This window comes from Gossypium hirsutum, chromosome D11 (genome assembly GCF_007990345.1).
Source record: "Gossypium hirsutum isolate 1008001.06 chromosome D11, Gossypium_hirsutum_v2.1, whole genome shotgun sequence".
Classification (NCBI taxonomy): Eukaryota; Viridiplantae; Streptophyta; class Magnoliopsida; order Malvales; family Malvaceae; genus Gossypium; species Gossypium hirsutum.
The window spans coordinates 2,723,407-2,776,767 of NC_053447.1; the positions used below are offsets into that span (position 1 = coordinate 2,723,407).

At 30.0% G+C, this 53,361-nt stretch overlaps 8 protein-coding genes across 13 annotated transcripts; all 8 read right to left on the reverse strand.

Moving 5' to 3' along the window:
• Positions 1–1,505: 1,505 nt before the first annotated feature.
• LOC121223622 (transcription factor PRE3) lies at positions 1,506–2,852 on the reverse strand. The gene is made up of 2 exons (XM_041105495.1): positions 2,477–2,852; positions 1,506–1,731 (listed from the first exon to the last, which is right to left on the reverse strand). The coding sequence occupies exons 1-2, from the start codon at positions 2,603–2,605 to the stop codon at positions 1,582–1,584; spliced, it is 279 nt and encodes a 92-aa protein (XP_040961429.1). The 5' UTR covers positions 2,606–2,852; the 3' UTR covers positions 1,506–1,581.
• A 10,637-nt stretch (positions 2,853–13,489) lies between these two features.
• Positions 13,490–14,385, reverse strand: LOC121223623 (transcription factor PRE6). Its single transcript, XM_041105496.1, has 2 exons — positions 14,195–14,385; positions 13,490–13,969 (listed from the first exon to the last, which is right to left on the reverse strand). Exons 1-2 carry the CDS (start codon positions 14,306–14,308, stop codon positions 13,814–13,816), a joined length of 270 nt encoding a protein of 89 aa, XP_040961430.1. The 5' UTR covers positions 14,309–14,385; the 3' UTR covers positions 13,490–13,813.
• An 8,795-nt stretch (positions 14,386–23,180) lies between these two features.
• On the reverse strand, positions 23,181–24,496 carry LOC121223008 (probable protein S-acyltransferase 12). Its single transcript, XM_041103879.1, has 3 exons — positions 24,489–24,496; positions 23,658–23,869; positions 23,181–23,290 (listed from the first exon to the last, which is right to left on the reverse strand). The coding sequence occupies exons 1-3, from the start codon at positions 24,494–24,496 to the stop codon at positions 23,181–23,183; spliced, it is 330 nt and encodes a 109-aa protein (XP_040959813.1).
• Positions 24,497–25,079: 583 nt separating this feature from the next.
• LOC107912141 (pectinesterase 3) lies at positions 25,080–26,192 on the reverse strand. The gene has a single exon (XM_016840211.2). The coding sequence runs from the start codon at positions 25,979–25,981 to the stop codon at positions 25,259–25,261; it is 723 nt and encodes a 240-aa protein (XP_016695700.2). The 5' UTR covers positions 25,982–26,192; the 3' UTR covers positions 25,080–25,258.
• A 514-nt stretch (positions 26,193–26,706) lies between these two features.
• LOC121223625 (40S ribosomal protein S9-2) lies at positions 26,707–28,176 on the reverse strand. The gene is made up of 3 exons (XM_041105499.1): positions 27,921–28,176; positions 27,236–27,617; positions 26,707–27,031 (listed from the first exon to the last, which is right to left on the reverse strand). The coding sequence occupies exons 1-3, from the start codon at positions 27,946–27,948 to the stop codon at positions 26,848–26,850; spliced, it is 594 nt and encodes a 197-aa protein (XP_040961433.1). The 5' UTR covers positions 27,949–28,176; the 3' UTR covers positions 26,707–26,847.
• An 884-nt stretch (positions 28,177–29,060) lies between these two features.
• LOC121223624 (PH, RCC1 and FYVE domains-containing protein 1) lies at positions 29,061–37,381 on the reverse strand. Of its 2 annotated transcripts, XM_041105497.1 has the most exons (9): positions 37,080–37,381; positions 36,538–36,765; positions 36,074–36,160; positions 34,770–34,859; positions 34,209–34,289; positions 33,288–33,476; positions 31,180–33,207; positions 30,435–30,581; positions 29,061–29,526 (listed from the first exon to the last, which is right to left on the reverse strand). In XM_041105497.1, exons 2-9 carry the CDS (start codon positions 36,583–36,585, stop codon positions 29,473–29,475), a joined length of 2,724 nt encoding a protein of 907 aa, XP_040961431.1. In that variant the 5' UTR covers positions 36,586–36,765; positions 37,080–37,381; the 3' UTR covers positions 29,061–29,472. The 2 variants fall into 2 exon arrangements, with proteins under 2 accessions (XP_040961431.1, XP_040961432.1); XM_041105498.1 differs by lacking the exon at positions 36,074–36,160 and having other exon boundaries at positions 37,080–37,358.
• Positions 37,382–38,336: 955 nt separating this feature from the next.
• LOC107912139 (transcription factor bHLH47) lies at positions 38,337–41,609 on the reverse strand. Of its 5 annotated transcripts, none has more exons than XM_041105500.1 (5): positions 41,570–41,609; positions 39,826–39,912; positions 39,326–39,441; positions 39,116–39,243; positions 38,337–38,967 (listed from the first exon to the last, which is right to left on the reverse strand). In XM_041105500.1, exons 2-5 carry the CDS (start codon positions 39,867–39,869, stop codon positions 38,602–38,604), a joined length of 654 nt encoding a protein of 217 aa, XP_040961434.1. In that variant the 5' UTR covers positions 39,870–39,912; positions 41,570–41,609; the 3' UTR covers positions 38,337–38,601. The 5 variants fall into 5 exon arrangements, with proteins under 5 accessions (XP_040961434.1, XP_040961435.1, XP_016695694.1 ...); XM_041105501.1 differs by lacking the exon at positions 41,570–41,609 and adding an exon at positions 40,431–40,587; XM_016840205.2 differs by lacking the exon at positions 41,570–41,609 and adding an exon at positions 40,278–40,416.
• Positions 41,610–46,937: 5,328 nt separating this feature from the next.
• On the reverse strand, positions 46,938–48,847 carry LOC121223626 (transcription factor TCP14). Its single transcript, XM_041105502.1, has one exon. The coding sequence runs from the start codon at positions 48,514–48,516 to the stop codon at positions 47,329–47,331; it is 1,188 nt and encodes a 395-aa protein (XP_040961436.1). The 5' UTR covers positions 48,517–48,847; the 3' UTR covers positions 46,938–47,328.
• Between the last annotated feature and the right edge of the window lie 4,514 nt (positions 48,848–53,361).

Here is a 53,361-nt window from a genome sequence, read left to right on the forward strand (position 1 = left end):
ATTTTAAATATTTTATTATAATTTAAATCTATATATTTCATATATCAAAATATTAACTACTTTAAATATCATTTAAATGCATAACTTTTACTTTACAACAACATAATTAAAATAACATTTTTTTTACAATATTTTTCAAAAGCACTTTCAGCTTTAACGATAAAATTGACCATGCCTCCATTCATATTGCTATATAATTTGAGACAATTAAGTATATGACTGCCCATTTCTACATGTATGCACAATGCCAACATTATGAACAAATATGGGCATCTAATGTCAACATTGAAAAAATTATGGAAACTTGTCTTCAAAAATGTTACTTGTGAAAAATAAAAATATTTTGAATCTAAATTTAAAAATTTTAACTTAAATATCATCTTCTTTAAATATTTAATTCATAGATAAAATAACGTTTGAATTTACGCATTATTATTATTATAATAATAACGAAATCAACTAAATAAAAACTCAATTACAAACAAAAAGGAATATCACAATATTAATTAAGTTTAGGTAGCTTTTAGAATGGGTAGACACACCTGCTGAGTAAATTTTAAGATAAGTTATACAGATTAGTCCCAGGACAGATATTTTACTTGAGCACTTTTGATTTAATAAGTAATTAACAATTACTACCATTCTAATTAATTGGCAGAAAACTGGTTTGGTTTAATTAATGTCTTGAAATTGGTGAGTTCATCACGTTTGCACGTTGAGAGAAGCTTGATCAGTGGATCAAGATCACTTTTCTCTTATTATTTTATCATAATAAGCACCGACCACAAATTATTTAATCACTATTTTAGATAATTTTGTATTTAATCAACTTCTCTTGTTGAGTTATACTACTTTCTAATGTTTACATATTAATTAATATTTCATTAATTTTTTTTTCTAGTGGACAGTATGTGTGGCAGATATTTTTGGATATTTGATTTGTTTTATTATGGTAATACTATGAATATATAAACAGATTTATATATATTTTGAATATTATGATTAAAAAAATCAATATTCAACTCGCTTTTATTTTTAATTACTCTTACTTATTTTTTATATAAATATTTTATAAATATATTTGTTACATATTATTTTATTTTTCATCATAATTTAATATTGTTTAATAAATACTTATCAACATGGATTATGGTTAATTGGAATACTATTGAGAAAAAAAGTAAATTTTCTCTCCTTAAAATCACATTAGCCAACACATTAGATAACAATATTTAATTATTTAATTATTTAAATTTTATTAAGTATTAATTCAAGTGGTAATACATCAATTTAAAATGGATGAATTAAAATTTGTTTAACATTATTTCTAAATTAACACATAAAGCTTTGCACAAAGATTATCTACTCATTGGGTTTCAACTTAGGTTCTTAGCTAGCTAGTAACAAACAAAGGCTAATCAAAAGAAAATAAAAGCATAAATTAGAAAAGAAATGCAAAGAAATAACAAAAATATAAAGAAAGACAAATTAAGAAAACTCTAAAAATATAAAATTAAAGTAGTGAAGCCATAAAAATCCTAATACAAAAATTAACCCTCATTTTTATTAATTAAGTGATCTTTATTGCATGAGCAAACTACGAATTACGGCAGCTTGGGCATTGTCAGTCGTCGCTAGTAGTTCTGATAATCTCTCGCTAAGGTCATCAACCTCTCTGTGTAAGCTTCTAATGTAGTTGCAGGTCTCTTGTAACACTTTCGCCGCTGAAACCTGTCAATCCAACAGGTTCAAAATTGCTACTTTTAGTCGCTGATAATAATAACAATAATATCGTCGCTAAAAGTTATGCCGCTATTTCCGTCGCTAATAATAAAAGTTCTTTGTTAATTTTATTTGTTTCGTGAGATCAATTTATAAGTTACAATGAATTAAAATCTAATTGCTGTTTATCATCAACATCAAAGAACAAAAAAGGTTGAAATATCATATTCAAATATATAAGTTCATACTTTATAACTTAACGTATTTTATATTTATAGTTTTAATCATAAACTGCTAAATTATATATATATATATATCAGTAAATATGATCAAATACCTCAAATGAAAAAAAAAGAGAGAGGAGATAAATATAATTTAAGTTTAAATCCAAAATCAAATTAAAGATCCATCACCGTCTGTAGTTTATTATATTCGAGCTTAGTGCAAAGTGACATAGAAAAAAAAATAATCGAGAGAAACTCCAAATTTGATAACTTTTTTATTCCTCCATTTCTCGATGAAGTAAAAAGCCAAATACATGCATGGGAAATTGTCTGAATTTTACATCCAATTTTCTTTTCTTTTTATTTTAGTTAAGTTAAACAAGGGTTTGGTCCTTAATCATTTGTCAGAGGAAAAAAAAAGAACCCCAGTTTTCAAGACTTAATAATACTTAAATGAAAATTACAAAAGTTATATATATATATATAGAGAGAGAGAGAGAGAGAGAGAAGGGTTAGGGGAGTTGAAATACCTTATCAGAGTGGGAGTTACGAATCTCAGGAAGAAGTTGATGTAACTTAGAAACAAGATCATTGATCTGATCATCAGTTATTCTTGAATTACTTGCTGATTGCCTTGATCTTGACCTTCTGCTTGACATCTTATGGATATATCTGATCTAATAAAATTAATTCTCAACAAACACACAGATTACAATATATATAGGTGGGGAGTTTGTGAAAGCAAATTAATGCAAAAGTAAGTTAAAAAGGAGATGAGGAACAGGACGGAATGGTGTTGAGGGAGACAAGTTATGGAGGAAGAGATTTAGTTGGTGTGAAATGTAGGCTTAAACTCTCAAGTGAGAAAAGCTAGTGGAGGTGTGTCGGAGATTGGAGAGAAGGGGGGACAATTTGCATGGGAGAATGCTTATGCCTCTTTGTCTTTAAATAGGGTTTTGATGGAAAATAAATAAGAACAATAAAATACAAACAAAAGAATCAAAACCCACATTTGGATATGCCATCCTGTCTTTCATTGGGGTTGTTCCCAATTCGCTTCATTTTAATTTTATTTTGAAGCTATCTTTTAACTTTAATTTTTTGGGTTTTTTTATTTTTCTTTTTGAAGTATGTATGGTTTAAATTTGTATTTCACGCAAATTTGAAGAGATACATATATATTTTTTTAAAATTTAAATGTATTTGTAGGGTTATTGTGGGATTTTAAACTTTTTAAAAGAAATATTCGAAGTGTTGTATTTTAGAAATTAATAAATTTTTCAACTAGTCGGTATTGTCTTTAATACATGTTTTATTCTATTTCTCTATTCTAGTGAGAACTTGAACATCACAATTAATTTGGTTAATGATCGGTTTACTAATGAGTCATTGTCTGATACAAATTTCAACAGCAAAAAAAAGGGGTTATATTGAAAGAAATAACTAAAGCATTGGCTCTCATAAAGAGCTAAAATTGCAAGCTAATGGAAATGGTGATATCATTATTGATGGAATAATGGTAAATACATTGTATTCACAATTACAATTACAATACAAATACAAATATATGTTTAACTAATTACAACATAAAATTAAATTAGTACAAAACACAATAAACAAAGAATTAAATAAAATTCACACATGACATATGCATATAACGAAATTGAAGATTTACGCATATCGTTTTGATTTCTAACGATGAGTGATGGAGCTATAATCTGATAGAATAGTTTATTAGTTTGTTCGTTGTTTAGGAAGCACCTTAGGTGATATAAGTGGTTATCCTCATTAGGTTACAATGTTGTATGGTCCTTGTGGTTTATTGGTTGATGTTGGATTTTTACATGATATGATGCAATCTATCGTTAAGTGTTAAAATGTATTATTATTATATTAACTTATTATTATTTTTAATTTTTTAAAAATTATAATTTTACTATTCTGGATTAAAGACTTTTTTTTTCTATTATGGATTGTATAAATATATATTTCTTCTATTCAAAATATATTTACATTTAAAAATAATTATTTATTACACATTAAATGTAATAATCAACATATTTCAACAATTCAATAATATTTTTTAGAATAATTTTTTTAAAAATCTCATTACATAATATGATTTAAATGAAAGGAATTTATACAAAATAAAAATTGATCATAGAAAGCTTGAATTTTTAATCATTGAATTATATAAAATAAAAATTGGATGAATAAAAAAATTCACTATTTTTCGGGGTATGTTTGTGAAATTTTATATTAATGCATGATAATTAAAAATTTTATAAGGACTCGTCCACCGATTTGTAAGTAATATTGGATTCGTGGATCAAAGTATTAATCTTAATTAACGAAAAAAATAGAAAATTAAGGGTAGTTAACGTAAGGTTATGAAGGTTGACTGGTCAAATCTTAAGGAAAGCAAAAAGAACACACGCCATGTTCTTTGCACGTCAGCTCACGTGTTATTTCGGGACCCAAACTCAAGTGTTTACATTTGATAATTAATTAATTTTGAATATTAAAAATTGAATTTTAAATTTATTAATAAAATGTTACTTTTTATGCTATGTTTTCAGAAATCATTGTATTAACAATATGGATTAAAGTTCCTGTTGGAATGGTGCATGGTTTTCATGATGCCAAGATCTATGGATTGTGAGGTGAATGGCGGCTTAAACCCAATTTCCTTTATTTTGTTTAAAGATTAAACATGTATCCGATAGAGAATTTTAAATTTTATTATATTTTTATATCAATATTAAAATATGTGTCTAGGTCTAACTTTTTTAGAAAAAATAATATAGCGTTGGAATAATCTCCAAATCCCTTTAACTCTATGAAAGTGAAAATATGTATTTCTTTTAATATACAAGAATCATAAATATATATTCAAGCAATTAAAATATAAATTTAAAATAAGATTAAATTACAAACAAATTAAGAATCGAAATAATCGAAACTAAAATTGAAAAGCCTCAGACCATAATCAGGTCAAGCCGTTATTGGTGAAAATGTATAATTAATGTTAAATATTGAAAAATAAATGGAACATGATTTCTTAATTTTATTTTGGCTCTTGTTAGGGTAGGGATAGCTGAGGGGACTCGTCGGACTGAACAGACCAGAATAACTAATTTTAATATTGCTACTTTATTTAGTTAATTATCATGGGGTTAGGGTCTTTTTTATTGTTTATTTTTTGGAATAAAATATTCATGAGGTTATTGTATTATAGGATTATTAGTGATTTAGTTGGTATTAAAATAAATAGAATAATTTAATCCCTATGTTATTAGAAAATAGAAAAAAAAACTTGATAACAGATTCAAAAGTGAGCAAATAAAAGTAATTGATATGATATTAAGTATTAACTATTTACATTTATATTATAAAAATTGTACAAAATATAAATACAATTGTTAAAAAAATTTACACGTGTCTATCTTTGATTAGTGAATTTTAAAATTTTAAAATTTTAAAAATAATATTTTATACAATATTCTAAAAATTATAAAGATCCAAATTTTTATGAAGTTTATTGATGCGTATCTATATTTGAAATTTATTTAACCTTGTGCATTTTTTTAGATATTTTTATATACATATATATTTCAAAAATATTGATTGATACGAAAAGATACATTGAAACATACTAGTATCAATACAAATCGCTTCTAGTAGAAAAAGAATGATGTATCTATCGGTGCAATGTCGACTACTTTGTTGTTGACTCTATAGTGCAAGGACCTCTTAGATATTTAATCATTTTATTTATTGACTTGGCAAGAGAGAATAAGAATAGGTCAAAATTTTGACTAATACTATGCGTAAGTTATGAATTTAGTCCATGCACTTTAATTGATCATTTTTGGTCGTTGTACCTTTCAAATTTTAAAATTTCAATCCTAATCAAACAATAACGTTAAATTTTACTATTTTCAAAATCTCATACGATAAATATATTATCACACGTGTAATATCATTTTAACTTACTATTTCCACACAATACTCGTAAAAAACCCACATCATTTTAATTAATGGATTTAGCGACTGTGATTTGAGTTAATAATGAAATTTTAAAATTCAAAAATTACGACTAAAATGATTACTTGGAGAACATAATACGAAACCAATAGTAAAATTTACCTAACAAATTTAACTGTCACCGTTTGAGCCAAGACTTAAATTTCAAGATTTGAAAAAATATAAAAATTAAAATTGACTAAATTAGAGTATAAAGACTAAATATGTAATTTAAAAATAATACAAATACTAATAACATAATTTCACCATTAAGAGCACAGTCATGAACTGTTAGTGTACGTTAATTCTTTGATGCCTACCTGTTATTTGTTAGTATTTATAAAAAGAAATTATTAAAAGTACCTCCATGATTCACTCTTTAAACTAATTAAATAAATTTAATTAATTAATACTAAACAGCTGGTTTGCCAGATTAATTAACAAGGGGATGGCATTATGTTTAGTGAGAAATTAAGTTAAAAAAAAAAAAAGAGATTAATGTGAGATTTGATCCATTCTTCAACAAACCTAGTAGTTATGCTTTTGCCAGTCGATTAATTTATAATATTAAAAAAAACAAATCCTGCATGCATTTTTTTATATAAGCACGTGCCTGTGACCGCCAATAGTCGAAAAGGGTAGAGATTTGGATTAATTAATTAAGGAAAATCAAATGATTTGGGTATGCATTATTATCACTTCGGAAATGATGAAATTAAGAATTTTATACTGCAGCAGCAGTAAAGATGTAATGGAAATGAATTATAAAATTTTTCAATCATCAGGATTTTCTTTTTATTTTTTCGAGCAAGTTTTTAAAATATTATTGGTTAGGAGTTGAAGGATCTTTTTTTATAGGAAGTTTTCTAACGGTTTGAGATTTTCTCTCAACTTTATAGAGGTTAATTTAAGTGGTAGCATTTCATATTGTGGGGTATGAGTTAAATTTTTATTAAGCGAAAATCATTTATTTTGATAGGCGATCATGTGTCATATAATCTATTTTAACTTTGTTCTCGTATTTTTTTTTTAAATTTAATGTCTCAACAGTCAAGCTTTTTACAAAATTGAGAGACAAAACCTCAACTTAAAACAATATTAACTCGTTAAGGGGTCTGTCGACTAGGGTGTGAAGGGAGGGAGCAGACAGGGCCTTGGCCCCCCTTAAAATGAGAAATTGTAGCTTTAGACCCTCCAAAATTCATAAAATATTAATTTAATATATGATAAACTGACAATTTGTCCCCCAAATATTAGAATTTTAATTTAGTTGAAACGTACAAAGATACAAACTAATACAAGGATAAAATTTATATTTTAAATCTCTTACAAATATACAACTTAATCTCAACTCTTCCTAAAATCATTTTTACTACATCTCTCCCGACAACTTTAAACCCTTAAAAGAGTTTATCTCCTTTAACAAGACCAAATTAAAATTTAAAAATGTTTCCTTTTAAAAATTTAAAGATAATTCAGAAAAACAGGCAGTCGAATGCATTTTCACATCTCCTTTTTTCACCCATGCGTTTTGGTGATTAAAGCTTTGCTTTGATACAAAAGATGATAAAATAAGTAAAAAAAATATTTATAATAATAGATAAAAATGAAATTAAATAATTAAAACATATAATCATGACTTTTCGTTTTCTCATACCAAACAAACCCTAAAAAACCCTAGTCTATAATTTTATGAATAGAAAAAATAATCCCAAAAGATTTTTACTCACAAATTTGATCCAATTTAATTTTAAATTAATCCAAATCAAAATCTAATATTAACTATAATAGTATTGGGATTTTGATGATGAAAGTATCTATCTGAGCAGTCTCAGATGTTAAATATAGAGTGATGAGTGAAGTGTTCAGCGTGCAATTAGGGCGCACATGACATTCATCCCATGGCCAGCGAGGACTGTGCGTCAATGCCACCACCACCCTTCGTTTTTCTTTAATTATTTAGTTTTCCTCGGAATATAAAATATTATAATATTTATTTAATTGATGATTCTAAAATTAAATTTTGAGACTCCAAGAAAGGTCTACAATGATCTTCTTAGCATATGCATTTCTGTACAATTTTTGTTCATATTATGATTACTTAACTAATTTAACTTAATATTGTCTTAAAAGGTAACATGCATTTGTCTATGTGGTAGATATGCTATTGTAAATCTCTCTCTTATTATTAGAATTCCATTTTCTTGAGTATTTTTATATGTGTTTTTTTTAGACGGGTTAAGTTGTGTATTTATATGATATAGTTATTATTTATGAATGTGATATCGTAGGTAGGTTCTTCTGCATGTCGACACGTACCCTACTCTAAGGCTAACATGTATTTATATGATAGTGCGAACCCACATCATGCAGTCTTATAAAGGGGTGCGAGTGTCTTACATGCGAACCGTATAGAGTACGGGTCCGGGTCAGGGTCAGGACTCAATTAAGTAGCGAGTCGGTAATAATGAGTATCATAACAAATTCTTAATTTTATTAAAATTTCTTATTTAATTTAGAATAAATACTTATAAGAGATTTTTGTATTATACCCTTTATCATTCCTTTTTCTTTCAATTATTTAGAAAAATATTACAAAATAATACACTAAAAGGTACAATCCTACTAATATATTTTATGAATATTGTTCGTATATGTTGAAACTACTTATTTATGAATATCTTATTTACAAACAAGGATTAAAAACTAATAATTATATGTATGTATGAAAATGTAGAACTATAAATTCAACTCCTAATATTTACCTCTTTTGTTATTTTGGTCTTAATTTTTTTATTACTTTGGCCCTCAACATTCAAAATCTAGTTAAATTATATTTTTTGGATGAAAAATTTTATTAAATTGTTAAAATTTTAACCGTATTGATATGACAACTCAATTGATAGTTCATGTAGATTTTATTGGTGATGTGAAAAATTTTTTAACAAAACTTTTACGGGTATTATTATTATTGTTTGAATTTTTTAATAATTTATAAGTTTTTTTTTAAATTTATAAAGTACATATTGTTACATAAATTACTAAAATATAATTGAAAAACTAATTTATCCATCTAATAATTTAATAAAAAAAATTAATTTAATCTAATTTTTATAATATATGGACCACCTCGAATAATTTATGAAAAATAGTTCAACAAACTATTGTTACTAAAATATTAAAACATTTTGGGTAAGTGTCTATGGTACGTTTAAATAGTTTGAGCTCAATATAGTGTTGAAGGGTTTTCCCCTTTTTTAACTTTTGCAACAATATTTTAGCAACAATTTGAGATGGACCACCATTAATTACATGAATTAATTCAACCACAAGTTAGTTTCAATTTGCAATTGGAAGTCAGTGATCATGAGCAACTTGACATGTTTCCTTCTCCAAAATAGTAAAACAAAACATAATATTCCCCCTAAAAAAACCCTAATTAACTAAATTATTCATAATTTGGAAGACTTAATGAATTCATTGAATTGCAACCCACTACCATATATATAAAATTATAACCTTTAACTTTAATTTAATAAAATCTAAAAAGCAGGCTAAATATTATATTTGGTTGTTTTCAAGTTATGACAGTCGAAGGAATTGAAAAACTAGAGAGAAAAGCTTAGAAGCAAGTGAGTTGAGAAAGGATTGCATGTGTGTTGCTTTTTCACGTTTCAGCATATTATGTTATTTCGACTCTTCATTTTTTTTAAAATATAGGTATTAGATATATTCAAATATGAAAACCCCGTATAGGATACATCACACATTTCCTATATTAGTACATATTAATTGTAGAAGCTGAGGCCTATGGCTATGGGGTTATGGAACAGACTTTTACACTGTCTAAATTGCAGCAAGTTTTTCACTTTTAAAGGAAATAATGGTTAATAGGAATTGATTCTAAACTAATGTTTAATGTTTCAATGTATGTGATGAAAGCCAGCAGCTATGGAACTTTGTATAGACAAAAAGAACAAATGCAAATCCAGTATTGTGTGTGATAATGATAGTTAAAAGAGGGCTCTGTCGAGATCGATTGTTTTCGTTTCTATTATGTAATTCATAGGTTTGTCAATTCAGAGGAACCTATTTGATCTTTGGCAATCATTGATTTTGAGTATAACAGCGATTTCACAACTCGGATAACACCTCAAAATCAGCCACTCGTCATGATGCACGTGCAATGAAGAAATAATCCCACATCGATATTGTACGCCAAATAAGCAGTATTTAAAAAAGCAGGTTGACCCTCGTTGCCCGTCGAGTGGGATAATGTCTGCTTGTAATCCAAATGGGGTCAATAAGGTGGTGGGACTTTGTGTCCCCAGGCGGAGTCTTGCTTTAAAGTGGCCACTCTCCGGCTCCGTCACTCCTCTCTCATCGGATCAACGCCTTTTATTTTTTGTAAATCTATTATTTTATTTTTAATTGTGAACTAAATAGTTGCTTTACATAACTTATTTTATAATAAATTAAAAAAAATGTCATAGTATTATTTATTAATTTTTAAACTTGATTTTTTTATCAATCCTAGAGTCCATTTTGTGACACCAACCTCACAAAATTTGTATAATTAAATTATTTAATTTCAAAATTAATTTATTATACTTTTATTTTGAATAAATATTTATATTTGATTAATTTGATGATGAAGAAATATTGAGTATAATTAACTTATTTAATTTCATAATGTAACATCCTCAAAACCCTTATTGGTCGTAAATAATATGAGATAAAATTTTAGTGAAAAAATGTATAAGATCAAAGAAAATGAAAGTTACAATATATCAAAAGAGAGTTAAATCAAGAAGCATGACATGATGTATAATTGATTTTTCTCGATAAAATGAGAAAATGTTATAAAGATGATAAAAGAGAATATTGAGGAGTATTAAAAATAAAAAATAATAATAATAATTAAGCAGTAGTTTTTAGTATATTGATTTAAAGTAAGGACTGAATTGTAAATATGTGAAAAGTTTTTGGCTCAAGTGTAAATATTCAACATTTAGGGGATCAAAGTGTAAAAATAAAAAAAGTTGAAGGACCAAAATTGAAAATAATCCAATTTTCTATGATATGGAATTGGCATGCAGGGACCAAATTAAATAGGTGAAGAATTATGAGGGACTAAATCATAATTTTATTAAATTAAGTGATAATTCAATGATGAAATTTTAAAAGATCATAAAAGACAAAATGGTTAATTAGAAAGAGAGAGAACTTTAGAAGGCAATGATGATGTTGGAGATATTTTGATGATATTTTATAATTATTTAATTAAAAAATATTACTTTATTAATATTTTAATGAGATATTTTACTAATATTTTATTATAAATAACTAGTATAAAAGGAGAGAAAGATGATAAAGGGAGAGAGAGAGGATCCTCCCATCTTTTCAATGTGAGTGAGGGGGAGAGAAGAAGAAAACTTTGTTGTCTCTACAATTTGGTCCTTCCACCAAAAATCCACCATTTTCACCAAGAATTTCAAGAAATTTTCATAATCACCAAGAAAGAAAAGTGATAAGGAGGCTATGGAGAACAAGAGAATGGAAGTTGGAGGAGAGAGAAAATAAAGTTAAAGATTGAAATCAATAGGATAAGGTAAGAACATCAAGATTTTAATATATTTTTAAGTTTGATATTATTGAAAAAGCATGAAAATGATGTTAAAGTAGAGTTTTCTTATATAAGGTTTTATATTCTTGATATGTTAGTGAAGGGAAATAAGAGGACGTGATTGGAAATATTTTAGAGAAAGGAAAGGAGGGTGTTATACTCTTGGTTATTAACATTTGCACTAAAATAGTTTTAGACAGCAGCAGTAGTTTGACTTTGAAAATTCACCAAAAATTGTAGAAATTGAATTAGAGGTTAATTGAAGTATGAAATTAAAGCCTATTGAGTCTAGTTTTACAAAGAAGAAACAATGTAAGCAAAAGAATTTCATATTATGTGATATATGAATTTTTGTGAGACAATTTCTGATTGATTTCGGGTTCCCCTGTTCTGACTTTGGAAAATCATCAAAAATTATAAAAAAAATAATTAGGGGTTTAAATTTATATGTTTAAATTCTTAATAAGTCTATTTTCAAGAGAAACAAACGGAAACATCATCCAAACCTTATACTAAGAGATAATTGATTTTTAGTAAAGAAAGGTCGAAGCTTTCAAACAGCAGAACAATGATAAATCTGAAGATTTTACTGTACTTATTGGCTAAATTATAAATTTTGAAATTTTTATGGTAAAAATATATTTGAGTCTAGTTTCAAACATCAAGCGGGTCTTAATTTAGAGTTCTTTAGCTTAATATATAAATAATTTAGTGACTGTGACTCAAATGGATAGCTTTGATATGAACACATAAGTAAATAGTGGAATTATATATAATGTTAGATGTGGAATGGAGAGGAGGAGGAGAGAAAATATATGAATATATATAGTAGATGAATTTGAAATGTTTTGAAATGGTTGTAGGTGATGGGATGATTGGTACATATGAGTATGTTTAAACGAATTCCTTGTTAAAATTTTATGAAGAATTAAATTGATTGACACAATTTAGAAATAAATATGAAATATACATAATGTGGGTAAACTAATTTTGCAAGTGCAAGTCCTCCAATGGTCTTATTTGTAAAATTTTAATATTTGTGTTCATTTTATAAACTTTGTTATATTTAATTGAATATCATGTTTTTATAAGGACTTGAGATTAGAAATAGATGTAAGTGGATGATATGTAAAATGAAGTTGTTATGACATCTGAATACGGTTCAGGTAATGATATAAAATAAATAAATAAAAATAAAGCATGGAACTTGTAGGAAATGGAGACGACGTCACGACGACAGTTCAAAATATTTTATGAACTTTACAATTTGGCATTTGATCAACTGTTGATGTTTTAATGAGCTTCTTTAATTCGTAATTAGTTCTATTGTAAATTCAATTATTACTGAAATTAGTTAATGATCTACATTAATTAAATGATAAGATAAATTGATCTGAAATTTTCAGTAGTTGCTTCGGCAACGAATGTGACATCCTGACGCCTTAACTCGGCGATCAGGTCGGATATGAGGGTGTTACACATGATTAAATTTAAATAAATATTTATTATTATATTTGGTGATGAACCATTTTAACTAAAATTTTTAAATTCAAATTTAGTAAAAAATCATTTCTAGCTCTAAAATTAACTAATTTTGTAAAACTTGTATGTCAAAATTTAAACCTTTCAATAAGCATAAAATTTTTATTTATTAATAGGTTAGGTAAATTTAGAATTTAGTTTTTTTCCATTTTCTTAATCTTGTTTGTAAAATTTAGAATTTTTATATTTAATACTAAAATATATTTCCCAAATATCAAAGCATTCAAAATTTTCATATATTAATATGGTATTAATCATGTCATTTTATTAACTTATTAAATGAAGCATCAAAAAATCAGTTTGAATTCGAGGATGAAGATATTTAAATTATATAAATTAAACACTAACATACAGACAATTTCAACTTGATATACTAAAAACAAAAATACAATAATGTCAATAAAATTAGTGTAATATACAAGTTGGATATGCACATGTACTTAAAACTTAAGTGAAATTACAATATTATTGTAACCCACAATAAGAAAGTATATAGTTTCAAATGAAAATGGCTCTCCCAAAGAAATTTAGCATTTTTAGGACAAATATGGAAGATGGAGATAAAAATTTAAGAAAGTACCATATGAAACATGCATGACAGATAATTTCTTTCTTTTCATGTAAATTTCAGAAACATGAAAGAGTAACAGGAAAAAGAAAAAGGGGGTTGCTACTACTGTTGCAGCAAATCTCTAACAATCTCTGCATCAAAACCAGTTAAATCCATGGAATCTAAACATTGAGACAGTCTTCCACTTAAACCATCAACCTCGTTTTGTAATCTTCTGATATAACTGCATATTTCGTTTAAAACTTTCGCTGCCGATACCTAATAATAAGAAACATACAAAATAAAGGTTATATTAGGGTTTAATAATTTATAATATGTTGAATTGAACGATAAGAAATTCGATCGTCATTAAATTTTATGTCTTGATTTTTTTGTTAATGGACAAAATAAGTGTGACTCGATTTTAATTTCGAATTTGATCTCGATACGATTTTTAGATACCAAGATATCTTAAACCCTAAGAGAAAGAGATGGGGCGTGTACCCTGCCATGGCGGCTTTGATCAAGCTGTGGGAGCAATGTTTGTAGCCTTAAGATGAGAGCAGTGAGCTCATCATCCGTGATCTTGTTGGAACTAGTTGATCGTTGGCTAGACATTTTAACACACACTCATAACCCTTCGAAAAGACTTCGAAATTAAATTGGTGGGTGGGGGGATTTTTAAGATTAGAGAGGCCACAAGCAATGCTTATAAATAGAGTTTAGGATGGGACTTTCTATATAGCTAATAAAATGGTTTAATTCTAAATTTCATCCCTCTACTTTATGGAAAATGAGAAATTAGTTTCTTTACTTTAATTTATTAGAATTCGATCATTATACTTTATGAATATTGAAAAGTTAATGCAATTGTCAGTGAATATATGAACTTGAATTGTTAATTTTACTAATTGTTGAATATAAATTGTTGAATTGTATATTTTTGTTAATTCCTTACGTATAAATTGCTAAATTGTTGATCTCCATGTTGGCAGTTTCACAAAAAGAAATTAGATTGAAATATGCCGTAAGTTCCTGTACTTTTCATAAATTTGGACTTTAGTCCTTATACTTTTATTTCTAGGAATTTAATCCCTCTACTTTTTAGATTTTAAAATTCAAGTCCAATTTTTAATATCGTTAAATTTGTTGGTGTGACATTTTGGAATAAAAATATTCACTTGGTAGCCATGCGACTAAAAAAATAGCATTGTAATGAACCTAAATTTAACAACATAATTTTAAAAATGTTAACTGCTAGACTTAAATTTTGAAACTTGAAAAGTGGAAACTAAATTCCTAGAAATAAAAATGCAGAGACTAATTTCAAATTTGTGAAGAGTATAGGGACTTATAACATATTTTAACCAGAAATTTAACATCATTACTCAGTTGAACTAGCTTTTCAGTTTCTGTAAAGTATAATACTGAATTCTAATAAATTAAAGGGACTAATTTCTCAAAATTTTGAAGTAGAAGGATGAAATATAATTAGAGCATGATAAAAACATTCATAACAAAAGCACTGTTCCTTTCACACAGTCACATACTCAAACAGTATACCATTTGTCATATACGGTGAAGGCCCCTACTAATTAAGTCTTTGAAAACTGCCCTTCGTGCCCTACTAATTATGTTATTCTAATTTTTGTTTTGGTAGTAGTCCTATAAGTTGGAATACTCCGATTCGATAGTAAATCAGAACAATAAATTTTAGGTATTGTTTCAGTGTAAATTCTGATTGATACGGGTCAGAATATGGTGTACTGTCCGGTATTAAAAAAATAATTTAAAATATATTTTAAATTTAAATTTTTATTATTTATTTTGGATTTCTTGAATTATATGCATAGCATGAGATAATATTATTATTTAATTTATGAAGTAACTTTAAAATATATTTTAAAATTAAATTTTTATCATTTATTTTGGATTTGTTGAACAATATGCATAGTATGGGATGATATTGTTATTTAATTTATGAAATATTTTTTTATTTTGAGTTTGTTTAATGATTGATTGTATTTGTGAAACTTATTAAATAATATTTTATATAATTTATGAGTATTTTACATGTTTTTTATCGTAAAATTTACCTATGGTGAGATTTAAATCTATGCCACCAACATTTTAAAAATATTTTTTTTACCACTCCAACCAAAATTTCATTTTTTTATGAGTATTTTATTCAAGATTTATTTAATCTCATTATTTGATATTTGTAAATATTTTTATATACATATATCAAATATTTTTTAGAAATAGAGATAAAGCTGAAATAGTACATCGAAATAGACCGATACCAGTACTAGAGGTGCTCATGGGCAACGGTTTGGACCTAAGCATGATATTAACATATTTTATGATTGCCCAAGCTCAGCCTGACCCGAAATTTGGATCTAAAATTTTGCCCAAACCTGCCCATATTTGTAAAAGACTAACTTAAACCCATTTTAGGCACGTCCATTTTATTTTTAAAAAAATATTTATTTTATTTTGTTTTAATATTTAATAGTTTTATATTTTTTTTATTTCTTGAAATTTTTTATATAGTCATTTTAACATTATTTTAATGTTTACATTAGAGTAGTATTATATATTTAGTATAAGTTTTTTTAATGTGTTCTAAATTACATAATATATAAAAATAACATAATATGAAGTATTATAAACTTAAAACAGGTCGGACCAGGTCTTGAATGTTCAAGCTCGAGCCCTGCTCATATTTTAAATGGGCCTATTTTTTTGTCCAAACTCATTTTTCGGGTCTAATATTTTTGTCCAAACCCTCCTAAATTTTAGATGAGCCTTCAAGCCTAAATGAATATCCTGACCCATGAACAGATCTAACCGGTACCAATAAAAAATGGTTCATCCACTAATACAATATTGACTGCCTTAACCGGATAGGAGCATATACCTAATATAAGTTATTTTATTTATATTATCTAAATTTGAACGAGTGTTAGCTAGAGTAGATGCTCAACATCGGTATAATAAAAAGAAAATTCAGAACCATGTTTGAAATAATGAATTTGAATATTTTTATTTTTTTTTCAAAGATTTTATTTATTATGTGACGAGTGTAAAATATGACCAGTGAGAAAAATAAGAATCTAATGATTTAACAATCCATACATGGACAATATCATACACGACAATATGATTACCGACAAAGTTAGAAAAATTTTTAGGGGACAGAATTAAATAGTATATTTTTACGATAGTAAAAATATAATTTCATCATTTTAATAGATTATATCTTTATAATTTTTAAAGAATTAAATCAAATTTTTATTATTTTTTAGAGGTCAAAGTGTAATTTTACTATTAATGATTTAAAATTTTATAAATTATAAAGAGCCTAAATGAAAAAAATTTCATTTTAAGGGTTGCCCTTGGTTTTGCTACTGCACGAAAAAATATGATAAAAAATTAAAATAATATTTAAATATTTGAGTATGTCAAAATTATTTTAATATAAATTAAGAGCAGATCAAAATGGACTAGTAAATGTAATAAATACGATTATAAATAAACAATAATGATAAACCTAAAAAGAGAGTGTTAAAAGTGATACCTAATAGAGAATAGCTAGAAAATTAAACGATGCATGTTGGGTGGGATATTCATATTACCAAACAGGTTTTAAATTTATAGAAAGTACAGATGTTGACGTTTTACCTAATTAGTACCTTTGTCCCTCTGTCCGCTTATTTCACGCCAAGGAACTGTCCCTTTTTTTTTTTTTCCCCTCTGTGCAGTCTCTATTGTATATTGAATTTTACCCTAGTATATTTACACATTAATTTTGCTTTCATAAGATAAATAAAAAATTACAAGTTGGTCCACCAAAATCTGCTCTAGATATGATAGCATCTAAACTACTGTTTAGTCATTTGAATGAAATTTTGATACTATTAATGTGTACTAGCTGTAATTCCAACTATAACTTAGCATATGATATGTCAATTTATATTTGATTGACATCTTTTTGATTGGGATTTTTGGATTTTTTAAAACAAAGACTTTTAGTAGTATTTTATCAAAGTTAAAATGTGGAAAAAACAAAGTTGAGTAATGATAGTTCGAAAGTTTTTAATGTGATTGAAATTTTTTATTTAAAGAGATTTGGGTTTTTTGGAAAACTACAAGATGAATATATTTGTTATTTTATTTTGATTTTATTATTAAGCTAAATTAAAGGAATCAAAAGAGTTAGAGATATATTTATAAGTGTTGAGTGCAATAATAAATCATATCGCGCCCCCAATTAGAGAACACATATTTCAACCTTGCAGATAACATTATTAGGAGGGGCAATAACAAACCCCAAACATAAGCCCTACAAAGAGTTATTGTTTTATTTATGAGATCTAGAAAGCATTTGTCTTGTTCATAGAAGAACTTATTTTAAAGCAAAATTATTGCGAGCAAACTATTATTGTTGTTCAGATTGCAATTGTGCTTTCAATGAAAAAGTCTTTGTAGAAGAGTGATTTCAATTATGTCTTTGTTGACACCATTTTTTTGTTAAAACGGGGTCGACTTGGATTTTAAAAAATGAAAACGAATATGAGAGTCGCCACCAATCCTTTTTGATAAGGTGTGATCGGACCACCTTGAAATGTGGTTGTTTTTAATAAACAATTTAATTTTATTAAAACAACGATTTTGGTCCACGAAATTCAGAAAAATGGGTTTGGGAGTCGGTTACGTACGAGGAAGGGTTAGCACCCTCGACACGCCCAAAATTGATACCTAGTTGATTAATTAATGTCTTAGTGTCGAAGATTGAAAACTTTAAAGAGTTTTAAAATACGATCCTTTATTGGAATGTTGAAAATTTTCGGGAAAATGACATATTTCACGTTAATCGAGAAAGAGAATTATATCCAGTAAGTTAGAACACAATGTCTTGAATTCTCGATACGCAAATGAATGCCAAAATTTACTTATTTAGAAGATTTTTAGCTATCTCGGATTTGAAAAAGGAATCATGCCCAATAAGTTAGGACATGATCTTTTCTTAATTCCTGAGATCGTTTAAAACTTGAGAAAAAAGGGGATCATGCCCAGTAAGTTAGGACATGATCTCTTCTTGATTCCTGATATCGTTTAATACTTGAGTTTTAAAAGATTTGTGTATTTAGATCTATTGTGAAAATCGAAACTCAGTAAGTTAGGGTACGACCTTCTCGAATCTAAACTCGAGATATTACTTATTCAAAAATCATAATTTATGCATTGAAATAAATTAATCTAACACGAAATAGTAGAAATGAATCACGGTATCAATATGTGTAACAAAATAAAAATGAATACGACGATGGTATAAAGATAATACGAACAATAACAACGAAATTAAGACAAATAAAGAAAAACAAATCAATAACATACAATATAACGAGTAGATGAGCAAATAAAAATAAGACATTCTTTTAAAATATAAATGAAAACGTAAATAAATAAATAAGTGAAGGAAATAAACAAAATTATAAAAAAAATATAAAGAATATAAAGTATGTATTTAAATATGTACATTGAAATTATGAAGTATAAAAGACATACGTGTGGATATACCTATATATATTCTTTGTATTTTAAAATATACCCCTTTTTACATACATAGTTTTTATATTTTATGATTTGTGTATACATACATAGGTATATATATAAAGAATATATATAGGTATATTTTAAAATACAAAGAATGTATATAGGTATATTATCTTTATACCATCGCCGTATTCATTTTTATTTTGTTACACATATTGATACCGTGATTCATTTCTACTATTTCGTGTTAGATTAATTTATTTCAATGCATAAATTATGATTTTTGAATAAGTAATATCTCGAGTTTAGATTCGAGAAGGTCGTACCCTAACTTACTGGGTTTCGATTTTCACAATAGATCTAAATACACGAATCTTTTCAAACTCAATTATTAAACGATATCGAGAATCAAGAAGAGATCATGTCCTAACTTACTGGGCATGATCCCCTTTTTTCTCAAGTTTTAAACGATCTCAGGAATTAAGAAAAGATCGTGTCCTAACTTATTGGGCATGATTCATTTTTCAAATCCGAGATAGCTAAAAATCTTCTAAATAAGTAAATTTTGGCATTCATTTGCGCATCGAGAATTCAATACATTGTGTCCTAACTTACTGAATATAATTATCTTTCTCGATTAACGTGAAATATGTCATTTTCCCGAAAATTTTCAACATTCCAATAAAGGATCGTATTTTAAAACTCTTTAAAGTTTTCAATCTTCGACACTAAGACATTAATTAATCAGCTAGGTACCAATTTTGGGCGTGTCGAGGGTGCTAACCCTTCCTTGCACGTAACCGACTCCCAAACCCGTTTTTCTGAATTTCGTGGACCAAAATCGTTGTTTTAATAAAATTAAATTGTTTATTAAAAACAACCACATTTCAAGGTGGCCCGATCACACCTTATCAAAAAGGATTGGTGGCGACTCCCATATTCGTTTTCATTTTTAAAAATTCAAGTCGACCCCGTTTTAACAAAAAAAATGGTGTCAACAGTCTTAACACACCAATACACCTTAATGCACAAAGTATTGACTAAGCTAACCACATGATCTTATTGTTAAGACATTCATATTTTGAGAAATATTGTAAAGTTTAATGATTAATTTAAAATTTAATTCATATTTGAGGATATCTTATGATATTTACCATAATATTAATAATATATATGTTTAGAAATTATCATTTCTAACTCAGCCCTCAACTAAAAATTATACAATTAGATATTTTTCTTAAAGATTATTCGAAATTTGGAGAGATTTGTGAAAGTTTTTGATAAAAAAGATTAGTTTTGGAAAATTAGTTTTGATAAAAAAATTATTTCGATAATTAATTTTCAAATTTATAATATTTGTAATTTTCTTTTACATATGTTGTAATTCATAAATATGAAAATAAAATATATTGTATATAATGTAAATATTAAAAAAATATTAAGTTATTTATGTTTAAAATTTAATTAAAGAGAAAATATAATGGTAATAAAGGATATATATAATTATTAAATATTAAATTATATAATTATATTTTGAGAAAGAAAATATAGGTGAACTTAAACTAGTTTAGATTAGTCATTTGAAATATGAACATGCTTAGATAAAATTTATGACTCATATTTCAAGTTAAATCAGACTTAAACAAATATGTATGACATTGATATCATATATAAGTTTGGTAGTCGGCTAATCAACCCTTCTAAATAAAACCTGATCTTTTGAATTGAGTATTTAACAATAGTTTTACAACAATAGAGAGGGATTATGAATAATTCTAAACATTTGTATAAAAAACAATAATTTTACAAATTAAATCCAATTTAAATTACAACATAACAACAAATTAATATGAGCATGAGTAGAAAGAAATTAAAAAAAAAGCATAATGACAAATTGACCCATAACGTTTACATATTTCGTCAATTTGGCCTTTATTATTATTATTTAGTTGAATTTAGCCTTCGACCTTTTAAAAAGATATAAATTTTAGCATCAATTTTTCAAAAAGAGTCGATTTTTTGTTGTTGTTGTTGTTGAAGTGTAACAAGCACAATACACTTACAAATATTGGCTAAAACGTTCAATTTTTAAACATGACAGCCTATATGACAATCCACATTACATATAAAATAAGTAATATTATGTTAACATAAAGTACACATGGACTGTCACGCAAGTTTCAATGCCAATATTGTTAAAAAAATAATATTTTAGTCATTATTTTTATTAAAAAATTAAAACTAAAAATATAAATCAAATTAGCAAAAAATACAAATACTAAAATTAAATTTATCATTACGTCAAAAATCAATCTAGCCAAACTTATAAACAAATCTAAATCCTATGTGATACCCATATGAATTAATTTCTCAATGTGATGTACGTTCAACCTATTCCCCCTCCCCCCCCCTTCCCTTTCACGACAACATAGATACAGTACACACAATATTGACAAATTATGAAGCCTATAAGGAAAGCCCGAGCTATATAAACAGTACCTCTGCCGCAAGTTCTCTAGGTAGTTGTTGTGCATTTTAACCCATGTCCATGTGCATGTCAGTGGATCACTTAGTTGCTGTGAGGGACCATCCCACGTCGCCTAATTTATGTTCCAAATCAAAATTTGTGCACGGCCCCTACCCTTCAATTATACATTCGCTTTTTTTTTATGAGATTAAACATAATGATAATAATTCGATTAATTATTATAATTAGAAGTTAATAAAAATAATTTAGGGTTAAAATTTAATTATAAAATTTTGACATCAAAACATAATTTTATTAGTTATTAATTTATAATTTTATAATTTTTTAGGTGCCAAAGCCTCAAGATAATAGTAATAGATTAAGTATTGTAATAATGAGATTAAAATCCAACATCTAAGTATATATTTGAGTTTAAACGCATGACAGTTGGAAAATTTCTACAGCAGTGTGGTGAGAATTTCTAACCGCACCACATCATGAAACATTCAAACATGAAAGCAGCGCAATGGAAAGAATATTCTCCCAATATTTCATTTCACGAGGGGTGTTTTTGTATTTAAATGTCCAGTTGTAAATATATAATTAGGAGGATGTAAATTTTAACCTATTTAAATTTTTTACTTACTTAAAATTTAAATTTTTTATATATTTTTTGAGTATTTTTTTTATCTTCTACCGGTAGTAGCATTTGTATATTTATATAATATGAGTACTGTTTATTGACATGACATGTTACGCAAGTTCCATGCATATAAACATATATCCTACTCTAGACTCAACACATATTTATAAGCTCTTATGCACGTGTAACCTCACAGAAAAGTGAGCTCAACCTGCGAACTGATCTTGCGAGCTCATTACAATCTGGCTCAAATCTATTCGGACTTTGGACTGGTGATAATAATTATATTAGCTATGTTTTATAATTAAATTTAAATAAAAGAAATTTTATTTCATGTAATGTGAAATGATTTAACTCAGAGTCGTTTGAAAAGATCAAAATTGAGGCTTTTGGACAAACCTGCTAAACCCTGGTGATGCATGTGAAGGGCGAAGCTTTGATGTGAATGTGATGATGCCTTGAGGACGATAGGAAATTACTATTATTTTTTTAACGTGACTCTTGATTTCATACATTGTACAGTTCAAAAGAATAAATATCGAAGTGACTTATCATAGAGTCGGGAGTAATTTTATAGTGATGGATCTTGGGTTAATATTTGGAGTTTAAGTAAAATTTTTAAAAATTTTAAAGGCTTAATTAGAATTGATTTTTTCGGAGAGGGTCTAATTAAAAGTTTTAAATTTTTTGAAAGGTTTAAAATTAATATAGATAACCATTTTGAGAGTCTTTTAGATAACTTAAAAATAAATTCTATTATAAGATTACCAAAAGTAATAAAATATATAGTTTTATTGAGTTATGTTATCTATATAGCAAATTTAAAACCCAAAAATAACCAAGAAAAGAAGGAAAAACTTATAGTTGCATGCTCCAACACAATTCACCACCCAGACACAGTGGTGGTCCATCTTGAGAACACATCTTTGACCTAAAAAAAACACGATGTAGAAGGTCATATTTCATGCTAATTATGCCAATTAAAATCAGTAGCAATATCCCACAGAATGGTTTTGGAGATAGTTTTGAAAATCTACAAAAGAAAGGTTGCCAAAGTTAAAATCTCAGCTCATCTCCTTCAATTAAGGAACTAACAATCTTCAATTAAGCAAGATTCCTTTTATTCACCCTTTTTCCAATTCAATCTAAAAAGTTCACAAAATAAGTTTAACCTTTAAATCTTAAACCATTCTACCAGTCTGATTTCTTTTTTCTTTTTAATTACATGATAACAAGGTTCCGCCTTAAATGGATATAATAAATCCAAAAGCGAACTGGAAGATTTAAATTTGACATACAAATAGAACAATGATGGCACCGTGGCGGCTTCCCATTCTGGCAATGGATGCAATATCCACCACCACGCCATCTTCTCTCAAATCCGTCTTCCGCAGCAGCTAAAGAAGTACCAACCTCCAAGCTCTCCTCCCCGGAAACAGCTCTCCAATTCTCAGGTACAGAGCCAGGGTCCTTAAGCACCACTCTAATATAACTCCACAACAAAATTAAACTATAAGACTATTTTTGGGTTTTAAATTTGCTATAAACTATTTTTAAAAATAACTTCTTTTAAGCTACTTTTTTTTAATTATAAACACTCTTTCTATAAAAAAACATGTATTTCATTTTTAAAATATATCATTATATAATATGTGTTTATTGAGTCTGTGTTACTCTCAATCGGGTCACCAAATCGGTTAAGAAATTACGGGAATGTCCTTCCATTTTTTAAAATAAATTAGATTATTTTAGGATATTTTAATATTTTTATTTTAATAAAAATCTATTTTTTTATGGTGAGATTTAAACTTCACCAATTAAATTAATAAAACATTAAATTTACTATTCAATCAAAGTTTTATTTTAATATATTTTACGTATTTTATTTTAATATACGCAAATTATTATCTCTATTAATTATATATTTATATTTAAAACAGTGAAAATAACTTTCTTCAAACAATTCTTTTTATTATAGAAACAACCAGTTTTTATTTAAAAAGACATATATCATTCATTTCTAAGAAATATATATAAGTATAAACTAGTAAAAATAAAATAATAGAGATAACTTTTTTGAATTAAGTTTACAAAACAAAAAGCGGTGGTCCGATTAGGGAAAACCCCACAGAGCCATTGTGGATTCAAGTGGCACCGGCGGGAAGTTATCGATGCTCTGTGAAACCAGCCTCACGCGTTCCTTCCACTATAGGAGACACGAGACCCGAACCTTCGTACAAGACCCGTGTCTCAACTCCTTGCTTGGAACGGGCGAGCCAGAGAGGGGCCTCAATGGAACCGACTCAGTTAGTTGACCCAGAGTCTCACCACTTTTATGCTCCCACTCGGGCTACAAGCAGGCGCTACCCAACTCAGCCAACGGACAACGTCTTAGCCTTCCTTTTAAATATCGCTTGCTTTTTCTACTTAATCATGTGGGATTCTTTCTTCATTAGTGACGAGTGGGTGACTTTGGAGTGTTATCCGAGTCGTAAAATCATTGCTATATACTCAAAATCAATGATTGCCAGAGATCAAATAGATTCCTCTGAATTGATAAACCTACGAATTACGTAATATCAATGAAAACAACCGATCTCCACAGAGGCCTCTTTTAGCTATTATTATCACACACAATCTGGATTTGCTTTTGTTTCTTTTTTTTTGACCAAAAATTCCACAGCCGCTGGCTTTCATCACATACATTGAAACAGTAAACATTACTTCACAATCGATTCCTATTAACCATTATTTAAACTGAACACAATACACAATTTGGGATTGCATACAATCTTTTCAAACTGTAAAATTTACACATTTATATTTGGACCACCTTACAGAACAACAAAACAAGAGCCCTCTCTACATGAATACATGGAATTCAAACCCCAATAACATTTCAGTGCATGGTGCGACCACACTTTTGTAGAAGATTCTGCATATTAGCAACAATGGCCAAACTATTACTAATCAACTCTTTACAGCTTTGGGATTGAGATTTTACGACTTCATCAGCAGCCGTCCATCCCATCTCTTCTAACCCATCATTACACGTGTCCTGATCAGTCATTGCAGCACTGATCCAAGTCTGGATATCACTGATCTTCTCCTTAGTCAACACAAGCTCCTTCCCGGTACCCACCTTCATGGCAGACACTGAGTCGTTGAGTCGACTGAGGGCGTCATCAAACAGGGTCAAGCAGTCTTTTAAAGCAGGCTGAGAGTGGAGATCGTTGAGGGACTTGAATGAGGAAGAGAGGTCGGAGAGATGGGTGATGGCTACTTGGAGAGAGAGGTCAAGGAAGGCCTCTAGGTCAGGTTTTGTAGAGGCGTTAAGAGAAGATAGAGCGGTGAAACATGAGTCAGGGTACCGAGTCACGTTGCAGATGGTCTTGATTGACTCAACCAAGTTGGAAGATAAAGAAGAGGCGGAGGCCGAGTCGGTGGGATCTTTGTCATTGATGGGTTGCAGCAACAAGGCAGCAAGGGTGAAGCCGATGACTAAAGTGAAGAAGAGGACAGCAGAGATGGTGATGGCGGCTGAGGCAGATCTTGGGCGAGGGTTTTGGCTTTCGAGGTGGCTTAGTTTGCCATAGCCTTTGAAGAAGTTAACGGATTCCATTGTTGAGTTGAATCGTCGAATAGGTTAACGGGTTTTGGGGGTTTTGGTTTGAAGGTATTGTGTGAGGAGAGATGGGGTGGATGGGGAGACTTGCAGGAAAAAGTATATGAAGCAAACTTTTCCAATTTTTATGATTAAGGTTAATATACAATTTTGTATTCAATTTGATACTGGAGATTATTTTTCTAATTGGTATCTAAATTTATTTTATTATTCACTGTGGTACCTAAGTTTTTTTAGCTAAGTCCTTGAGTTAAACTTTCATTGTGTCATTTGACTTGAATACCAACTTGAACATTGCAAAAAGAAACTCAAGTACTAAATTAAATATTAAAACCAATCTTAGGTACCAACTAGTATATTAGCCCTTATTATTGCGTTGACTTTTCAATGGACGCGGATTTTATTCCAGCAGGCAGCAGCCGTGCGGTTTACAAACTAATCTGTGTACATTTGCGCAGATTTTGAACTTTGCAATCATATTGTGGTCAATCGAATTCCATCGATTTGATCTATTTTTATTTTTAAAGATAGTTTTACTAATATTTAAAAAAGATATAATTTTTTTAATGATATAATAAATAAAAATTAAATTAATTTTTTAATTTATGAACCAAATATTAAACACTAGTTTCTATTCAATTATAATCATCCCTTAAATTGTAATATAAGCTTTTATTAATACTAAAAAAACTGAAGGTAATTTCATATCAGGAAAAAAATAATAAAGAAAAGTAAACTCATTTTCTTGGAAACTAAACAAAATTCTAACAATGTCCAAAAATATTATCAATCCAAAATAAACACCAAGACATCATTTTTCTAAATCATGTAAAAGTAAAAAAAGATCAAGAACCCCAATCACCTTACTCTTCATCTTCTTCATCTCCATCTCCACCAGCAGCCTTCTTGGCAGCTGCCCTTTGGTTCTTTCTCTTCACTCTTCCGGGACGTCCACCGCCAAACGGACTAGTCAGCGAGAAATCAATGTGCTTTTGTGAATCAACCCTCACCATGAATGATGGAATGTTGACTACCTGCCTTCCAACCCTGTACACAACCAGAAGAAACCGAGCTGAGTATCAATAGGCAAAATGATAATTATGCCAGTCATACATGATCCCAATGTCAGACACCAAACAACTACGTTACTAAACTTGGGTGCGAGTGTTTCCTATATGTAATGATGTAATAAATAACCTATATTTAGCTACAAAATCATATTATTTTACATTAGCAAGTAAAGATCAATACCTGATATGCCTCTGCCTGATGAGAACTCGGGCATGGTGGATAGATTTAGCCATACCAGTCTTGAACACGAGAGTTTGAAGGCGACGTTCGAGGAAGTTCTCCACTGTCAACGCCAAGACATAATCAAGCTTGTTCTGGCTCTCATCCAATAGTCCGTATCGATTCATCCTGCGAAGAAGGGCTTCACCCTCAAAGATCCGACGCGGGTTCTTCTCATCGAGGGTCAATAGATCCCTAGCAGCATTTCTGATTCGGCTTAAAGCATACTGAACTCTCCAGAGTTCCCTCTTGCATCGCAGCCCGTACTCTCCCACCAGCCTCAACTCAGCATCCAATCGTTCCTTTTCATAAGGACGACGAGGCTTCTTAAATGTCTTCCCATCTGTTTATCATTCATAATTTCACATAGCGGGGAACAAATCATAATCCTAAAAATCATTTACCCAAACAAATCACAACCACCTAAGAAACCCTAGATCTTCATCCACTCAACCCCTCAATTCACTATGCAAATCTAACTAAAATCACAAACAAACAAAAACCCAATTTCTATTTCATCAAAACAAGAAAACCCAACAATGCATTAGGACAAAAAAGATTAACATAAGACCTATGGAAAATACCAGAGCAGATCAAAGTTAAAAGAAATACTTGTCATAGAAAAAAAGGGGTAGTGAGAGCTTACAGTTGCGGTAAAAGGAGACGTGAACCATTGTTGTAGGGCGGAGGCGCCGTTTCTCTTTAACACAGTGACTTTGCTGCTTTCATCAACCAACGGTAGGGTTGCAAATGGGTTTTATAAAGCAAACCCTAAAAAATATGATAAAGCCTTAGAACTGAAAATTTCCAGTTGCTAAACAAAGGGATTTGAGCTACTTAGGCCCAAATAAAGACTAAAGAGTTAATAAGCCCAAATTTTGTGTTTAAATCATCTTCACGATAAAAATGAGAATATATTGAAAATTTTTATTAAAAATTTTTGAAAGTATTGTCTCCGACGCTTTTACTTAAAATGTTTTTTAAAATTGAAAAAAATTAAAAAAAATATTTTTAAAATTTAAATTCAAGTAAATGAATTGGCACTAATTTAAATTCATTCAAATGCAAACAAATTTATTTTTTAGCAATTTTTAAATATTAAAATATCTTACCTAAATTTTAATTATATAATATAGTAATTTTTATTTTATTTCTTTTGTTTTTATTATAAGATAATAGTATATTAAACATGTTTTTTTAATATTTTTGTTATCGAAAACAAATTTTATTTCATTTATCAAATTTGTTTTTCAATTTATAAAAAATAGAAAATGAATCATTTCTTTAAAATGAAAATAAAAAATCAAACTTTGATTTCAAAATGGACATGAAAAATACCAAATAATAAAAACAAAAAATAATTTCGAAAACCAAATAATACCCTTCTTTTTTTCTAGTGCTACTCCAAATAGATTTGTCGAGAGCTTACTCGTCATATTTATTAAGTTCAATTTACTCAAATAAGATTCATACTAATTCAATCCAAGTTGAATTATTATTTTAATAATAAAATTAATATTATTATTTCAATTTTTAATTATAATAATATAAAATATTACATGAAGGAATACCACATAAATTATGTTTTTTAAAATAAAAAAAAACATTCACTTTTCTTTCCTCTGAAGTGTTCCATCTCTTTCGTCCAATTTAAGAACTCAATTTAATTTTTTTTTTAAAAGGCATTTAAAAAAAAGTGAAAATTTCAGTGTCTATAAAAGACAACACCAAAGACCTCCAAAAAGAATAGTTCGAAAATCAAGCAAAAATCGATGCAATGCATGGCTTGCTATCCAAGTGAAACTAGCTTTGTATATGCATTCAACATGGGAATGGAAGTAAATACATTCTTCATCAAATGTATCAAACATATGAAGTTTCTATGTTCTCTTCATCAACTTTGTATCATAAGGCATCAGCTGTATATCCTATGCTAGTGGGGCTGGATTTTTGCCCTTGAAACTGCAGGTTTTCAGGGCAATGCCTCCTCTCCCGTGTATTCAAAACCAACTGTTCTGCATTTTACTATCCAATACTCGTCCTCCAATCTCTTTTTTGCTGTTTATTCGGCCATGCCGTGATATCCGTACGAACCTGTCACACTCGAGATTCTAGGCATGTTGAAAGGGCTTTGTGTTCGGAGATTGGCTGGACTCTGGAATCTGAACAAGAACGTGAGTTCAGCAGCCGAAACTCTCTCAGTTCCTAGGTAAAGTTGATTGTTCAGGTCCTTTTCCACGCCCTTGATTCAACTGTCAAAAAATACCATTAACCAAATCCATTGTAGTATTATATTGGATAGAAATGATGGCAAAAATACTAAATCATAGCACTTCTCCATCATAATTCTGTTTCAATTTTTCATTCCTAGCAACACACCACATAGAGAAAAATAATAGGGATACATGAATGTCTCAAAATTTATATAATATGAATTACTAGCGTATTAAAATTTATATAACTATAAAATACTTTAAACACAATTATAATACCACAAAACACTTGAACACTACATGAATGCACAAGTGTCCATAAGAACCTTATGTGGAGGCCTCCCTGCTGCTCTTATTCTTTTAGCTCATAAATGTGCTTGTTCCTTGGAAACCTCTCCAAATTAAGCATTTGAGTGGTTATATATGCTTAGTGTAGAACTGTCTTACTAACCTAAAATAAAAGCTTCTATTACGAGGGTTTTGAGAAGGCAATAGTTGCGTAAATAAAATCCACATATCTAAGGTCTGTGCATGTAGATTTCCATGCACGGTTCATAAAGATTATTAAGAGACTAAGTATCTCGTTACTAACAAATGTGCTAAGTTCCTTCATGCTTATGCCACTTCTTTGATATAATAGAATTCTTTGTATGTGTTCTGGTACTATGGAATCCTATGGTTTCTCCATTTACTTTCTTCTATGTTGCTCTTATTCTTCATTTGAGTATCCATGTCCAACACTCATGTACCAATGTTAGCCACATACCCATATCTTACTCGAGTCTGAGTAACATAGCTTTCTTCCATATTTCTATTCCCAACCTTTGACCAACTATGCCTTAAATAAGTGAACAAGTTCAATTCAAGATTGGGTTTTTAACTATAAACTTATGTCCAGTTTAAAGCTCATATATCTGTACAATAGCAAAACCTAGATTTTTTTTTACCTGCGCTGTTAGAGATCTGATTACTTCCTTTGAAGCTTTGTTCTTTTCAGCTTCCTCACTTGCTGCAGCCATTGCCTCTTTCCACCGCTTTGATGTTCTTTCGAGTTTTGCTTCTAGGACTTGAGATTTGGCAGTAAGATCCTCAACCTGAAAGCCATATTATTACCATCATAATTACAGCACCTATAGTATCCTGTCATGAGCATGGAAGAACATCCTGACATAAATTGCGAGATATGTAAGTGACACTCCTTAGTTCATATTGAATCAAATTGCCATGTTTTCAGCTCATAGGAATGTCTGCAGCCTATGCAGGGTGTCTATTGATTACCAATAGTTTAGTACCATGCCTCATTTTTATTTTCTGACAATAGAATTCTTTTTAGCAACTGATGAATGTTCTTTAAGATATTTAAGTACAGAAACAAACAATGACTCTAGAATGGGCACTGCACTCCTAAATTAAGAATCAAAGTTCACAATAGAAAAAGGAGAGCACGTTTCGAGAAATTACTTTATGGAATAAAATATATAAATAGAAATCAAGGATAAAAGTGGTGACCCTATATGTAAGGGAATGATAAATGAACAAAAAATTCATGCACGCGCCTGCGAAAGCAAATTGAAATTTCTAGATACCTAAAGCGTTCATAATTAATCACCATCTCTCCTTTGATATGCTTTTTTCGCATATAATTCTCAAATATAAGTTGTAGTTTGTATCTTAATCTATCATTATAAGTACCTGTGTTCTTAATAAACTTATCTCTTGAGTGAGGCTCTCAACTGAGTGCTTTGAGTCATCAAGAAGTAATTCTGGATTTGCAAGATCAGTATGGATTGAATTTCTTGTAAAAGAAGAAACTGGACTCGACTTCCTTGAAGGAGGGGATGATCCTCGAGAAACCATTCTTAAACCAGAAGTTGATTTTCTCGTAGAATTTCCTAATAAAAAGCTTGGGTAACACTGCGACTTAAATACTCCTCTATCATGGTTGCAATTGCGGCTCCTGAATGAATCAAAGGACGGAAGCCTGGCTAGTTTAGGAAAAGATGCTCGGTTTATAATATCTTTGTCTGTTAACTCATTACCATTCAGATGTATGACTTCCCTTGAATTCTTAGCGGATTCAAGAGCTGATCGAGACTCCTTTTTCCAACTTAATTTGGAAAAACAATCATCACAGACCCGACAAGGCTTGTTCTTCTTAGGAGCCAAAGCAGCTTTTAGAGATTTCTTACTGCTACAAGGTTTACAAAAGGCTAGCCCGCAGTTGTAACAATTATGGCGCTTTCTGATGAAAGTAAATGGATTTCGACACCCAGAACAGTTTAAATGATCGGCACCTAGTGCCCAGTCATGAAGACAAATGGCAGCAGTGAAGTTTGAGCCACATACCACTCTCATTGCTTGTTTGTTTTTCAAAGCTTCAACAAGAGTGGGAATATTTCTGTCTTCATTGTCTCCATGACCTAATTGACCATTTGCACCTTTTCCCCAGGTGTAAATCTTGGCATCCGAACTACGAACAGCAATATGATAAGAACCACATGCTATCTCTTCAATTCGGCTGTTTTTGATATTGCCTTTGACGCAGGTCGGAGTCTTGCTACATCCAGAGCTCCCAAGGTTTCCACGACCATCACTCCCCATGAAATAGACTTTCCCAGTGTCAGTTAGAGCAACAGTAATACTGTAGCCACAAGCCACTTGGGAAAAGTTTGTAGTGCCTGACAGTGCTACCAAAGAAGGAACTAATCTGGGTTCTTTATCACCATGTCCAAGCTGCCATTTCTCTCCATCACCCCAGGTGACCAGCTTTCCAGATGAAAACTCACCAGATAACTCAGGAGGCATTTCCACAACCGCAGCAGTGTGCCAAACTCCACAAGATGCCCTCACCGTTCGTAGCCCTCTAAGAGCATGAACTTCTCTAGGTAAACTTGTGCTACTACGGTCCCCATGGCCTAGAGCTCCAAAAGCTCCATCTCCAAATGTGAATAATTTACCTGTCGATGTAACTGCAGCGGTATGCCAAGCTCCACAAGAGATATATGACACACGCATACCTTCAATATCACCTCTTACCATTTTAGGAATCCACTTACTAACTTCAGTACCGTGCCCTAGAAGACCAAGATTATGACAACCATCACCCCAGGTATAAAGGTCCCCTGAAAGTGTTACAGCACAGGTATGAAATTCCCCACAGGCAACTAATCCAATAGCTGACCCACTAAGAGCACCAATGAGCCTCGGTTGAGAAACATCAGCTTCAACTCCATGCCCAAGCCTGCCACCCCTTCCTTCACCCCAACTAAAGATCTGCCCCTGTTTTGTGACTAAAACAGCATGCTTATACCCACAAGAAATATTGTGAGCATCCAGAAGCACTGTTGATTCAAGAGCCTTGGGTGAAAGTGCATCTATTCTAGTAACAGTAGTTTGAGTTTTGTGACTGCCACCAAGCAGTCCGTTAGCAGTTCCTTCTCCCCAGATAAAAACACCACCTAATGCATTAAAATCCTCCAAAGAAGATCTGTGGCTGGATGAACTCACTCGACTGGATAAACTACTTCTAAATGAATCAAAAACAGAGGAGATCTCTAACCCCCCCAATGATTCTGAACTGAAATGCTTGGCAACTGTCTCCTTCTGAGTTAAGCTATTTATTATACTAGTGTATGCTAAGACCTCCGAAAAAGCTTTTCCCAGTCTACGCTGTGGAGAGCTCTCATGCGGGAGTGAAACAATTTGGATATCTCTGGGATCCTACAATAAGAAAAAGATGGAAAGATATAATAAAGAAAACAGAAAATGATTGGATTTTCTGGCACTCTATAGTAGGAAACCTTATTGACAATGTCACTGGTTGCAGATGACGCATTAGATATAGAATTTCTTTGAGTACAGCTACATTGACTTTCTGTTGATGTGTTGTCACTTGTTGCATCACTTTTTCGCCTGCTGCTGTCACCTTCTGAAATTAAGACCCTAAGAGCAGTAAACCAGATCTCAGCTTCATCTCTGTCCTTGCATATCTATTAACATCATCCATTAATTAGAGTTGGTTTTTATGTATTGGGATTCAGATTTTGGTAATAAATACTCAATGTTCAAAACTAAACTATATGTTACATTAAAAAGAAATTAATTCGATGAGTTCTAATTTTAAATCAATGAACATGAGAAGTTTCTTCTTATATTCTCCCAACCATAAAAACAAGAAAGGAAAAGGAAAGGAATCAATGATCATTCCCGAATCTAAGTGAACAAGAATTTACAATTCTAGAAGTCTTGAACTGCTAGCAAAATACAGCAACAATTTCCTCTGGTCCTTACTAGTAGAAAAGGTAAGGAAAGGAATAAAAAAGCAAGAAACTAAACTCTCCTTTCTACACACAATCCTATCCATGGCTTGGGAAAGAGGGCTAAGAAACAAGATACAGAATGGTTGACTTTTCCTTGAGTCGACACTGCTATTATATTAAACTATTCAGCAGTGAAACTGCAAATTCCAAAAACCATAACAAGAATAGTAATAACAAGAGAGAAATTCAGAAGATAAAATCTTAAAATTCATAGGTTCAAAACAAGTTTGCTATGAGCCTACAATAATAAATATAGAATGCTTGAATGGGATGAATATGCACTTTCTATGCATGTATAATGTATTGGATGGTACAGAATGAAATGGAAATTTGAGAAACAATGCAATTGTAGTTAAAAGGAGGATGTTTGTTAACAGGTCAAAAGCAAGAAAGAATACGAACCAAATCCAAGGATCCGTTGTTGTAAATAAGAGAAAATGATTGATGTTCTTTATCAGGCTGAGGGCTACGCTGGAACACGGCCTGCAAAACCATGCAGAAAAGCTTTTGTGACTTTTGCCTCTTGCTGAGACTGCACTAGTCTTTTTTTTCTTTTCACCTTTTTGTTCCATAGACTAGTCTAAACGAATGAATTTCAAGAAGATAAGCCACATGTCTCAGATTACAATAATGAACTATATATATATATAGCAAAATAGGATCTGTTAGATTTTAGGAGCTCCTAAACTTGTTCTATATCCACTGAAAGTATAGCACAAGGCATTAAAAGATATTTCTTCATGCAAAATGTGTAATTGGTTAGATGCTCCTAAAGAGTCAGTAGCTTCAATTGTCTTTTTTTTTCCATAAATTTTGATGATATTTTAGGAATATATTAAAATTCTTTTTGTTTAGTATGTGACTATTTATTAAACACTGTTATGATTAGGTAAATTATGTGCTAAAATTGAGAACCTAAAAGTAACTGTTCACCGCACAAGGCATTGACAGATATAGACTTACAGTACGCTGTCCTGATACAATCCTTGAAACTTGGCTTAGTTTGAGTTGTTTCTCTGCTTTGTCAGAAATCCAAATCAGCGATTTCTCATCCTGGCAGGTAAAAATGATCTTAAATCAATATAATCACCCTAACTGAACAATTTGTAATTCTGTGCCCAAGGTTCCTTGGATTTGCACAGCTCGTTCAGTTCACATAGCAATATTTGCTTTAACAAAGACATAGAGATGGAAAACCTCACAGACAGACAAATAAAACTGCTATCCACTATTATTCTACGTGTTAGTTTTACAACCTCCTAACAATCTAACTTAACTCGTATATTTAAAATTTGTTATATCTATTAGTTCTTTTGCTCCAATTACTGCTAGTAGTGTCCAGTTTCACATTATATAGAACAAAAGCTATCCCAAGTATAGAGCAAGTGAATTGCACACAATGGCATAAAGTTGGATTCTCTGCCAACCTTTGAACTTAACAAAATTTTAATCCATTGTCACTTCTTTACGTAATCCTTAAACTTCTCATGATACAAACTGAAATAGAATAAATGAGATTAATAAAGAGGTTAAAGTCACAAGCATTTCATGAAGAAATATTTTAGGTTTGTATTCACATGAATTCAAAGACTCAAGAAGCCATATTATCATTCTGAGGCTCCACAGATTAAGAGAACGTCATCGCAATGTTGCTAGATATGGCAATCTTCCTTGATTCTAGCAGTTTCATTTTTGGGTTTTTACCTTCTTATATGAGCTTTAAAGAGGTAATGATTATCTGACATCTAATTTAATGAAAATGGTTCAAGGCTTAAAGAAGCAGACAAGGACCAGATTCAAGCAGATGTGCACATGCCAGACTCCAGAGTGGTCACTCCAGTTGAGAAACCTAAGGAAAAAGTTATATTTAGATCACCAATGGGACAATCCAGCCATGATAGCCCCAAAATCTATTGTTGATCTTTCATTTAGAAAATAACTTAATTCGTATAAGAAAAATCATAAGAGCAATTTTTTTTAGGTTTGGAGATGAACTGATCACAATCTACTCATACTTAAAAGGTCTTTGATAGAAGGTACTTCTAGGCGGGCTACATCTCTTTAGATGGCATGGCATATTGATGATCACTAATTCATTGCTTATTGTATTACATTCCCTTTAAAAGAAAATTAAAAGAAGTATTTTCTGGAAAATTCGTAACTAAGTATTTTCAGGGTGACATGATATCCAATGCAATTTCAGTATGGAAAACTCTAAGCAAGGGAAAGTATTAGTAATTAATGGTATGGTCTTCAAGGCAACATACATTTGAAAGTCGGAATGGACAAAATTTAGGCTTTCCCCATCGCCCATACTTCAGCAGATACATTCCTTTCTTAAGGGTTGAAATGGCCTGCAGAAAAGGGCGCAAAAGTATGACATATACTAATTAGCATGAAGAGACAACCTTTTGATTTTCAGTTCCAAAGAGACAACCTTCTTAACTAAAGAAAAAAGAAGACAATGGCAGGAACTAAAGATCATCTGAAGACATGTAACTCAGCCTATAACACCTATAATCTCATTCTTGGAAGAGAAAATATTCTACATTAAAAGGCTATTCTGATTCCTGTCAATGCTGTATATCACATACTGCTGAATCGACCTAAAACCAAATTTTCTGCAACAGTCATAGCTAATAAAGTTCATTACTCGGACCAAGTTGACATCAAAAAAGATTCATGTACAAAAGCCGAGAAAGAGGTTAAGTAGAGAGAAAAGATGGAATACCTGTTCATGTTCCCTATCAGAAAGACGATTCCTTTGGAGGTCAGCCATCACCTGAAGATATTAAGTCCGACCCTTGCTTAGAACAACAGCTAACTCCTAGAAAATATCGAAAGAATAATCCCCGTATCCGCCCCATATAAAACCTTTCCTCGAGTCTCCTACCAGAATGCAGTTCATACTATTCCATTATGAGAAAGCCTCAAGTGACAGTATCCTCATGAGAATAACCTATCTCAAAAATACTGAGTTAGAGACACTATCATTTTCCAAAAGCATTGTAATAAATTGTAAAAATCCCGAACCACAACATCTATTCATTTGGTCTTACCTGCATTTGAAGCAATCACATCAAAAGAAACAAATAAATCGGATGCAATCTCAACCCTAATAATTAAATTTTCTTTCAAATTTCTGTATCAAATGAAGTTAAGCATCCAAAATTCCTTCACTGTTTTTTCAAATTTCACTCAATCAGCATAAACTATTAGATCATGCATCATTAAGCTTGAATAAAAATGAGCATTCAATCGAAAAATAGTTACCTGAATACGAATTAACATCCACAAATCGGCAATTAAAAGGCCAATAAATTTGACGAATCAAAATTGGATTTAAATCTTAAACTTTAGAATCAAGGATCACAAACGAATCAACCGTGATGAGCAAAAAAAACAACACTAACGAATCAAACGGCATTAAAAGATTTGATTACTTTCTTTTCTTTTTTCTTTCAAATTAAAAAAAAATTATATACATGAGAAACAAGAGCATTGAAGGGAAGGAAATTAGCGCCAGCTTTCTTTTTGCTACATTTTATTTTCCCTCCTCCGAGGTTAACTGTTCTAACTGTTTTTTTTAAATTATTATTTTATATGAAGAATTGGTTTTTAAATACTATTTTAGGTTAATAAATTTAAAGTATTATTTTGAGAAGGATTTTTATATTTTATGTATTTTTTATCAAATTCGTAATAATTTAATTATAATTTTTTTCTTAAATATGACTACTTTTTTTATCTCAGATGATTATACATATTTTATATATATTTGTTCTTTTTTATACAATATTTAAAACTATTTGTAACCCTTCCTTAACCCATAACGCGCTTAAATGCAATCAAACCCACATCCTTCCTTCTATATTGACGACAATGTCCATACCAATCGAATTAAAAATCAATCGGCCACGATATTTGAATTTTAAACTTACAATAATGTCTTAAAAAACACTTTATGCCCCCACAAGATTTAGAAAAATGGTTATATCATTAAGCTATACTTTAAAAAAGTTAAAATATCATGATAAAATTTCAGTAGATTTAAAATTTACTCTCTTATTTTTATTTTTGTCCAATTGTTAACATTTTTATTTTTTATTTTATTAAATTTGTTTTGATATTTTGAAATAAAAAATACTCACTTGATAACTGTGTAATTAAAAAATTATTGTAATAAATTTAAATTTAACAAAATAATTTTAATAATGTTATCTAAAAAATAAATGGACTAAATTTTAAATTTATGAAGAGTATAATCATTAAAACTGTGTGACCTATCTCCTACTCTCAATAAAGAAACTGCTACTCTTACGAAAAATATGCACTTAAATGGTCATTTATTAAAATAAGGTTAAAATGCATCATAAATTTACGTACTTTCACAAGTTGGTATTTTTATTTTTAGGGAAGAATTCAGTCTCTTTATTTTCATTACAATATATTTTTTAAAATTATAAATAAATTTAAGTTTGAAATCTGAAAAGTAAAAAAATTAAATTTCTAAAATAAAAATAGAGTGACTTAAAATTAACCAAGGATGAATTTGATTAGGTGGTTGTTCCAGCCAAAGTAGAAATATAATCAATACCTAACGAAGCAAAGGCAGCTAAATGGATCTCAGTTATTAACTCATCCCCATGCACATCAAAAACATGCTATTTTTTACAAAGGGTTTGCCCTTCCTAATTTTAAATCGAAAGCCCCCAAAAGAAAAAAAGGAAGTCCAGAATTTTGCAGTGAAATTTACAAGTTGGCTTGGGTTTCCACCCTCAACTTTTGTTAGTCATTATTGCTTCCCAAGAAGTTGGGAAGGCCATGAATCTGCTGGGGTCGGATATCGAGCATGTGGTTTACTGACAACACAGTTCGTTTTAGGGGCAGGTTGTTGTTGTGTGCCCGAATCGGGCGTCGGATAAGTCTGAATATCGGGATGAATTGGAACAACAAGGAGAGCCGATGATTGTTGCGGAACAGGTTCGACAGCAGGCAAACCGGGATGATGATCTCCATGAAACTGTGATGGCAATGGAGGAGGTTCGTTCAAGTCGGGTTTAGATTGAGCAACCCTTGTTCCGATCTCACTTTTCAGCTCCTGTATTTGAGTTTCCAGGGTGGAATTCTCCTCCTGCAGCTCATTCTTCTCGACGTTCACCTGTTGACGTTTCAGACAAGAACACAATACTATGTTACTCCGACACTTCATTACATATTCAAAACACGGACATATAGCAAGGGCATCCAACATTCACTCCCGATTAAGATTCAGCAAAATTATCAAAGACAAGGATCAAGAGTCTTACATAGTGAGATTCAGATACCAAAGAAGCGTTTTCCTTTTTGAGGGACTCGATTTGACCGAACAACTCCTTTAATAGTCGAGTTGCTTCACAAAGAATAGAGGCCTTCCCATTGTTCGGCTGATTCGGATCTGTACACGAAAATAACCGATTTTACAAACCGAAACCCGAGCTGATCATCTATATAAATTAAAGCCGGACTTGGGACATTACCGAGAGCATTTGCCAGGTCAAGGAAGAGCTCATTCAAATGCTCACGCTTGAGCTTCTCCCTCTCAGCTTTGTGAACTCTTTTAGGAACCTTTCCCTTCGTCTTCGGAACACAAGACCTGCATCGAAATCGGTTTTCAGACAAAGCCAAACTACCTCATTCTTTGACAAATTTGGCAATTTAAGATTTGCACATTTTCATTGCCACCAGAACTAGATACGTCTGAATATGCTTAATTGCACATTGATAACCTCAGAACCTCAGAGAATATATCAATGTTAGAAATTGATGGATTACGTGAAACCAACAACTACAATGAGCTAAGGGGCTGACTCGCAACCTATGTTACTCAAACTCAGATGTGAGTATCGAATAAGGGGAGGTATGTCATATCGGACACGAATTCAAACATCAACCTAAGCCATGAAATGAATTCAGACACAAACCAGAAAATTACAGAAGCTAGAGGTAACTAAAGCTCCTAAGATATTGAAACACTAACCTGCCAACAGATGTCTTCACTGCTGCATTTGTCTCAGAGCCCATGTTTGTTTAATTAGTTAGAAAGAAAAAAAAACCCAAAATTTTCCTACAAACACCAACAAAATTAACAATTCAGAGTCTCCTCCATTGATGACTCATAGAACTAAATCAATAAATCAGACCACCACAACACAAATTAAACTACAGAAATTGGGTATTCAAAGGAACCAAACACAAATTTCCCAAAAAAAAACACACACACACAAACACGCACCCATATTTGCCCCATCTAATTTTACTGAAAATTTGGATCAAACACAGATAAGATTCAGAACCAAAAAGAAAAAGGGAAAACTTCAAAAATCATCTATCTCGATGCATCAAAATAAAGAACCCAGATCAAAATATAGAAAAGTCCCATCAAAAACACGGTTCAAGATCAAAGACAGAGATTGTGATTTGTGAACCAACCTTCGAAAGAAAACAAAAGATGATGGGCGGTGGTGTTTCAACTGAGAGGAAGATTAGAAAGTTGAAAATAAAAATAAAAATAAAAGCTTTGATTAAAAAAAAAAGGTAGTGTATTTTAGGGGAGAGAAAGAGTGTGGCGGGAGAAAACAGTACACAGGGAGGCGCGTGGCTAGCAACTGATCATTGGTGAATCGAGACAAAACACGTGGAATGGACACGTGCTTGTTTGCTTTTAGTTTTTGTCGGCTTTCTTTTTGCTATGTGCCATTCTGCTTGTTCCATATGCTTTCCAGTTTCACACCTCAAATTTGATTTTTATTAAAAGAAAAAAAGGAAATTTATATAAGAGAATGTATTATATAAAAATATATTTTATTAAAATTACAATATTAGTCATGGATGAGTTTTTATCGTTTTCTTAATAATGATTTAATTGGTAGGGTTCAAAGTATAATTACGGAAGTGAAAAAATTGAAAAAATAAAGAAAAGGAAGCGCGTGGTGGGCATAAGATAGCATAGCATAGCAGACGTGGTTGAATGGTCCAATCCAAACTGAACAATACATCACTTCTAGCATTGGATAGTTTCGCAAAGTGGCGTGTGCCTTCCACGAGCTTTATTTATATTTTCTTAACGACATCGCTGGAGATAAAGGCTAGGTTGAAGACAAATATTTTTGGCATTAAAAGTAGAAGTATCACATTGATAATTTCATTAAAATATAGAAATCATTTTTTTCTCATTATCACTTTTAAAATTATAATATTTTAAATGCTACCGATAAAATATACCTACAACATCTTATAAACAAAATTAATTTCAATTTTATAAATCAAATAATTAAAAAATAAAAATCTCAAATGACTCGACTTAATCTAACCTATTAACCAATATTCTTAAAAAAAAAAGATAAAATAGATAAGTTTTTATACTTTTCAAAAATTTAGTTAATTTACTTTCCAAATTTTAAAATTCAAATTAAATTACCAACTATGTTAATTTCTTTGTTAAATCAATTGTGTTACATTTTGAAATTTAAAAAAAAAACTCGCTTAATTCTAAATAAATAATTTCAATATCTTTAACAGTTAAATTTGAATTTTAAAATTTGAAGAGTAAATAGACCAAATTCTAAATTTTCAAAGAATATAAGAACTTATCACATATTTAACCAAAAATATATAAGCATGTGAACAGTGTGTGGTAAAATATAGGCCCTTTTATCCAACTAATCCAAAAATATAAATATTTACGAAAATGACTCAGATTTAAAAACTATAACGAAAATTACCTAAAACTTATAGCGTCAATCGGTGTTAGCGTCAATCGGTGCCAACACCTTGATGGCCAACACCCACCCCCATCATTGTGTAATTATTCTCTGCTGATTGGCCTGAATTTTTTTTTTAAATTAATGCCGGCACTATCGTGACCGATATTGATATGTATTTTTTCATTCTCCTTTTGCAAAATAAATGTATTTCTCAGGATAGAAAAAATATACTTTTAATAGGTGTCGACGTCCCTATTGCCGGCACTGATTTCGTATTTGAATTTTTTTTCAAGTTTTATTTTGGTGTCAAGCTTCTCTCTCTAGACACCGAAAAAGAATTGGTTGTTTTTCGAAAAAATTGATTTAAACAGGGGCATGGAGAAAGTCTTTCTTTGGCATTTCATTTTTTAAAGCAGGTAAACCATTATAAGTATTTCTTTTTCTCTTTTTAAATTTTTTTTATGCGTTCTCCATACCCTTATTTAAATCAATTTATTTCGAAAAACAACCAAAAAAAAATTCAATGCTGGCAGTGAGAAGCCCGATACCAAAATAAAACCTGAGAAAAAAAATCAAATACGATAGCAAAGACACATAATTAAAAAAATATTATTTTATATCCCAAGAAATACATATTTTGTAAAAGAGAATAAAAAAATACATATTGGTGCTGGTTATTACGGTGCTGGCATAAAAGAAATTAATTTCATGCCAATCAATAGTCAATAATTACACAATGATGGGGTAAGTGTTGGCCATCAAGGTGCCGAGCCGACACCAGTTCACATTGTAGATTTTAGGCCATTTTCGTTATAATTTTTAAATTTGACTATTTTTTTGTAAATATTTATATTTTTTAGTTTAGTTGAGTGAAAAGGTTGAATCGGCCCTGAAATGTATAACCACAATGCATTCCGCTCGAGTTGGATCGCAACTCGCTTTTAAAAAATTTTCGAGTTAGGCTCCACGTTCTCAAATAATTCATTTACTTAATAAATTAGAATTAGATAAAAATATTAATATAATATTTGAGTGGGCTTGGCCCATTCAAATAACTCAACTAATAATACCACGTAAATTTTTTTAAAAAAAAGTTGACCTAGCATTCAGGATACAGCCCAAAGGCCCAAACATTGAAAGTGCTCATGCTTTTGGGCTATATATAATCAACAAAGGAAATACTTATAATTATATAATCAGGTTGCTCTTATCCGAACCCACATTTAATAATAAAAAATTTAAAAAGAATTATGTGAAGTCTCAATTTGTGTAAATACCTTGTGAGTTTTTTTATTATATTATTTTGAATTTAAATCCCATCATTCGGATATGTTTTAAATTTTTTTTGTGTTTTATATTAAATTAATTTTAATTTTAATTAATCGGGAATTTATTATATTATATTCGTGATTGTATTGTAATTAGTAATTGTTTTGGAAAATGAGTTTCGAAAATAGAAAACATTATCTTTTTAAAGTAAAAAAAATTTGAATTTTAGATATTTCTATGGTTCTTTTCCTACTTTAATTTGCGCACACACATATATATATTGTGAGGGTGTTTTCAATATTTAAAATCATAGATTTTGTGAATCAATATTGGGTATTGGTGGCAACAGGAAGCAAACAAACATTACACATGCAAATTGGTACTCGATTAACTTGGGTTTTACTTTTTGCCACCTTCCCCTTTTCATTCCTACTTTACATCACGTGAATTGTCTTCTTTTTTATATATATCGAAAATTTGGGGAAAATAAAAAAATTTACTGGGTATATGTATTGAAAGAAAATAATATTAAATACCACATGACAAAAAAATATACAAAAATAATATATTTTGAAAATGTTTTTACGAAAATATTATATTTCATGTATCTGTAATTTTTTTCATAGTCACATGGTTGGGTTGAAGTGATATATATATATGTAAAATTAGACTCTTTGGTTTTTTTTTTTTTTTGGTTTTTCCATTTTGAAGCACTAATTAAGTGCCAAATGTAGAACCTAAAAGTTAATGTCCCTACAATGAAAGCACTTATTTTATTGTTGTCAGGTTGTATTTTATTTTTCTTCTAGCTTATGGTTTCAACTATATTATAATCTGATCAATTAAGAATTAAGAATTATTTTTATTTAATTAAAAATAATTCAGAAATTGTAAATTTTAAATAGTTTTTTGGGTAAAAATTTAATTAGTATTTTAATTAGCGTGATTAGACACTATTAACATTTATTCCCAAAAAAGAACACTAAACATAAACCTAAAAGAAAAAAGAATGAGGGCCAAAAATAAACCCTAACCATCAAATAATGGAAGGATTAAGAGATCTTATGGGCCCTAATAAGCCATTCAAATCAAAACCGGCATTAAGGAGACCTTATGGACCAAAATTAGAACAATCTGTTGATTATTATCACCCCACTAAGCCAGCACCAAAAGACTAATTGCAATTAGATCGGTTTACAGGTCAAATGGCCCTCTTGACCCGTTAAATTCCGCATGAGTTTTGTTTGGATAAAGATTTTATTTATTGTCAACTAATCGAAAATTAAAATAATAAATTTAAATATTTATATATTATCAATTTATTATTTGAATGGATCGGTACACTAAACTTAAATAGTTATTCAATTTGATCCATACTATGAACAGCTATATTTCAAAGCCGAAAGAACTTACCCACATGCTTGAACAACCTCCAAAAGGGGAATGGGTAGCTGTTGGGAAACATTGGTAGAGTAAGAGACGGTCTAATCATGCCGCTTGGATTTTTGACAAGCTCCCATGTATTATTTTTTAAAATTTAAGGTACGGTACGATATAAAAAATAACATAAATAAAATATAAAAGTTAATTTTTAAAATATGTTATAAATTTTTTATATTATTAAGAATAAAAAATACTTACTTATTAGGTATATAATTAAAAAATTACGTTTAACAAAAAAAATTAATAATAGTAATAATAATTAGACCTAAATTTTAAAATTTGTAAAATAAAATGACTAAACTCCTGCATATAAGATGATAGAAATATAAAATTTGTTAAAAGGTTATTCCTAATTGTAAAAAAAGTATCATGAAGGTTTTTGTACTGAAAATTAGATTGCATTCTATTTCTCTATTCAGAAAATAGATAAATGAGTCCATGTGTATTAAATAAAAGATAAAATAATTATTATTTTAATTAAAAAGAATGAATTTCGGAACTGTTTTTTCCCATAATTGTACTAAAAAATGATAATACAAAGTTGAATTTTGCAGGTGAAGATAGAGATTAATATAAATTTCATATTTTAATAAACATTTTCAAATATATGTTAACGTGTCACTACATATATGGTATATTATATTAAAGAAATCATCATCTTGTTTTACTTTATCTTCCCTAATAATAACCTATATGGTGTAATGATTTAATTAATCTCCTCATAAAAGTAGTGGGCTAATAATAGCAGTAGCTTTCATTAATTTTGGATTTAAGTCTGTTGAGCTTTTTGCATTAACACATCACGACAAAACCAATAAAAACAAAAACTACTTGCACAATATGATTGTCTTTAATCAGACATTAAAAATTATTGGATTTATGTTTACGCATTTACTGTTCATAACTCTATTTGTTGTCAATCATTTCAATAAAATGAATTTAATTGTATTTTTTTTAATAAATGTTTTATAAATTAAAAAAAGAATACTTACATTTATATGGCTTTTTGGTTTATTTATTTAAACAAAAAATGGGATATTTTGTAGGATAATAGTGTCGGTCATTCCAAGATATTTTTGTTACTTACAGAGGATTTTGTGAAAATACATGGAAGGATTTATGAGGTCAAAAAGTAATAATAATTTTGGAAATCCATTTACTATTAAGTATGATTGTTTTTTTTTGGTGTAAATGTTAGCTTAATTGATACAAAAAAACAGTGTTTTTTAAACAAAATTTAGCTAAATGATAAAAAAAATTAAACACATAATTTGTTTTCTTTTTTAAATAATAATGAAGATGGAGGATAATGGGATGCTACAAAGAAATTTCATTTTAGTTATTCAAGTGTTAAATCTTTAACGGAGGTTGACTGTATATGTCATATCGTGTTTACACTTTCATTTTGGTCACTCAAAAAAATCGATTGATTTAAGTATTGGTAGGGGTAAAAAAATTAAGAATTAAAGAGAAAAAAACGATAGGATCTAACATAACGCATTAAAAGAAATTATCAAATCACATTTTTTACTTTTTTTAAATTTCAAAATATAAAAATTAATTATCGAAAAAGATTATCCTGAATAGTGTCAACTTATAACACTAACTCACAAAAAATAGAAGAAGAAAAAATAAAAGTTACTATATTCCACATTTTTTTATGTTAAAAAGAAAAAAGGAAAACAGTTACTGTTGATGAAATCCAATCATTCAAAGGTGAATAGCCTGGAAAAAATAAAATGAAGGGTTACTTTGTTTACAAAGTAGGGTCACTCAAGAAACACACACCACCGATCTCTACGGTGCCAACAAAAAAATAAAATAAAAAAAAACTCTCTTTTCCTTTTCCTTTTCTTTTTTCTTAAAAAAGAGAGGAATGATCCACCTGTGGTGTCAGTGAGTGTACATTGGGTTTTGGTTTTGGAGCAATGAACAGCAAACTGGGGGTTCCACTTTGCTGACCCCAACACCTGGAATTGATAACATAGCCCCTTCCCTCCCTCCCTCCCTCCCTCTCTCTCTTAACCATCTTAATCATTGATGCAGTAAAAACCTTGAGATTCATGGCACAGATTACACTGAAAATGAAAGCAATGCCATGGCAAAACCAAAAATAAAAAATAAAGGTTGTTGACCCAGTGAGACATGTAGTAAAACACTGTTTCATCTCTTTCACTGTGTTCTTTCTCACAACTACACTACACTACACAAAACTTTATGTCCCTTTTTTCTTCACCCCCCAAATAGGGAGAAAAAAATCATCAATTTACTTCTATTATGATTCATTTAGGGAGTTCCCCATCCATCATTAAGTTCAAGTGCACTTAAAGCTTGTGCTGTGTTCTAAGCTAAGGATGGGTTGGGTTGTGGGAAGAAGCACGGACGAAGCTAAAAATTATGTGATTAAAGCGCTGAGTCAAAACTAAAAATTTTGTCTTAAAACTACTTAAATATTATATCGAAAATATATATTTTTTTAATTTAAAATAAGATAAAAAGGACTAAATTAAACTATTTACGTTTAGAAGATGCTAAAATAACAATTAATCCCAAGAGCCAAAGTACGCCCCAATGTAAAAGATACTAAAACGATTTCTCAAATATTTTAACCTAAATTCATGTATCCATATCTCATGCAATGAATCCTCTGCTAAAAAGAAAGAAAAATTGAAAATGCACCAACAAAATGATGAAATGAAATTAATATATTGTGTAAACAAAAATAAAAATATAAGAAACCCCAAAAAACTGAGTTTTTTTTTCTTAGCCAAACCAGGCACAATAACAATGTTAATAGTGTCTATCTCTTACCCTTTTTTTTTCTCAAACCCTAAAAGAACTCATATTAATCACACCAAAAAAAAATTAATTTCTTTTTTTTTAGTATAATAAAAACTCAATTCATGTTTTTTTGGGAAAAAAAAATTAAAAGGAGCAATCAAACCTCACGTGTGTTACACATCAAACTACACAACTTGATCAAAAGAAAGCAAAGATGATGCTTTGTTCGATGATCATCATCATCATCTCTACGATAGAATGACACTATTGGTTTGTAAATCACGTCATTCATCGCTGCCACCTCCACCACCGTGGTGTGAATGTGAGCCACTCACTTGAGATTCCGAAACGCCGGTGCCACCGGAGTCTTGTCTATAAGGATTCAATCCAGCTAACATATTTAAATGTCCTTCACTTATGCCACTACTTCCACCACTGCCACCTCCGCCGCCGCCTCCATCGGCACCGCTACTGCTTGAACCCAATTGTTGGCCTGGTAACAAGGCCATTGGTGTTGGAAAGTTCATGAAATGCAACCCACTAGACATAGTTCCCCTATACAAACCACTGTTATTAACTGAAGGAAATGTCCATATAGGGTCACCACCACTCATAACTTGATTATTAGAATTAGTTACCATCCAAAAGTTAGCCGGAACTTGACCGTGGTGACTCGCCGGAATTGTACCGGTGCTTGATTGCAACAAGTAACTCCCCATTTGATGATGTTGTGAAGATAAATCTTGTTCGGGTCTTCGTTTCCTTCCTAAACTACTTTCTTCGGCTTCTTCCGATATTCCCAACGAAGTACTACTAGATTGGAAGTTAAGGAACGTCGTCGGCGTCGGCGTCGTTTCGAGTCCGATTCCGGGGAACAAGCTTCTACGTTGTTGCATAGAAAAGTTGGAGCTAAAACCCGAGGACCGAAGCTGAGAAGGAACCGACATGCTTGAGCCGGAGCTACGGAGTGAGATATTGAGGGAAGTGAAGTTTGCAGGGATGGTACCAGTCCCCGTAGCGGCGATCACCGCCGGCTCAGCTTGTTGTAGCAACCACTCGATCGTTTCACCATCGTATTTATGACCCAACTCGCGAGTAAGCTGAAAAACCCTAGCTGCACAAAGAGCCGGCATGCGGATCCTACGACCACGCCCATCTACCTTGGTGTGTCGGTCTTTAGTCGAAGTACGTTTAGGCGGTGGAGTCTTGGAAGTTTCCGGCGAGATCTGGTGGGTTGAAATGGAACGAGTCGAGGTGTGTTGATCGGCCGAGGAAGATGAAACCGGTAGGGAAGGGAAAGGAAGGGAAGAAGAGGAGGAACAAGGTTGGTTATCTTCTTCTTTCTTCTCTAGTAATTGGAATGGGAAAGTAGGGCGGTGGTGGTGACGATGATGATGATGGAGCGGTTGTTGGTGGTGATGGTGGTGGCTGTGGTGGTGGTGGTGATGATCATCACTGCCTCCTCCTTCCATGATAGCATCAAAGTAGTAAGTTGTTTCTCTAATGGTTTTATTTTGTTTGGTTTTGCTTTATCTTTTGATGAGTGATGGGGAGGATGAGTGTGTATAGTGTTTAATTTTAATCTTTTGGTGGGTCTTTTGGATCAATGTTTTTACATACTAAATGTTTAGAAGAGTCTTTTGGAATCACTTTTTTGGGGTATTTAGGTTTTTTCTCTTTGGAAATTCTTGAATATTTGATTCATAGATAAATAAATAAAAGAAAGTGATGATAAGGGAAGAGGGCAAGCTTTAAGGAACAAAGATCATGAGTAGGAATTATATGGGTTAGCTTTAAAAAGAATTCTTTTTTTATTTTTTTAAATTTAAAAAGAGAGAGAGAGAGAAGAATTGGTTTTTGTTGATGTCTTAGGAGTGATGGTAAAGGCCATTTACTATACTCTTTCTTATTTTGATATGAAATTGGAAGTGGGAGATAATTTTATATTTGATAACTTGAATAAATAAATTTTAAAAATAAAAATTAAATTGATTGTATGATGTTATATTATGGAAGGACAGAGCCTTTGGTTCAGACTCCACATGAGGTGCTGTTTTTATCATTGAATCCATAAAGACAATGGTGGCCATGGGTGGGCCCCATTATTTTCAAGTCAAATTTATATATATATATTGAGAGAAGGAAGACTTTATAATTAGAAAGGAAAGAAGATTATGAGATGGGGACCCATCTCATTCATGTAATCATTTCATTTTTGCCTTTCTTCTGCACCTTTGCTGGGAAGAGTGGGTGTGTTTGTGTGTGAGCCTTTGGGATTCCTCAAATTTGCTTTCCCCCCTTCCCAAGTTTATCAATATTTTTAGAGTCCATAATTAATCTATATCATTAATTTTTTTATACAATTAAAACTCATTTATTTTACAAATCAATCCAATTTGAAATCATCTTTAATTTTATCATTTAATTCATATATAAAATCTTCATTTCTTTGATTAATTTTTAGTTCCCCTTTTACATGTTGTAAACCGTTAAAACTTTTCTCTTCTTTTATTGGGATAGCTAAGGATTTCAACTAACAAATTAATTTGAACTTTGATGGAGTGAATGTTATAATCAAATTTAGTCAAAATTAATTTATATATTTTTATGATAGTACAAATATAATTTCACTATTTTAATAATCTATATCTCTATAAATTTGAAATGATTAAATCAGATTTTTATCTTCTTTTAGAAAAGAAAAATGTAATTTTACCATTATTAATTTAAAATTTTCCATTTTAAAAGGACCGGAACCCTGCCAATCCCCCGACTCCGCTGCCTGTCATGGGTGTACGACCAAATAATATTTAATTAATTACTAGTGTAATGATAAAATATTGGAGTTATTAAAGTTTTTATTAATATCTCAAAATTTGAATTTCGAGTTTAACTTTCCTTTTAAAAACAAAAACTCCAAACCCTACTGCTTTTGACTTGATTAGTGGTGTCACTGTTAGATTATATTTACCAGTTAATTATAGCAGTGAAAAATATTTCCTCCATTGTCCTCTTTGAGTTCTTATCTCACCTGCATACATCCAAAACCATGATATACAAATTGATACAAGATGATAACTATATATATTTATATCATGTTGTGTCTAAATCCAGCAATTGAAATTTCAGTTATTGATGATTTGGATCAAGTAGAACAACTCTAAACACAAGGACCAAATTAGAACTTGCTCAAGCAACTCGTGCACACAACTGATCTCTCATAAACGCATTGCAAAGGGCTTTGAAATAACTTACAACGATAATGGTAACAAAATTGAGCAGTAGGCTATGTCAACTATTTTAGGTAGTTATGACCTTGACTGAAAATTAAGTGATTTGTTTGTTTTTATATTACAATAACAAGTTCCTCGCTAAATAAATAAGTGATAAAACTCTCGGTATAAAATTTATACAAATCTCAAGTACTTCAACTATCTTCTCATTGATAAAGAAGGATAATCAGCAGAGAATCTCCAATAAGTCCATGCATGATAAATTTTCTAATTCTTATTATATGCTATCAAGTTATCCGGTCCAATTCAATCTTTAAGTCAATTTGTTTGATTTATAAATGTTCCTATACGGGTTTAGATATCATTTGTCTAAAATATCATATTATAACTCAAGAATTTTTGTTAGCACCATATATAATAAGTTATGAGGTTGAGCAGTGTAGATATCAATAGCACTGTTTTTGGCACTCCTCGTAAACTACTTGAACTCCTTCCTTGATTATTTTTTATTTGTAACTGATGATATAAATAGGCAATGAGGAACCCTAGGATCCTACTAGAAATCTAGCCAAAATCATTTTATTTTAGTTGGAATTCCTGACTTCCATTCACTTGAACTATGGCTTTGGGGTTTTTTTCCCCCTTTTCTATCTACTTTGTTGGCAGCTTAGAACTTGGCTTTTAAATGATCATTATTGCTGCTGGTAGAAATAACCCAAGGTCAAGTTCTTTAATTTCACCCTTTCTTTTAATTGCCTAATTTTTCCCCATCTGCATATGCCAACTCTGTCCCAATCAAATTTCATACAATAAATAGTAAAAACTTAGATATATGTACTTTTTTTTTTTTAGAAATTCTCAGATTTTCATATTAATATTGTTTAGACATTTGTTTTTTTTTTCTTTTAAATCTTAATTTTTAGTTATTTTATTCAAATATTTCGTATAAAAATAGTGAGAAAATAAATCATAAATCTTAAAATTATTTTTAATTTGTAGGATAGATGACGCATTATAGTACAGTTGAAATTATGCTTTTGAGAGGAAAAAGTGGGTATATATGTTTTCTTAATTCAACTTCCAAGGGAACTTGGGATTGCAGCTTTATTTTAGATAAAGCAGCAAAGTTATTGGATCAACAAGGAATTAAGTTTTTTTTTTTCTTTCTTTTAACATTTTTATAATTAAAATGGATGATTATAAAATCCAACTACTTAAAAATTATATTTCAGATTTAAAATCTAAATAAAAGTCGCATATAAAAAATTCAGACTAACAAAAAGAAATAAGTTAAAAAAGCTGAATGGATCGATTGCTTTAATTTTCCCTACTTCCTGTTTTTATATTATTACAACATAAAAACTGTGGCAAAGCCGTTGTGCTTCACTTTACTTTTTCATTTTTCAACAACGAAATTGAAATAATTAATACATTGCTTTGATTACCATAATACATCTCAACACAGATACCTACTTCTAATAAAATTTAGACTTTGTAGTTTGAGTCTTAACTCGACTAGTATAGACATTATTTTTAATGTATGAGGGCGTGGATTTGAGTGCACTGACTATTTATGGATTGGAGAGAGACTATGAGTAGTTCTAAGCATTATAGAAAAAAGAATAGATATGATTAGATTGCCTTCTAACTTTTGTCTTGTTTTTATTATTATTGTTGGTTGGATGCTTATGCAAATTCTCATAAATTAATTATATAAAATAAAAATATTTCATGTCAAATAGGGTATTTATAGATAAGTTTAGTGGAAAGGGGAGAGATTTTTATGGTAAAAAAAAAAAGAATTATTAATCTTGACAATTAATTTATTATTGTGAGGGTCAATCACGAATGCACATGAAGAACATAAAAAATATTATTTTATTTAGATAAGTTTTTATATTTGATTATATTTAAATTTTAATATTTTTTAAATTATTTAAATAAGTCGTAAAACTTTAATGGACACTTAAATAAGTTTTTAATATGTGAATTTAAATCCATTTTATATTATTTTTTATGTTAAAATCAATTATATCTAAATGATTATTTATATGAATTTTAACACATTTATGTTATTTTTTCATTATATAAAATGAGCTTCAAAATTTGGAATATTGTATTTTAAAAAACTATAGAAATCCAAATTAATTTTATTTAAGAAGAGGACATAATGAATGTGGATTCAATGCAAATTAATCTAGATTACCAATAATTGATAAATATATATATATATTAACTACTTATTTGAGTGCTAGTTAAAGATTGATAGCTTATTGAGTAGGAATTGAAGTTGCAGTGCATGTGGGTGTTGAATAAAATATAATAAATAAAGTGACAAACGTCATGGATATATATAATATAGATTTTGAATTAATTTTATTATTTGAGTTAGTGTTAGATTACCTGAAATTTGTACACTTTTTCATTCAAAACTTTTTATTAAAAAATATATGAATATTATTTATTGTCATCACTACAATAAAATGATAGGGGGTTTATTATATTGTATGAAAAATTATGGGAATGTTTTTCCGTGACTAAAATAAATTATATTATTCGAGAATATTTTTGTCTTTTTATTTTAACAAAAGTCAATAAAAATATGCATATGGTGAAATTTAGACACGAACCAGTTACATTAGTAAAGCTTTTAATTTGCTGCTCAATTAAGGCTTTATTTTTATATTTTTATTGGTAATTAATTTCAAATCATACGTTTAATTATTTATTATATATTATTTTTAAACATAAATATGTGTTTTAAATACGTAATTTCCACACGCATACGCATGTAATAGAGTTTCTAGTTTAAGATATATGCCATTTTATTATTTACATTTATGAAATTTTGGGATGGATTAGATAATTTCTTTTAAATGCCCCCTACCTAAATATGCTTAATTCCTCTTTACCCATATAAAAGTCTGGTTAAGCCTAATTTAGTAAGCAGGGGCTTTGAATGGCCCCTTAAATTGTTTTAGTTGTTTTAAAAGTTACAAGATTTTTAGGTTACTTCATTAGGAAATTATACTTTAACCTCTTTAAAATATAAAATTCTATTTCGATCTCTCCAAAAATATAAAG

Coding starts and splice junctions, on each gene's coding strand:
- LOC121223622 (XM_041105495.1), bottom strand. CDS start 2,605: ATGTCAAGCAGAAGGTCAAGATCAAGGCAATCAGCAAGTAATTCAAGA. Junction 1,732..2,476: donor GTAACTCCCACTCTGATAAG/GTATTTCAACTC, acceptor TTGGATTGACAG/GTTTCAGCGGCGAAAGTGTT.
- LOC121223623 (XM_041105496.1), bottom strand. CDS start 14,308: ATGTCTAGCCAACGATCAACTAGTTCCAACAAGATCACGGATGATGAG. Junction 13,970..14,194: donor ATCAAAGCCGCCATGGCAGG/GTACACGCCCCA, acceptor TCTTATTATTAG/GTATCGGCAGCGAAAGTTTT.
- LOC121223008 (XM_041103879.1), bottom strand. Junction 23,291..23,657: donor GTGCCATCATTGTTCTATTT/GTATGTCAAATT, acceptor TGTTTTTTTTAG/GTCAAAGATGTGTTCTCAAG.
- LOC107912141 (XM_016840211.2), bottom strand. CDS start 25,981: ATGGAATCCGTTAACTTCTTCAAAGGCTATGGCAAACTAAGCCACCTC.
- LOC121223625 (XM_041105499.1), bottom strand. CDS start 27,948: ATGGTTCACGTCTCCTTTTACCGCAACT. Junction 27,618..27,920: donor CGTCTCCTTTTACCGCAACT/GTAAGCTCTCAC, acceptor AATGATAAACAG/ATGGGAAGACATTTAAGAAG. Junction 27,032..27,235: donor ATCAGGCAGAGGCATATCAG/GTATTGATCTTT, acceptor GGTTGTGTACAG/GGTTGGAAGGCAGGTAGTCA.
- LOC121223624 (XM_041105497.1), bottom strand. CDS start 36,585: ATGGCTGACCTCCAAAGGAATCGTCTTTCTGATAGGGAACATGAACAG. Junction 33,208..33,287: donor CCAGTGACATTGTCAATAAG/GTTTCCTACTAT, acceptor TTCTTATTGTAG/GATCCCAGAGATATCCAAAT. Junction 29,527..30,434: donor TCAGATCTCTAACAGCGCAG/GTAAAAAAAAAT, acceptor ATTTTTTGACAG/TTGAATCAAGGGCGTGGAAA.
- LOC107912139 (XM_041105500.1), bottom strand. CDS start 39,869: ATGGGCTCTGAGACAAATGCAGCAGTGAAGACATCTGTTGGCAG. Junction 39,442..39,825: donor GTGAAGACATCTGTTGGCAG/GTTAGTGTTTCA, acceptor ATTTCGATGCAG/GTCTTGTGTTCCGAAGACGA. Junction 39,244..39,325: donor TGACCTGGCAAATGCTCTCG/GTAATGTCCCAA, acceptor TTTCGTGTACAG/ATCCGAATCAGCCGAACAAT.
- LOC121223626 (XM_041105502.1), bottom strand. CDS start 48,516: ATGGAAGGAGGAGGCAGTGATGATCATCACCACCACCACCACAGCCAC.